Source organism: Trematomus bernacchii, unplaced genomic scaffold, assembly GCF_902827165.1.
Source record: "Trematomus bernacchii unplaced genomic scaffold, fTreBer1.1, whole genome shotgun sequence".
Lineage (NCBI taxonomy): Eukaryota > Metazoa > Chordata > Actinopteri > Perciformes > Nototheniidae > Trematomus > Trematomus bernacchii.
Window position 1 is genome coordinate 12,758,519 of NW_022987705.1, and position 72,089 is coordinate 12,830,607.

The following is a 72,089-nucleotide window of genomic DNA, read 5'->3' on the forward strand; positions in this document are numbered from 1 at the left end:
TATAAATGGGAAAATAAATTGGAAGTCAAATTACGATTACTGGAGGCACAATGATAAAGCGGATTGGAGCAAAAATACATGTAAACATTCAGTGTCACATGTACATTGGTACATTTGGTACTGCCATGCACATGGGACACATTAGCAAATGTGAGTCATTGTGATTACAGAAACCACTTCAGAGGAGAAGCTGTCGGCTCTTTGTTTACCTCTCCTTCTCTTTTGCCTTTGTTTCTCGAAGGCTAGTCTATTTTTTTCACCACAATTTCTCTCATTGCTTGCTTGAAATCTGCAGGCATTCAGTGTGGTTGTTGAATGAGTTGATACTGAAGGTGCAAAGTCATTTAATGGGGTATGAGGTGGCCTCTCGCCTCTGGGTTTTGGATTACAAGAGGTCCCTTGAATCTGTGCCATGTCCCGCAACTGCATGAATCACAGATTTGACATGCTGGTCCACATACAGCAACATGAGAAGCCACATACGTGATGAAATCCAACACATTAGTACAATTACTACAAAGTATGAAAATACTTGAACACCACTGGCTCATTTCCCAGACAGGCATTAAGCCTACTTCTTCGTTAAAGTGCCCTTTTAAACCATATAAGCTTAAATTGGCTTTTTCTGATATGGCATGTAATAAAATCACATTTAACCGATTCCTTTATAAATGAGTTAATGTTCGGAAGAAAGACTAGAATAAATACAGGAATAAATGAGGGCTTAATTTAACCTTTAACGATGTAGGTTTAACTTCAGATTAAGACCGTAGGATTTAGGTTGCAAGACACACATATTGCAGCCTGGAGGTCTTAATATGAAATGTTATGGAAAAGTGCCAATACAAGAACTGAATACCTTGTGTTTTTCCCAGTACAGCTCTCAATACGTTTCTGGTTTCTGTTTTAAGTTAATCCCAAGAAAGAATGCGAAAAATAATATCATGGTAATGCACTCATTTTATTTTGATTCTAGAAAAAAAAAGCATATAGGAACAAACAAATGTGTTGGTAAAACAATAAGTTAAACAGAAAAAGTAGATTTGTGTCAAGGAAATCATTTAAAAGACACTGGGTATGCAAAGGCACGCGAGTGACATGTTACAAACAGTATGTTAAAGCATCATGATAAAAGAAATATGTACAAAACCAACGAAACAATGTGGTAGCAATATAATTTTCACATAATTTACAAGATAACTAGTATAGATGGCATACCAGCAGCTACACATCACTGTTGACATCTAAAAAACAATGAACATCAGCACTGCAAAGTTAATGGTCTCATTTCAAATAAAAAAGTAGTTTTGTTAGAAATATTTCTAAAATTAGGAATACGATCACTCTCCTCCACCCATTTTACTTCACTATTCACAATTAGCCAAGACAAATGGCCCCACATTGGAGTCAAAAAGGCACGCTTCTTTCCATAAAAACATCCTCTCATCTCTCTTTCTCACCTCCCTCCCTTTCTGTTCCCCCTCTCTCAGAGGAAATGTAAAAGAAATATATGTTTTTCATCGAGAAATTTGAGTTCAGAGTAGGAAGGGAATACAAGTATGCATACTTCCAATTTCTGTCCAATCAGAAAAAAAAGAATAGTAATGCATCTATGTTCCAGGTCCAAAAAAATAAAAAAGTGAATTACTCCCACATGTTGTAGGCTGTGGGCAGTTTAAAATATATGTCTCCCGTCTCAAGTACACATGATCATTTTCAAATTGTCATGAGAGATGGAGAGCATATTGTTGAAAAAATGAAGTGTTTTGTATATACGCACACCATAAACTCTATGCTCTTGTTTTTATGTAAAGGAATTCTGGAGTGTGAACATACATGAAAGTTGACATTCCTCTCTCAGTTAGGTGCCTGAGAGCACTTAACTTACAATCGTCTTTAAATGTGTGTCACATGCTTTCAAAAAGTCATCAATGCATGCACGCACTGCAGTAGGCTACTTAATCATTAAAGTCTAATTTCTTGCAATTTAGTTGTTTTTAAACTGAAGTGGTTGTGATCACATCTGGGATCTGATTTTCAACAAGTTCTTTAGTTCCTAAAAGAAATCAGAGGATGTCTCCAGCAGGGTTTATTTACATTTCAGAGGGGGGGCTGCTTGGATAGCTGCTTCAAAGCACACTCCAGACACTCATAACTTGGTAGAAATCTGCGTATAATGAATTATTATTTATTGTTTCAAATAACTGAAAATTAAGCAGAAAGTGAGCATAATGAAGAGATGTTCCTCTTTTCTTGTAACATAGAAAGTCTGATATATAAACTGCATAGATGTAAATGACTAAATGCAAACGTCCATGTATCATAACAGGAGTATAAGGTGTAATTGTAACATGGTTAAAAAGACACTGAAACCTTTAAACCCCTTAACCAAATCTGCAAAAAAATGATTATACCTTAAATTACTTGGCAAAACACAAACTGACATTCTGCAGGGTAAATGGTGTTATATGTATTATACCTAAATGCAAAATTAGCTGGATAGCTGAAAAACTACTAATTCCTCTGCATAGCTCATCACAGCAAACATACTCCAAACTGCCATGTGATAACCCGCATCTCACACCCACACACTTGAGTGAGTGGTGTCATGCGACATTGAATATTATGCTGGTAAAATAACAAATGTTCTGGCTGTTAGATAAGCAGATATATTGGTGTCGTGCTTTCAAATTGCATAAACATTTCAGTTTAATACCTGCAGACTATTGCCATCTGTGCAGTTTCTTGGTTTTTAAATTGAATATGCCGTGCTTGTAATGTGGATATGAACATCTTTTCTGAATAAGGCCCTAACTCGTTCAATATGTTTCTTGGACGTAGAACTGAACGTAAACAAACTTATTGAGAGATGAGGGCTGTCAGCTTGGGACATACAATGTCAGCTTGAGATTTGGGATACTCATAAGATCCAAGCCTTATTCTGTCAACAAATTACAATATTCTCAATATACATAGCATTTATCAAGACTGTCAGTGTAGAAATGCTTATCTTGGATCACACGCAGTTCATTGGAATCTCCCAAAGGCAACACTTATGCAAGATCGGCATTCCTGCTTGACAGAGCCTGATACATTTAGGATAAAATACTCAGTAGCCCCCATTCTCCCAGATTGTACCTCCCCACTTATATTACAGTATAGCCAGCTCCATCTCTGACTCAGACTAGCTCCACCTTGGAGTTGGGGTACACAGCAACCACGTCGTAGCCCTCTGGGGGCTGGACGCGCGCCATGGCGTGGGTCTCACAGTACAGACTCTCCTCGATGAAGAAGTAGCCTCTCTGCTTGAGGTTGACGCCGCAGTCATCGCACGTGAAGCACTCAGGGTGGTACAGCTTGTCCCTGGCCTTCACAATGGTGCCACTGGAAGAATAGATAAAAGGAGATACAGATAAGAATTTAAAACCTTCGGAAATGATGGAGATGCACATTAAAAACTACTCATAAAGACAAAGAGAGATACATGAAACAGACTTGGTGCTATTGTAGGTAATTCCCTATTTTTTCCAACTTTATCCTCTGATCTTAGACAGTGCTTACTAAGCCTTACATGTTTTGCTTGGTCATGGTTAATCATGATTTAAAGACCTGGCATTTAACCATTTTGTAAGAACAAAGTATGAGCTGTATGACACTTTTTAATTCTAATTTCCCATAGATTGTTTCTCAGATGCTATTGACAAAAGAGTAAATAAAGCTGGACTTGTTTAAGAGATGATTTGTTTGGACAATTGTTTAAAACCCTAGCTTGAAATATACTTTTAAAATATAGGGGTTTAGATTATTTTTTCAATACCTTTGGCACAATTTCATATCTGATCCTTTTGGAAAACGATGCGATGACATGCAAATTGCCTTAAAAGGTCCAATATGTTTTTCGAGGGCAGTGAACATTGCAGAGGCAACACATTCAGCGGAACACTTTAAAAGGAAGTAAGTGATGATAAATTGCTTATGAATGACTCACAGTTGTTCTTTTCAGTTTCCATTATCTATGCTTATCAGCAGTTATCATACCGTTTAGCAACTATGCCCACGCAAGTATTTGAATATTATTGATGTCATATTTCAGGGAAATAACACCAACGCACACCTGGGAACTGAATAGAGAGTTGTTTATTCTCTGCTGATCAACACTGGTTCATTTGGTAGTTCAATGCTTCAGTCAGTCACACAGTGATGGCAGTCATTAAGGGCGTTGTTCATTCACAGTTTCCAATAAGATTTTTCCTTTCTGGACGAGGGACGAGGGCCAGCAACCATTCATTCACAAGCCAACTTCTTTTTTTTAACCGCTTTCCCCATTCAACCGCAAGACTTGAAGGATAAACTCTTGACACAGTGCTCTACACCCTTTTAAAAAGCTGTAAAATGCTCCTAGGTCATAACAGCCTTTTTGTGCCCTGCAAGCTCCTACAATGCCCTCTTGTTAACACGTAAAGTAAGCCGATGACATCAGTGCTTACCTGCAACTGCTTAATAGAAGGGGGATTACCGGTGCATGTGGTTACTTTGGCAGAAAAGTGTGTGTGCTTGTGTTCAATGTTTAGTGTAAGCTTGTGTATACGTGTTTGTGTGTGGGAAAGGGTGTGGAGGATGGCTTGGTTTAATCATTAACATCACAAATGGGAATAGGTTTTCTTGTGAAAGGCCTGTTGCTGCAAGTCGACGGGTCACGGAGGAACCTTCACTCACCTCGAGTTGTTCAACTTTTAAACTTTATGATGAAAGGAAGAGTGATACAACCACACACAGACATATAATTACCAGATAGTGATTAAAAGAGCGAATCTGATAATAGATCATCCATATTTGAATGTATTTATTAAAGGCATCTTCACTAGTCTGTAATTGTAAACCACTGTACGCAACATTTTTAAACCATAAAATGTTATGCTGTGATACAAACCACCTTACAATTAAACATTTAAAACTAATACTATATGTCTGTAAACGTCACTATAAGTGTTGAAATGAAAGGCAAAAGTGGAACATTTATAAAATAAACATTTTGTATGCCTTGAGTGGTCTTCCAAACGTTTTTTAAAGTGGTTATATCACCAATAAATCACAACCACATGCTAATTGTATGGACTGTTCTATGCTATATACTTACACAATGCCGTTACAGCAGCGTGTGCACTGGGGCAGCTTCTGAAGACCGGACATGGGGCTCGGGATGGGGCTTCCCAGTTTGGGGATTGGAGACATGATAGGTGACTTTAGGTTTCTCATTCTGTCTGTTGGGGAAACACCTAGAAAAAACAAGCAGAGAATAAACACAGGAACTTTGGACACGGTTGCTACAAATGTAAATTCATGAGGGTGTCAGGTGCTGACATCACATTTCCTATGAGGGCCTTTGGTAACCCTGTGTAATTCAAGGGGAAAAGCCTTATAGAATCATGAAAGCATATCTTTGTGTTTGTAACCTGGAGGAATTTCCCTAACAGTTTCAGGTAGTAAGACAAAAGCATGGTTGTTGTCAGGTCTGCAGTAGGCTAATTATGATATGAAGATCACCTTAGTGACCATCTGGCAACAACAAGCAAGGGATGGTGTACGGCAAGTCAGTTATTATAGGGTTGCTTAATAAATAAATACATTATTTGAGACGTAACATTGATTAAAACGGTTGGAACTGTATTCATAATGTGTTACTCTGTAGCAATTAATCAGGCCTATGTGACTTTAAGAAGTGTCCACATATCCCAGACCTTTTTAAACAGATGAATAACCCGACCGCAGCGATTGAGGTTGTTTGCGCTGTAACTGTTACAATCTCTTTACATATTATTTTAAATTAACTAGTTTTTATACAGTACAAAGGCCCATTCAAAGTTCCATTAAGTGTTGAACTCATGTCTGTCTTCTTCAATTTTCATCCAGCTTTTAACCTCTCTTGCTCTTAGCTGTTTACTTATTCTTTTTCTAGCCGTTAGCCTTAGTGTTTCTGTCAGTAGGGATCACATATCTCATTAACTTTGTTGCTTGCTTTCCCAAACAGGATGTCGCCACTTGTCCTCTTCCTTAGCCTCTCCATCGTGTGAGTCTACATGTTTCATGCTTTCACTTTCAGATTCCATCAAATACAACCTTTGGCACTCAATGTAATATCCAATAAAGATTGCAATATATAAGGCAATTCATCTTCATGGTGGTGTCAAAATGTATATGATTCAATGATGTGAAAATGCTATACTTATCAAATATAAGTCTGTGAGTTTGTTTCAATCAGACTGAGGTCATCCATTGGTTTGTGGATAACCATTTTGAAGCCTTGCATTTGGCGTTTTGACTGGCAAGAAATTCTTCAACGGAAAAACATACAGCAGAAAGGTTAAAACTACAATATATAAACACTGGACAGCATGGTAGCGAGCTGTCAATAACAACTGAAGTATATCCTGCTTTATCATCTATTTTACTCTAAATAAGACCATAACTTACTGAATGAACATTGTGTTGTATTTGAGAAGACTTAAAACTAGCGAATGAGACCATACATCTGTTAGGAAAAGGTTTACTGAGATAACAAATTAATCAATTGGACTTTTTTTGAAGTGGACCCGCCTGCATTGACAGCACCTTTCAGTCCCGGAGGTTGCAGCTTGGTGTTAACTCATAAGAAGGTGTTCCCTTTTTTTCAGCTGTTACAGTTACTGAATATAATTGTTGTCTTTCTCGCGTCCGCCTTCCCCGCTCTTTGACCTCGGTGTATTCTCGCTCTTTCCTGTGTGCTAAATTCAAGACTCTGGAGTAGCATTTCCTAGTAGGAATTCATCAGTCAACCTAACTAGACAACCAGCAGGAAAAAACATCCCATGTTACAGAGTCAATCTTAAACCATCACACCGATATGCTACAATCACAGGAGAACCGTGAACGACACAAGGTGATTCGAGCTGACCTAAGAACAGTTAGTGAACAGAACACCTCGTAAAAGATAACACCTTGAGAAGACTTTCTTCCTAATTTAAAAAAGATATCTCTATATTTAGATAGGAATTAGTGATGAGATGCTTTCTACAAAAACACCAACTCAACCAGCTACACCAAGGCTTATGTTATGTTACAAAACCTTTCAAAAAAGGTTATTTTTTAAAACTATTCTAAGCAATTACAGCTGATATTCTGGTAGTAGACAGGGGTTTCTGCATTTACAGTACATGTATGGCAATTAGATATTTAGACTGAGCCATCAAATTAAATCATCATTCGTTGAGTTATGCCTGACTGGAATGCATGAAAGGGACATACTTAATACTGCATACCTGGAGCTACTCCAATATGTACTAATACACTATAAGATTTCTCCTTTCCCGATGTGCCAGCGGAGGCTTCAACAGGCTGAAGTCACCTTACACTGCACAACAGTCTAATTACTTTGCATCTGGCACCTGATTTAAAGCACTTTCCATCTCTCAGTAACAGTTAGCCTCTGACTGCGCCATGGTGCGTTTAAGAGCTGACATTAGCTGGGTATGTTATTCCTGGGATTAATGTCTCTATTACCTAATTATGCACTCCAATGGAAAACCTTTTATGTGCAGCACACTCATGATATTCTCACAGAGGGAAAGGTTGACTAATACAAATCTTCACACCAAAGTCAAGCATAGATACAGAAAGCAGAATGAATGAGCGCTTGTTTAATCTTGCTCCTACATTATTAAATAGCCAGTCTACGTAGGGCCTGTGTATACGTTCCAAACGCAGACAGATCTTTTTATTTGACAGACAGTGACACGTTGGGCGATTACAACACATTTCTCACCCCAAGCAACATTCACGGCACAATGTGTCTGCTACGCTGTGACTAATATCACCCAGACATACTGTAAAACAGCCCTCATCCTCTCTCAAACCTGTCAGAGGGGGAAGCCTCAGGGAATGTGATGCAAAGAGAGTCATAGTGTCAAAAGACAGCTGTAATAATATCCTTTCAGACAGCTATGGTGGGATATTGTATTTACTTTTTGAGAAAGTCAAATAATAAACAACCTGGATTTGTTCTTGATTATGCTGCACATATACTCGGGTTGTGTGTCACCGTGGGATTTAAAAAGGGCTTTTATCAAGACTACATGTCAGATCAAATGTGTCAGAGAGACACACTTATACACCCTGGGGTCAAACAAGCAGTAAGTGAGAAAACAAGTATAATCAGAAGAGAAAGTGTTGAAATAAAAATGAATTAATGATACGTTTGATATTCAATTTGAAGCGTATAATGAACAAACCTAAGAATGACCCTTTCCTATTGCTTGTTTCACACCAGTACTTCAACGTTTTCAGCTTTAGTTCAAACACATAAAAACAGTGGCTTCACTTTGGGCACTAGAAGCGCATTCTGAGCATTTATAATATATATATATATATATATATATATATATATATATATATATGAATATATATATATATATATATATATATATATATATATGAGTAAAGACACTGGACACTGGCTCTAGTGCTTTCTAAAGAACCAATCTGCTCTACCAGACAGTGAAGAGTTAAGCCCCTCACCACTGGCATCACATGTTTACTCCCAGTGGACCAGAAGTCTTGCTTGGGCTTTAAATCTTGTATCTTTTCAGCTCTGTCTTGATCCCTGTGGAATAACAATCTGCCTGGAATGCTCCCCCTACTTTTCCTTGGAACTTCACATCCAGAATTTAATTACTAGCAGAGTGTTTGAAGGGGGACGTGACAGATGTGATGTTATCTTTGGTCACAAATACAGACAATTCTGATCAAATATACATATGAAGTAAAGTAAGATAAAAGTGGCAAACATTACTGGATGTGAAGATTCTCAGTATACATGTTATAATCCAATCATTGGACGAGTGTACTGGAAGTATATCATTTCCTGCTCTGCATTGAAGTGATGCTGAAGGATATCCTAGTAAGTAGAGGTCTTATTCTAAAAAAAGGACACAGCCTGCTTCCCTCCTGAGTACTTTGCGTTTACTAAAACTGGGTATTTAGACCATCTTTCATAGTGTTGTGACAAGCCATCTGCTGGAAAAATAACCACGGCAAACTGTAAAGCCACTCATCTGGTAATACAAAATGAAAGAAGAGTAGAAACTGTGATATTATTCAGGAGTTCCTTTAAACAAATAGGCTTGCAGTTCAAGGAACAAGTGACGTTTATGAGAAGTCACAGGAATTTTGTTTATTTCTCTTTCCAGTTGTTAGAGGAACATTCCCCCATCACGTCTCCTGTCTGTCCACCCCTTAAGATCAACTCGCATGGAAATTATAAAATCCTGTCAGCAGCAGAGCAATCCCAAATATTCACATTCAATTGGAAACCACTTAAATTCGATCATATCTGTAAAGGCTTATTTGTACTGCAAGCCTATAGCCAAGTAATACCATGACATTATGGAAAAAACAGACCCTAATAATGGCACAATAAGTACAACTTTCTTTTGCTCCAACCATCCAACTTAAATCTAGTATTTAACTTTCACTGCACCTTTTCCATCCACATTGCAATCCAATCATGGCAGAGCCTGAGGAATTCTGGGTAAACTGACACTCTTGTTTGCTTTAACTTTAAAAGCCCCCTGAAAGTCAACATGGCCTCTACAGGGGCTTTCACCTTCAAAAGAGGACCCACTACTGTGATTTAAAAGCCTGACGGCAAGGTATGCATTCAACAACAGGATGATTTGACTTTTGCTGGACATGTTCAACTGTAAATTTGACTTTTTTCTTCATAATAACCAAGAGAGACTTTATTTAACACTCTCACACAGATTAAATGACTCAGCCATACATCAAGAGACAGACAGGTAGCTTTTAAAAAGATCCCAAATGTAAACCTGAGGTGTCTCACTGTTTCATCAAGGGCTTAACCTGTCAATCATCCTGTCAGTCTCCCAAAGCTGAAAGACCACCGACAGCAGACGAAAAAGAGTTCCCTTTAAATTAATCCATCAGCGGTGTCTCTCCCCCTCCAACCCCCTCTGTCTGTCATTGGAGTCGGTCTCTTTCTTTACCTCTCCTTCTCTCTCATTACTTTGAGTGTAATGGTAAGTGCTAAATTAAGGAAACAGTATGCTCTGGCTCTGCTCCAGGCCTCACTTCAGGAGCAGGCAGCGTTGTTTCTTGTGCTGTAGATAATCCGGTCGGCTCTCACATCAAACGCAGACCAAGCGAAGTGATAACTGAGTGGGAAGTTTTTATTCTGGCCCTGAGAGAATATTAGTCTAAGGGGAAACACAGCCCCTGCTTCAGTCAACCAATAGACGTATCAATCGGTTATACATTATCAGTTGAACAATTTGGTCAATTTTCAGAAAGTGTTATATCAAGGGTGAGATACACAGTTTTTAAAGAGAGAAAAGGCCACTGTGTATTCGGCTTAAATTCTATTTCATATGGTTTTCATATGGCAAAGTATGTTTTCAGGAGGACAAATTTACTGCGTGTTGTTGTTGTTTTGTTTCATGAAAACACAAAGGAATTAGCCATCATTAGGTCCTCTAACAAAACACATCTGTACCAGTATTGGCATCCAAAACCCACATCAGTTAAACCAGAGAATGTAAAGAAGGGGGTTCTCCAATTTAACTAAGAGTTAAGAGTTAACATAGAGGAGTATATGAAAAAAATGTATATTAAGGCATTATTTACCTCTGGAAAACATGCTGACACTGCAGATATTCACAGCTGGTAACACTCGACTAATAGTATTTAGGATTAAGCTACTTCTCATAAGGACATGTTTCTGAGGTTTAAAAAAGTAACATTAATCATAGACAATCCGTGCGAACAGGTCAAGAGCCCACTTCTTTGAGGTCCAGGCTATTTCTGCTTTAACATACCAACACTCGGATTATACATACGACTTACACAACGTTTGCCATGCTTTGGGGGTAAACGCAGAACCTGAAAAAACTGTTTTACTTTGGAGGATTAGCCCTCCTCTGCTGCTGTCAGCATCACATGACTCCTGCTCAAAAGCTGGAATGCTGAGCGGTCAAAAGGCAGACAGGAAAACTATATTTCTCATTTTATTGTCCTTTCTGAAGTTGTTTTTGCAGTAAATTGCCAAACCAAAACTTCCCCCCCTGCTCACTCGTAAGTGAGCTATTTACAGCGATTCATCTTTCTCCTGCTCCCTCCACCTCTCCTTTTCTGCCTCTCTCACTTATCCCTCTTTCCCCTCTAGTGTCTTTCTATAAAAGGAAAACTATGCCAGTAAGACAGGGCAGATCAAAACAGAGAGAGAGGAACTGCCTGAGCGAGGCAAGATGTTCCTTTTGGCTGGAATCATGACTCTTGTTTGCATAGGAGAAAATATTTACACTCAAACTTTCACCTTGATAAGTTTATAAATAACAAAGTATTTTGTGTGGATTTCTAGATGCATCCGGGTAAACCAGATGCTCACAATGTTAAAGCCATCTTAATAAATACTAGCTCAACAGTCTTAGTCAGTTTAACAGTATAGTCGTTTGACTGTGGAGCAGCAACGTCTATCAAAGTTAAAATAGCTGATATGCTCATTGCAAATTAGCGGAAATACAATATTTGAGAACTACTGATTTGGTTGGTGAACTGTTTTTCACAAATTACGCTTTCTCACTTTTTGGCAGTGTGTGAGAAGTATGTTGTACTCTGCTGCAGTGCATATGCTTCTTTTTTTTCCTCCACCACCACACACACACACACACACACACACACACACACACACACACACACACACACACCACACACACACACACCACACACACACACACACACACACACACACACACACACACACACACACACACACACACACACACACACACACACACACACACACACACACACACACACACAAACACACACACACACACCACACACACACACACACACACACACACACACACACACACACACACACACCACACACACACACACCACACACACCACACACACACACACACACACACACACACACACACACACACACACACACACACACACACCTTTCATCAGATATCCCTACCTCCATCCTCAGCCTCCAGGATTCCCTGGAGGTATTTGAAGGAGCCGGACTGTTTGGGTGCAGAGACGGGCTCTTCATAGTCCTGCAGCATCTTGTAGACGTCTGACTGCGGGTCGAAACCATTGCGGCTCACAGGGGATTGTGAGGGAGGCTCCGGGCTGAAAGACACAAGAGAGGAGAGATATTATTGTTCTGCTATCTAATGAATGGTGATTAAAAGACAAAACACATCAATTTAGAAAGAAAACAAAGGTCGCTGTTCTGACAACAAGTGAATGTGCTGATGTTAGGGTAATATGTATTTCCGTTTATTTATTGTATTACATATGGCCACTGTTTTGTGTCTTTTATCATGTGATGTCCTGATGTGATGTTTGAGCAAGGAAATAATGAAAGGAGCCAACGTGGCCTTAACAGAAAAAACAATAGATGACAATTGCCAGACCGCCGGAGGCAGAAAAAGAAACTCGACCCGCTGAGACAGCAGAGGTGGACGCTCAGAGGGGAAAACCAAAGAGTACATGTTACAGTCTGCGTGTGATTCCACAGGCATGAAGTCTTAATCAGAAAAGCCCTGTGCTATGGATCTGCATGTTCAATCACCCATCAAGTTTTCCTAGAGCTAACAGGATGGATCCCATTCATTTGATACATTCAAGCCTCTGGGAGAGGAGCAGGGATGCTGACAGATGTGTTCCAATTCTGTCACACTCTACTGCACGATTGTCTCCACTCCAGGAGTCTGAGGGAAGGGATCACTGCAGTCTGAGCGTGTGTGTGTGTGTGTGAGAGAGAAAGCCCAAACTGGTGAAAATGTGACTGAGTGAGTGAGAGACAGAAAGGAGAAAGAAAGTCAGGAGAGTACCGAGACATTGTTTACCAAAAATAATTAGAAAACGTGATTGACAGGGGGCATTGAGCAGAGTTAAAATGGTTTTAAGCTGTGTTTGTTTGTACTGCACATGTGTCAGGGACTAGGAAGTTAAACAATCCAGTCCTGGGGAGCGCTGAGTTCTGGAGAAGATGTTCACTGTGAGACTTAACACACAGATGCCTGCTCAAGTGGTGCACCACGACAAAGTGTTTCTCCAGTCCACAGGACCATCTGTGCACGTGAGTCTAAGATAGAAAGTGTGTTTATGTGTTTATATCTGTTATGGTAGAGAGCAGATGAACACATGTGTCTGTGGAGTATCACAATATAATTGATGCTTTAACAATGTAAAGGTTAATGGGTTTAAGAAGCAGGCACCTAACCCCCAGTAAAAATGTTCTTATTTTTTTTACACAAACTGAGTGTCTATTAAAAGATGTTCACTGTTTCCAATTACTACATGGATACTATTCACTCTTTCCAATTATAAAATATATGAATTTGTTGAAGATGTGATTTCTCTAGATTACAGCTAAGACATTAAATTAAGTCTTCTTATGATGACAGGTCCATTATTGGCAATAACAAAAAGTGTGTGGTACTATATTTGAATTATTCTATGTTTTCAATACTTAAATCCATTTAAGAATTTTCTTTTCCAAACCCTACAGTTAGTATATACTAGTCCTGGATACGCAACAACCCATTTCTTTATATTTTGTTCTCTTTCTCCCCCTTGCAGCACAATTCAATCCCCTCACCTTTGTGAGGCGCTGAGGTTAAGGCCTCCCATCTTGCTTGGCAGAATTCTTTCTCCATTGCTGCCGTTTTGATAAAGTCCTGCTGGGTTGTTGAACTGAGCGCGTTCGTTTCCCTTCCCGTATCCGTAGCTGTAGCCGTTGTTGGATTTGGAGTGCCCGTTGTTCAGGTGGGGGGGCTGGGGAGCCGGTGCAGGGGGAGGAGCCACTGGGGACTGTGGGGCTTGAGTGTACTGGGGAGCAGGAGGGTACTGGGGAGCAGGCGGGTACTGGGGAGCAGGAGAGTACTGGGGGGCAGGAGGGTACTGGGGAGCAGGAGAGTACTGGGGGGCAGGAGGGTACTGGGGAGCAGGAGAGTACTGGGGGGCAGGAGGGTACTGGGGAGCAGGCGGGTACTGGGGTTCAGGGGTGTATGAAGACTTGAGACTGGAAACACCATATCCGCTGGTGATGGGACGGAAATTCTACAAAGGAAGAAAAAGAACAACACTTATTCAAAAGACTCGATAAAGCTGTTAGTGGTATTGAAATCCTTTAAAACCAAGCACACATGGATACAATGGTAAAAGTGAAAGAGCATCATAGATGTAATTACTAATGTTAGAAAAAAAGAATAAAGGGTAATGGGCCCATAACAGAATGCCCCATTATGTTTAGGTTGAGGAAATGAAAGTCAACAGAGAAAACAAGCCCAGTGGTGCTGAAAAACCACAAATCTTCAAAGGCGAATATAGTGGTTGTTCCTAAATGAGGCTTCGCAGTGGTGAGGGTTGAGAGAAAAGGCTTTTTCCACTTCATTTCTGTTTTTCCTTTTCTCATGGTAAGGCTTATTAACAAGAAGCTTGTAATAGATTTCATGCAGATGATTTTGTCAAAACAAATTAAATTCTGTGGTGTAAATAGAAAAATGTAGTTTAGCTGCTTCTTCTTGAACAGTTTACAGAAGCAGACAGAGCTCAGAAAGATTAAAATATCATCTTTTTGACATGCTACTTTCTATATTCTTGCCACATAGATGCTCTGCTGGAGCTGTTTGGAAGAATCTGCACTAATTCAGGACAGATGCAGACACCTACACTTACACCACTGTATACTCAGTGTGTTTATGCTGAGGTCAACGCCCTTTTCATGCATTTGCACAAACTGCACAGTGACATCACTGAGCCTCACAGTGTTTACCACAGTTATCAGCACACTATAGTGATAACACTCACTGCCAGCCTGGCTTTACCGTTTCAGAGACTGAACTTCACAGATAAGACTTTTATTGCATGGCTCGCAGTGATGTCACCACCTCTGATAGTGCTTTGAATTTCAGAGATAGCCTGCAGTTTTGAAAGAATAAACAGGGCTGCACATTATTATAACTTCAGACTATAAACATTTTAGATGAGAGAGTGACTTGTTTATAAGTTAGGCAATGCAGTAGGATTGGAGACAGTCAGACTGGTTTAACTGTGAGCCACTGGTGTGTGTGTGTGTGTGTGTGTGTGTGTGTGTGTGTGTGTGTGTGTGTGTGTGTGTGTGTGTGTGTGTGTGTGTGTGTGTGTGTGTGTGTGTGTGTGTGTGTGTGTGTGTGTGTGTGTGTGTGTGTGTGTGTGTGTGTGTGCGTGTGAGACTGTGTGTGCGTGTGAGACTGTGTGTGTTTTGAGCTCAAGTATCCTAACCACAGGAGGTGGAGGTTCACAGCTTCTCCAGAAAGGACCCCTGTCATTTCAACAGATGGGTCTGCTGGATGTCATCCTGTCCTCGGCCGGACCACACGCACACACATGTACTGACACACACAAACACCCAGGTCTTCTGTAATCACTACCTTTCAGTCCTCCTACACCAATAAGCCCACAGCTTGGACAACAAATGTCATTGCCCTGCTTCCTGTAGTTAAGACAGATAACTTGAGATACATTTAAAACCACTTCTTCCTACTCGGCCCAAAACCTCGGACAGTGAAGATAGATGAGTCCAGAAACCCTCTGAACAAAATGCTAGCAGATAGCTATTGATGGTTAGACTTCGTAGAAGCAGTGGGGAGTCAGCGCTCAATGCAGCTTTTCGGCCAGAGCCAAACCCTGTTTGGGCTGGATGTCAGAAACACCCAGCTCTCTGTGGCTCTCTCTCCAAGTAAACCAGACACTATGAAGCCTGGTGCTCACCGCACGGCCCAACCAGATCCTACTCGTTATCTTTAGCTCTATTTGCACAGATGGTGGACCTCATGTGACTTTAATCAAAGGTTCCCTCAACCTCTTTCTTTTTCTGAATATAGAAAGAATTAGGCCATTTGATCAAATCAAAGATGCCCCTGTTATATTACTGAGCATTACCTGATTAAGCAGGAATTTTACATTGACAGTGCTTTAAAAATGTTGATTCCACTGTTGCAAAATGCAGCTCCAAGAAAAACTCTCAGGACATTAACATCTTCTGATTAATAATCCCAGCCATGCTATAGAAGAGTTCAAGGACGATTTAAGGTGGATTAGAAGCACAGTTTGTTTGGGCCTGCGATTTACACTTTAATGATTATGTCAAATCCTCTACATTTTTCCTATAAAAGAACATTTCTGCCAATGGATATTAATGTTTCCTCCTGCTTTCTTTAAAATGCCCTTTTGAACCTAACTATCTTTTATTTCATAGCTTGATTCATCTTACGTCTTTCATTTTCCTGAGAACATACCCGATATGGAAGGGTGAAGTTCTTCAGTGTTTTTAGTTTTAATGAGAACCCATTATTCATTTCTCAGACAAGGGCTAAATCTGCAGATAACAATCAGAACAATAACCGTAAGACTGTAAGGCGAGCTTATTCATGCCTGTCCTAAGAATAAAGGAGCAAGCGGAGGAAAAATCCCCGTGAGTGTATTATATTACACCGCATGCAGTGGCTTGACAGTAAAGACATTTCATTTATGACTCCTAATCTGTACAAACATGACATGCGAAGGAGGACAGGTAATTGCACGCTAACATATATGGTGATAAAAGGGTAAGAAAAACATTCCTGTCTTGCTTTATTGACAAGATGGGACATTTTCCTGATGGAGCAATGAAGCTAATTGTATTTACATTGCCCCAAATCACAATTTTGTCACTTATGTGCTCAAAAATCTGAACAAACAGACTCCCATATCCTTGATTTAGTTGAGGCAGAACAATATAGACATTGACTTCAGTGTTTTATAACCTGGACTCTATTTTCTCTTTATGGTAAGGACTTCAGAGAGGAATAAATACTAATAAAACACTTTTCTCTACCCCTGTACACACTGTTGAAATCAGTTTAATAATCAGTTATGATCTTTAAGACACTAAACTAAGCTTTCTGTAGCCTAACAAAAAAATATCCTCATAGAACTGTTTCCTCCAACTTTCGTTCTTTCATTCAGGTCTTCACTGTTGTTTTCCTGTCACCTCTTGTGATTTCCATATTTTGTCAAACACAGGCTCGTCAGCGGCCAAAGCAAACACTTCTAATGAGCGTATATTAACGGTGAGCAATTGCCCCAATAATTGACCAATTTCAAAGATTGTTGTCCTCATTAGTCACTTAGACACAAAAACATGGGAAAATAGGGTCCAGGTTTGAAAACCAAATAAGAAAGAACACAGGCAGCACTCAGAGGAAAAGTTATATGTGAATACCTTGAAGGCCAATGGACCCCTTAAAAATGCTTCTCCGGGTAGATTTCCCTGTTGTCAGCAGTAAGTATATGTTTTACAATTCTCACCCTCACACTCCTGCTTGACATTGTGAATACTTCCGTTTCAGCTGAACCCCTCTCCCTAACCATTCCTTTTGTCTTTTTTTCTCAACACTTTCTCTGGCCTCACATGCCTGTTGCAAAGATATTTGCTCTGGGTGGATGGCAGATTTATAAGGCAGCACATCTGGTGCTTGCCTTGTAAAAATGCCAGTTTGGTAACATTCAGGACCTGTAAGTGCTTTCATGTTGGTCTAAAGGTATGGTGGCTTGGATTCCTTTTTCTAACAAAAATCAGCTGTAAGCCAACTGTCTCATTAAAAAGATGAATTCAACCTTTTCACTGCTGGACTACATATAGGTTTAATTGAGATTTTGTTTTAAGGTGACAGTCACGTTCATTTAGTGAATGCCTTATTACCCTAATCCCCCTGGAAACCTTATCGTGTTTTACCAATGTAGTCAAAACAGTTTAGAGTTAATATGAGCAGCTGCCAGCTGCAGTTTTATGTCCAACAGAAACTCAACAATGGTTGAAAAAGACCATCTGTGAGATCATCTATTTTCTAATTTCTCTCTCTTGAGCATGGTTACTCTTTCATTTTCTCCCAAATCTTGACTGCATTCCTCCTGGCTTGGATGAAGAGAAACTTTGAAAGGTAGAAAAAAAAAAAGTAAAGGAGAGGAATGAGATCCAAACACAGAAACTGCTTATGGGAACCGGCGTTGTCTATAAGCACATTCTGGCTGTCATCCGATTTCACTGACCTGTTTTACAACGGTAACCAAGCATGGCTAATGGTTCAGGATGACCGATGTCCAAGAACGAAAGAAAGACAGAAAAGAGAAAGAAAGTTTGCTTCTGCATGCATGTTCATTCATCTCTGTGTAAGCCCTTACAAACTGCATTATCTTTATTAGGGTGCATTCAGCCAAGAGGCACCACGTTCCTCCATTTATCAACCTGACTGAATGTTACCCTGATTAATAAGAGCTTGAATAGGAGAAGACTACAGTTTAAGTTTAACCACAGATTGGTCAGGGAGGCTTACACCAACACACCAGAGGAGGAGGGGCTGGGGAGGGGAAAAAAGGTGGAGGACCCTAATTGAAATCATATGCCTGTCTTTAAGCGAGAACACACAAACACAAATTCATGATAACACTCACACACACATGCACAGCACCTCCTTCTTTTCTGCCTCCTGCATGGTTTAATCCCCCTGGACCTTCGAAATTAAGCTTTTCACATGGCGCTCTGCACCACTAACCAAACACAAACCAGCCCTTTATGGCTCCCTGGGCCTGGCCCTGGGTGCCTCTCTGGAGGGACAGACACACAGGCTAGAGAGGAGGTAGCAGAGAGCTGACATGGGGGGGTTGGGGGAGAAAGACCGGAAAATGGTAGAGTTGTTGGCCTTCGGGCCATGAGCATGTCTGAGAGAAAACAAATGCTTAAGGCGCAAAGGATTTAGCATTTGAATCTATTTAAATGTCATGCATTTGATCAATTTCCGGCAGCTGTTTAGAAACTTTTACTTCCATGTTGACCGTACAAAGTCACTTCTGGGTTGAATTACATTTGGTAAGATGTCTCCAATTACAGATATATGATAAAAAGACATCCTACTTTTGATCAAAATTCAATGTTTGAGTTTATTAACTGTCAGCAATAAGTGTATTGGTCATAAGACCAATAAGTTCATGCAGTTTATTTAAGACATGTGTGTTACTTTGAACACTTTATAGTCTGGCAGAATAAGGTTGAATAAAAGTGGATGGTGCAACAGCAAATACACTCAAATAACTTTCTTTGTTTTGGAATTTCCCAGTCTCAGTCCCTAAAAAACTCAGTATTTTCTTTTTTTAACCATCAAACTCTGACTGAGTCTGGATGGCTGCAGTATTTTGGTCTTTTGTACCCAAGCAGAGTTGCTCTCAATGACCCCGTCCCCTCCTCAGCATGCTGACAGCCAAGCAGAGCAGAGAGGGCTCCATTAGGAAAACCAAAAGACTGATTTGGACATTTCTGGGGATTACTGGCTGATTAGTGAACACAAACAACCAAATAAGTGGGGTCAGAGGTCTGTGATCTAAAGGCCTGCTGTGTGAATGACGAGTATGAGATTCCCTGGCAGGGGATTGAGAAGCAGTGGACCGAAACATATTTTTGCAACCAATGAGAATACTCTTCAATGGCCCCATATTGTTTTTGTATTAATGGTCTTTATGGTGTTTATCCAGTTTTGTACAAACTCTATCGTTCTAACTGGCCTTATTCACTATTGATCATTCCTATCCATAAATATGCATCTTAGAAAATTACGAAGGTTTACAACTTTGTACTATTTTGTGTTTTTAAAAAGGCAAATTATTCTCAATGACAGATATTGGAAAGTAACTGCCTTGTTCCATTCATAAAACTATTTTGTATCATGCACACATTTTGTATCTGAAGTAAAATGTAATTCCAAGCAGTGAATGAATTACAGTCTATAAGTCATGCAAGGACTCCATCTGTCAGCTCGTATTAAAGCTAGCTTCCAGAATTTGCCTTGAGCTGCCAGCTCCGGGGCTACATCTGGTGTGATCCAGACCTCTTAGCTTCCGCATTGTGAGGCCTCATTCTTTCCACAGGGCCATAGTGCTCCACCACAATAGCTATCACTTTAATAATAGGGTAGCGGAAATGAATGGCATTCTGATAAACAAACAAAAAATGCAGTTTGGCCTTAAATTGGACCAAAAGGCCATTCCTACCTACTTGAAACTGCCATTTAATTAAATGGAAGGAATTTCTTAGAAAACCTGAAATGACAGTAAGTGGTGGTATCGTTTTACTTCTGAATAAAACTGCTCAAGGAGTAGGACAGAAAGATGTACAATGAGATAACCATTCACAAGGCATAGAGGCATTTTCTTTCCAAATCGGTCTTTCTCATCGGAAAAAAGTTCCGATTTAAGACGATGAGGTGATGAGATTATGAAGGTTTCGGCAGATTGTGTTTCAACAGTATATGTGCTAAAGCCACGAGACATTATTTCATCACGGTCATCTCGCAAAAACTGATGTAACTTCCATCTTGAAGTGATAATTCCGCTAACTTTAATGCCGCTGAGGAAAATATCAGATGAACAATCAGAATCAGATGAGGTCAGGGGCTACTTAACAAGGCCTTGACACAACTCTCACAGCCAAAGAAGTGATGCAGAACCAACACATACCCTTACTTTTTACTTACTGTGCGACACATCATCATTATCTCAACCTCCCACCCTCCGTTATCAAATTATTTCTATTTCAGGAAAGTTGTGTGTCACATCCAGTAGTCTGTGCTCAAAGACATGAGGAAAGTTCTTTGGAAACACATCATACAGTTGCACTGAATACCCCAAAATGTTGAACACCCAAAAGCAAAAACACTTGCATCAAGTCAAGTCATAGAGTCATACACTTGTAATGTATGCAGTTCCCTCAGTCTTTTATTAGAGTCTACCCTGTTCCCGAGGTGAAAGGAAACACCTCATAGCTTCCATGTGACACTTCCTGCTCAGAAGCTTATTCCCACAAGTGAGACTGGAATTTCCAGTCAATGAATTAAAAATGTAAAGGGAAATGATAAAAAAAGAGAATGTCCTGAAGACTGGCGTCATTGGGTTCGTTACTACTCAGGAGCTGCTTATTGGGCTCTAGTGGTAGCATTCTGATGTAGAAAAATATTGCAATGTTCTTAGTTAATGGGGTCAATCTAGAGACGAAAAACACCAATAAATGCCTGTGTGTAGGCCAAAAACAATGTGTGGTCATTTTCAAGTAGAATTGTTTTCTTTATAGCTACAAACCCTGGTGTGACTCAGTTCTCACCCTGCTAGCCGAAGCATATTGAATCAGAGAGTGGATGATGGATGAACAAACCTTCAGGCCAGCATAACAAACAAAAAATGTCACTCATACAGTGATTTGATTCAGTAAATGTTTGCCTAGGCTGCCCAAAACTGGCTCATCATGAAGTCACTGTGGGCCAACCGTTTCACATAGTTCAGTTTGGATTATGGTTCATCCGGCGTGAGAGAGGCCCCGGTGCATATATTGTTTCCATTGAGGAACAATTGGCATTGTTATGTGTCAGAGTAGAGAAAGAAAAAGAGAGCCTTGGTCTTTTATGCGACCCCGGGGAGCGGATGTTTCCTCTCTTCATGCACAGAAGAATCCACCTGAGCGTGGCGATAAAGTGGCTCTGACTCTGCGGTTTCCAGTTGTCCAGGTTTGTTTCATTAAAAGAGACTTTAGGGAACATTTTGAAGGCTTCAATGAGGGAGAGGGAAGGACTGGATAAGATGTTACCGAGATACAGTAGGCCAGACCTAGAGAAAAGTGCCTGAGAGACAGAATTACTCCTCTAGCACACCCAAACAAAAAGTCCTCCTGTCGTGTACTTCAGTATTTGTATAAATAGTTGTGCTGATGGTTAATCTCTCTCCCAGGTTTGTTATTTCCTTGTGTTAATCAAAGCAAGACCAGAGCTGGTGCTGAGATTATGAGATGAAGACTGGAGCAGAGTTACTGTTAAATGTATCAACATATGAATTTATAGCTCAAATGACACACATCTTCTTCTCTTTTTCGTTTCTGGGTAGCCGAGAAAATATTTTATTCAATTCTAATTGTTGGTAACATGTTAGTTTGTTCTTCTTTTAATCACAATAGGAAACGTGCAATTTCTGTGGCTTATAGTACAAAATATACAATAGTGTGTGAGTGAGATATCATTTGATAGGAATTCTACTCTCACAGCCACAACAACAAAGATGCATTACATATGCTAAAGCTTCTTTGACTTTCATCTCTGCCACTGAAAACAATACTTTCCTGTAAGCAAGGCATCAAAACTCCCATTGATGAGTGGACAGATGGATTTCACTTAGCTCTTTGTGTGTCTGTTCCACCCTTTTTCAGACAAGGAGACCCTGCCACAGAGAGGGCTGAGAGACACGTCAGTCCAGACTTCACAACTTCCACAATACAATACATGACAAATGGACACCCGCATGTCGGAGCCACAATATGCTCATTGTTTGTCTGTTTCAGTCACAAAGTCTTCTCACACACACATACACACACACCTCCTATTCTCTCTGTGCTCAAAAAACCTGTTGGCTTGCCAGCACTGGAAAACTTGGGAAAGATCATCTGCTAGAGTTCATTATGCCTTTGACGTCCATTTGGCAGCTCGTACGATTGAAGAACAATCAAGATACTATTTCAAAACCATTCCAGTGAACAGTGGGACGCATTATCTCATTTATATCATGTGAATAATAGCGTACATGCAAAGTTAAGGATCCAGTGTTGTGGCTGTTTCCATGGATTCTGTTTGTGGTATAAACAGATTGAGAGGACTTGAGTCTCACACCCAGACACAGACCTGTACTTTAAAGTTATGACCCATGATCTGATTTATCCTCTCGTGGCTGATTCAGTACGTAGCAAAGGACCCTTACACAAAGCAGTAGATTTTGAAGGCTTAAAACCATGTTCAAAATAAATCAAACCAGTGAAATGTGTGCGACACAAGAAGCTACCTAGCGTTTGAAACTGGTTGGTTAGTAGACATGCTTTTGAGCAGCATAAAACATGCATAGGTAAGTAAAACACGTAGAATATAATCAAATAATTTGCTGTAGCTGATATTTCATGAATAGTTACAGTGTAAGATCCTGTTCATAGGACCTAACCCTAACCAACCCTAACATTAAATATAATATATCACAACTGACCTTCTACATTACATTACATGTCATTACATGTCACTTGTTAGACGCTTTTATCCAAAGCGACTTACATACTCAATACTGTGAGCAATCCACACAGGAACAATTTGGGGTGAAGTGTCTTGCCCAGGGACACAACGACATGCTGACTGCAGTGGGGTTTGAACCTGTGACCCCCTGATCCGAACACCAACGCTCAACCCACTGCACCACACGCCTCCCACAACAATCTACAATCACAACAAGAACCAGCAGCCCATCTCTGTATGTTTCAAATATATATTTTACCTGATGTGTCTCCCCACAAGGCAAGAGACAAACAAACCTATACAAAAAGTGACAAATCCAACTAAAGACGTCACCACCTTAACTAATGTGCAGGTTCTTTCTGTCTCTTTCTATGGTCTGGTGAGTAATTTAACATGTTTTCATCCGAGCACTGAAACTCAGCACAAAAAATTCAAGCAGATGGGTTTTGATAGCATCCAAGTGGGTGTGAATAGAAATGTAAAGCAACCATTGTTACTTATAAATCCAAAGTAAACAGTGTTTACCTGTGAGTCGGGCTCCATGTAAGGGCTTGTCTTGCCATCTTCACTAACTGTTGGCGACCACACTCTCTCTCCCGATCCAGACCTGAAAGACAATACCCATGAGAGAAAGAGAGAGTCAGATAAGTGTTCCGCCATCCAACACCCAAGTGTTGAGGCATTCAGTCGTTTATGCTGAAAAGTATGAATTTTCCTTTCCACAGAATATCCAGTGTATAAAGAGTCATTATTTCTGAGTGGGAATGTTTGAAAGGAAGCTGGAAAAAAAGGGAATGCCAAGACACATTTAACTTAAATACTTAAAGAATGACATTAAGCTGGGAAATATAATGACTTTGGCTTCACAGTCGTTTGATGATCGAATTGTATTGAGATTCAAAATATTAATTTCACGTTACATTATATCCTGCTAACTGCTGTACCCTTTATGTGCAGAAAACACTAATCTCTGCAGTTAAAAAAATCATATACTGCACTCGTATTTCCATTTTAAAGTGTATGGATGTGTGTGTGTGTGTGTGTGTGTGTGTGTGTGTGTGTGTGTGTGTGTGTGTGTGTGTGTGTGTGTGTGTGTGTGTGTGTGTGTGTGTGTGTGTGTGTGAATTTGGATTTGGATTTGGATTTAGATTTGTACATTTGGCAGGTATTCACATTAGGAATGGGATACAGCTCATTCTGGCCTCCTCCCACTGGTACAAAGATAAAATCCTCATCACATCATAACTCAAGGGTACGAACTATCAAATGTTTGGAAAAACACATTGCATTTTGGGCCATGATTTTTCAAAAGGAGTGATAACTGAATTACTAGTATCTAACGCTTCCCCCACTTCTGTTCAGATTACAAGTGATTGACTCCAGTTGCATTTCCCTACAAGAAACTACATGACGTACTGACTGGCAGAAATGATAAAACATTATTTACAGCACTGCTGAATGGGCCAAGTGTGCATTCATAAGCAGGGACCAACATCTTTTATTTCCAGATAATTCTATGGTTTGATGAAATGAATAGAGTGGAACACATTTCCCATGCTGATAAAACATTGCAATAAATCTTCAGTGGCATCACTCATCGCTTCACTTGCAATACGTTTTCACTTTCAAGTTATGTGTGCAGTCTGCATGCCATATCAACAAAAAAGATCTGAGGGGAATTCTTTGGTTCGACGGGTTGGGTGGCTTTTGTATCCATGGTGTTCGCTCATCAGTGGGAAAGCATCCAACTTCCAAAAGAGTAACACCAGGACATCATGCAACTAAAGGACACTGCATCTACCCTCTATTCTTTCACACTTCCACCCACAGGACATGAATATTAACTGTGAGTGTGATGCATGGATCCATGGACCCCACAGTGAGGGAGGATTGACGTCTGAAGAGGTGAGGTTATCAGGCTGCAGCTGGCACAGCATTGGCTGAGCTGAGGCAATGCTTCAGATATGAACCACGGAGGTGTTGCTATCAAGGACACTCTTATGAGGCGACGAGTGTCTGGCAGACTGCGTGGGCTGACATGCGCCTCCAACGCCAGAAAGCCGACATGTTCTCAGATTGTTTGGTTTCGATGGTTACCGCACAAACAGCCCATTGAAACGAGTAAATGCTCAGTATTAAATGGCCTATTTGAATTGACATTTCAGAAGTGCGAAACAGAAAACATGGAATTTTTGCATTCATCCCTCTAAATGGAGATTTAAATGGCTACGCATAGGTGGAAACTGTGAGAGGCAGACCAGCTTGGGATTTACGGTGTTACACTGTTGCATTCATTAGGTCATTCTGAAGAGGGATGTCAGTAATGTTGTTATGATTAATTCCACTTGCTACGTGACTGCTAAGCCTCTTGGCTGCGATTTCAGTTATAAGGCTTCATGTTTACAACTGGATGTCAAATATTGAGCAATGGACATAATCAAGTATTTTAAATGTAATGTAGCATTAGTACAGCAAAGAAACATTTTCTTGCACACCATTTTGGATAAGGACAATGAACTGTATTGTTTTTTTGTTTACCGCTTTAGCGTGTTGTTACGTATTGAGTCAGTATGTGAGGAATCAGGATCCAGCTGTTGCTTTACATTCATCAACCCGTGGATTATCACTCATTTTTTTTCTTCTCTTCTTTGCTTTTTTATTTCCTCCGTCTGTTTTTTTTTTTATAAGATCCAAGGTGAAAATCGAGCCTGAACCATAAAACACCCTCCTAGCTTTTTTTGAATTGAATGATCAATTTCCCATATTTACTTCTACCTCCTCTGTTTAGGTGCACTTTCTTAATACATTTTCAAAATGATAAATAGGATAGGAATGAGTAGTTCCAGGCTCATTCCTAAAGTGTTGCCTTTGATTTTCATCCAGCATCTGCTTTGAACTGTATAGTTCAGATTTGAACATTGTTGAATACAGATAAATGGAAAGAAAATTGGAAGACAAAGACAACTCAGAGACCACACGCTTCTGAAATATAGATCCACATGTTCTCATTTTGTTAAGTTACTTGGTTTTTGTTTTCAAATGGTCACAGTTATCATCATAAGGAACTTCAAAGAGCAAGGACATGATTTAAAAGATCACGTAATATTGGCCATAAAAGTACTGTTAGGATTATAAAAAGAAAGGAAAAAAACTACCAATGTAAGAAGTCTGAATAAGAATAGGAAAATAGACAAAATCAAACACATGCAGAGACGGAAGAGAAAATAGAAAGTCTCAGGTCATCACAACCACTTTCCTATTCTTTCCTATGGTCATATTTTCCCTTGCCTGACCTCCCCCCGTCAGGTTTAATTTCCTGATCGGGGATATCTGGTTTTTAAAGTGGACGAGTTTACTTTGGCAGCAGAGGATCACCATGTTCGAGGAGGAGCATGAGAGAAGGCTATAAAACAAAATGCCCTCAAATTAAGATGCGGCTGATCACTGAACATTTCAGGGTTCACCGAAGAGTCTTGCCCCGATGCCTCGCTCTGTAAAACCCATCAGAAAAAATATGGTTTTCTATGATACGTTACCAACACTGGAGGAGTTCTTTTGTTATTTTGTTATGTGAGAAGAGTCTAAATGTTTTCTCCCCTGAGAGTGAAGGTAGACAACCTCCTTTTAAAGAGGATGGGGGTCTGATCTGAAGACTTTTGGGGTGTCACTTGAAAAGATCGCCATCTGGGAAATGACAAGATCGATGCAAGTGAGCATGAGGGAGGTTTGTGGTCTCCCCCATCCTCACAGGCTCTCAAACTCTATTGATGGTTCACCACAAACAAAAGAGACCTTGGGAGAGCGTGAGAGGAATGATGCGATGAAGGGATGATGAAGGGGAATCCAGCGAAGCTTGTAGTGGAGCGCTGTGAGTGTGTGTATTTCTTTTTGTCTTCATCGCAGCTGGAGTCCTGTGTTCCTTTGGTCCCATGCAGCCTCGTGCATAATTCCTCAACTGTGAGTCACAGGTCTGAGAGGCAAAGAAAGGCAGCAGGGGCAAGTCTTCAGAGGTCTTTTCTCGGCTTGTTTTCTCTGATTTCACATTATGCTCTGCCTTTGTTTTGCTATGATTCGTAATGCTTCATCTAAATCCAAATTACCTAATGCAAATGTTGCTTTAAACACAAAAACGGCTAGTTTCCTATTAAAATGTTCTTGTTCTTCTGTGGCCCCAATAAAATGGATGTTCATGTATATTTTTTCGCGTGCATTTTTTTTCAGTAGAAAGCATACATTTCGATGCAAAAAGGTCCTATCCCGACTAACCAGGAATTAGTTTCTGAAAGCTGCTTTTTTCTAAATGTCATTGTCATTGTTTTGAGTGGCACAAATGACTCCAATAACTGGATTAGCAGCAAAACTATATGTATGTTTTAACATGTTTCTGTGTTATTTGGGGTGAACTGGTCCTTTTAACTATAACCATCTGCATCTCCATCTGACCTGAAGCTAATCCTAAATGTTCCTTTCAACAGTGAGTTAAACTGAAACAAACACAGCAGGGTGTCCTTCCTTCACATGAACAAGACACACAGCCAGAGTAACACACACAGCTCAGGCAACATCACTCATTTCTCAGCACATTTAACTTGCCACCCCAGCATGATGCTTTCCGAACTGCCTGACCAGCGGTGGAAACACATCCAAACCGCCATCATCTGTCTCTCAGGCCTCTAAACCACATGGCCTTCTCCAATAGACTCTGGCAAACGTAGGGAAACAGCAGGGAGGTGAAGGCAGGTTGGAAGAGAACGAGATGAAGGGAGATATAAAAAAAGACATTATGCATTAGTGAAGGAATTAGGTTTGGAGAAATCATGGAAGAATGGTTGATGGAGAAATCAAAGGATGAGCATGAAAAGAACAACAAGGAGGAAATAGGGGAGAAAAGGTTTCTACCACAGCTGGTTCACATGCTCAAAGACTAAGTTTAGGTCCGAGTAAATAAAGGCCAAGCAAAGCAGACATGACACAGTCCATTGTGTGTCTGTCCGGGTCCTCTGACATTACAGTGAACTTGGATAGTGTACGTGTCTGTGGTGGGGGTGGCGGACATTTTTCCTTCTCAGCGAGATGACACAGCTCTATTTAATAACTGAAGCCAAGAACTTACAGACACTAGCAAGGGTGTTTCACCTCACAGTGGAGCGTTGACAGGCCTGGATCAGTAGAAAGGCCTGATGGAAATGGAAAGCTGTGGTAAAGCGGCGGTGAACTCAGAGCAATTATTTTCTGTTTGCCTCTCCTTGTCTTTCTTTCTCTGTTTTTTCCCCAATTAACGCGTTTCCTTTATCTTCTAATCTTTCTCGTAACTTGGTTGCTGTATTTAAAGACCAAGAATACAAGTCATTGTTTAATGTACCATACTTTCCATTTTCTGCATCAATTGTCTTCTTTGGCGGTACATGGATAGATGAAAGTCTGACTATGATACAATCATTTGCTATGGCCTTCTTTGCCAGCAAAATGTCAACAAAACTGAACTCTGGTGGCAGATAGAGACCTCTCTATAATCATGGAAGGAACACCAACGCAAAATAAGTTAATTTATTTTGGAAGAATTGTCTTTGAGAACTAAATGTCCTTTGTTTTGCATGTAATAACCACAAAAGTCAACATCATAGTGGCGCAAGAAGGAAAGGACAGGCAACATCAAAGTCAGTAGATATAATTGCCTGTAAATTACACAAAAGAAGAAAATCCGGGAGAACTGACATTTATGACAGTATATGAGAATTTGTAAGGTGAAATGTTCCTCAAATGACCGCATTCATGGGGAAAAAACTACAGCTGCAGGGCTGAATTTTAATGAAGCTTCTTTTTTTCAAATGTAGCTTTCAAGAGCTTCCTTGGGCACCAACTTCAGATGTGGAGCACTTTTCAAAATGCCCGGTAATAGGAGTTATGAAAAATGGGGGTTGTGAAGTAATAAATGCAAAGACATTACAAAGGAACATTCTTGTGTTATACAAGACCTCAAGCTCAAATGCATCCAGTATACTGTAATTTTGGTTCTCAGCAGACGTGTAGACTCATATATTTGTCTATCGGCAGCAACACAAAATTATAGGTCTCCCGTTTCTCCCTCTACGACTCTGCGTCTGTTTCGAGTACTTTATGGCCTACGCTTTTAATGGAGGGCTGAGAAGTGGTGACCTCTAAAATATTATTTTCTAGTGAGTCAACATGAGTTCTTTGAGTCACTCCCAACTTTTTTTCTCTTTTAGTTTACTACAGAATCAATGGTTGCAATATAACAATCCTCAATTATATAACTGAAGGGGGTTTCCAATAAAACCAATCTCCTTCAATAAATAACCTAAGTACTCATATTTTTCAAACGAATAGGAGATCCCCATTCTATGGATTTTAATGTTTAAATGGAGAACATACTGCCTTAATGAGGGAACATTTTCAAGGTTTTGAAAATGTGAAAACCTACCTTAGAGTTGCTTTGTATTGAGCCGTTTTTATTTCAATATTTGAATCGTGTTTTAGTGGTTAATATGTCGAGGCCAAAACCATGACCTATTTTATCCTGTTGGTGAAGGTTGAGGTTATTAGGGTGGCTTTTGTTTGTCTGCCTTGTCATAGTGACCGTTGCCGTTTATTATCTCAACTTCCTGTGCAGCTTTTTTCCTGGCAAAAGCTACCTCACACTGGATGTTAAAGACACCCAATGTAACACTTTAATCCCCAGGCTATGGATTGAACAGAATTGGAATGAGATTGAACCTATACACAGCCTGAAATGTATATTTGACTTGAAGTGTGTGTGAGAAAGTCTTGTTTCTTTATCTTGTGTTTTCATAGTGTCCAGTAGGAATATTCTATTAATATTCACTTTATTTCAAAACGTGTGGTGACGCAAGTCCCCTATCTCAGGGAAAGAAATTCAACTATTGCTTCACTGTGTTGTCTGGGTAATTGAATTGACAGCAATGTACCCAGCAGAAAATGTTGGCAGTAAACCAGCAGTCGAGGCAGAGAAGAGGCCATGTGGATTTCTCACTTAGTCACTCTGGTTCACCGTTCCTCTATTTGGCTTCGACCTCTCTTTGTCTTGCTCTCTTTCCACCATTGTTGTTTTTGTCTTTTCTCATAATCCACACCTTCAAGCCATGCCTTTATTCAACTCCTATCTGTCTGCTAGCCTAAAACGTCATATCCATTTTTTAAAGTCTTGTTTTTCTTCTCCTTGAACCCCTGTTGCCCTGCCCTTCACCAGCAGTTCATTTCAGCTCAGCGCTCTGGAGCCAAAGGTGCATGCCTATCTCTCAGACACGCCTTACCCTGCTCCTGTCCAGCGGCAGGGCAGTTCAGACTGTAATTATTCAAGCAATAAACTGTGGAAAGGTCACATACCAGCAGATAACCTTGTTTTGCGTCTGCTGTGTTGCTATCTCATCAGTTTCGATGGAAAATTAAGGGGGGTTGATGAACAACATGACTGCCTGGTGGTTTACTTGTGGTTATTTTATTTAATCACACTAAATTACATGCTGTAATGTCTCCAACAATTTTGACTTCTTAAAGGAAGATTGAAGCCGAAGTTAAGGTGCAAGGGGTTAAGTGAGGGAGTTCCTTTTTTCGTGGTCATGCAGCTGCAGAAGAGCTTCCCCAGTCTTTGCGCTGAATACTACTTTATGTATCCTTAAATAAATTAACCATCCCTATGTGGATAAACCACTTAACGCTCAGCTTGATATATGGATGGATGGCTTCTACTACAGTCTGTGGGGAACGGGACGTCTGTTGCATGCTAGAGTGCATGCATACTATAAAGCACAAACACAGTGGAAAGAAAGGAGAGAGAGAAAAGTGCTTCTCTGTCTGAATGTAGGTTCCTGCAGCATGTGTGAATCTTTGCTTATCCGACAGGTCAGATTACTCCGGGATTCATTCTTATTTCCACCGCATCTGCAAGTCAACATGGTGCTCCTAACCGTTACAGGAAAGAGACTGTGTTGTCTGCTGCCCTAAAAGGAGAGAGCTGAGGCACCATTTGGCTAAACCACACAGTGTTCTTCATCTGAGAGGACGGGATTCAGAGGTTGCCAGATTTGCTCTGCACTTTCCAGTAGGCTGGCTACACTAATCATCTAATAGAAATGTGGGAAGCAACTGACATTTCAGTTTTTCCTTGGTTATCCCCCCTCCCCTCTCTCTGTCATTAACTGTTTAGATGGATGATTTCCTCTGTGCTATGTTGACAGAAACATGTTGCTTCTGTCCTTCGCTTTAGGCCGAATCATCCATCCTTACATAGCCTATATATTGAGGAGTTAATTTTCCAGCCTCATGTCCTGGCAAAATGAGCAACATCGACCTGTGAAGTCCATTTCAAAAGGTCACTGTGTGACTCACTGTATGCGCAAGCCTCATTTACTTTGACAGCGCTCTATAGGAGCAGAGAGTCAATCCTTTAAACCGTCGTAAACCTGTCATCTGTCCGTATGACTCCACTGTACCAAGCTGAGCAATCGACCCGAAATAGAAACAATGTGCTCCTGGACCACAGGCAGTAAATCACCTTGGTCACAAAAACGTTTTTCCCAAAAATTGCAGTTAATGAGCTTAAAAACTAAAACCAAAAGCAGCCACTCCTGCCAAAAAAGGGACGACCATTGACTCAGTGACTAATGTTGGAATCATTTACTGATTTCCAATTATTCTGAACGTCAAAATTCCCATCAGTCTTCATCTGTGGAAAACTGGCTTCATGTACAGTTTGTCACATATTCTAAAGAAGCAAACACCTCTAAATTACACGTCTGCAAGCAATTACATTAGACATACAGTAGACTATATGCTTGTCACATAGTAAACTAAATACATCATCATTATTGGTATGTGTGTGGCCTTCCGTATGATTATTACAACAATTGACTGTGGGAGCATTGTCAGTTCAGATTTTTACTCCACACATTATTTGTTCATGTTAAATATTATTTACCCACAATGCAATGCAGGCAGTTCAGACAATTTAATTGTGTAATGGAAACAGCGGCTATTGTAGCCCTGAGCTCAGAGGTGTTTCAAACGGCAAAAAAAGGATTTATAAGTGCTTTAAAATAATTTTAAAAAGACCCAAATGTGTAAAAATCTGTTGAACTCCCCTACAGTATAAGGTCAACAAAAAAAAAGATGTTGATCATTATGATTCAAACTGAGGTTTAAAGTAGAAGCTTTTTGCGCCTATATGGATCCATGTCTACTGCCAGCATAAGGGGGTTTGTGGTACAACAGCAACATCATGATGAAATCTACACATTATGTAGGTTGGTATAAGGGTTTCATCAGATGACTAATGCTCTCTAAGGACAGTCTTGTGTTACCTGATATCGAGTGTGAGCTGCTGAGTGCAGGTTTTGATCCTGTTCTGAGCCTCCATGTGTGACATGAGCTCCGTGCTGTCGCCATTGATGGCCAAGATGGTGTCGCCTGGACACAGGTCGCCCTGGGCCGCCTTGCTGCCTGGTGTTACCTACAGGAATCATTCACACACACACGCACAGCAATCCAAGCACACCCAAGAAAAAGAAAAAGAAAGAGCCGTTATAAGTGGTGTCAAACTGTCAGGAAGAAAGAAAAACAAGAAAAGAGTATTAGCGTGGGAGTGTCAACACAGAGGCCAAATACAACATAAAGCAGCTCTCTTTTGATTTATGTGATATTGCCTTGGGCAGCACTCTAGGTTTACATTTTCAAAAGCCAGCAGCGAGCGACACTCAGAAGTGTGAAGCCACTCAGAGTTTGAAGGCGGTGAAATGTCTGGAAAGAACTGGAACTTTTTTTACACGCCTGGTCTTTGAAATTCAGTAAAAAACGATTTGCGTTCACTCAGCAATTGCATCAGCCTGAATCTCTGGTGGATATTTAAGTAAGCTAACAGAGTTTGCACGAAGGAACTTTGAACCTGTCTCTGTGTAATGTTAGATTAATTTACAAACATTTGCTCAATAAGTTCTTTAAGCTTTCTCTGATTTCTCACTTGGCCTGTATTGATGCATAAGTCCACATCGCTTTAATTTGGAAGATTATGTTTGAGCCCCTGGACAGTAAGCAGGTTTCTTTCTGTGATTTCTTATTCCAGAAACCCACTCAAAAGTCTGTGGACATTTAAAGCCATCAAATAAGGCAAAGGCGGGAGTAGGAACTGGTAATACGGGAACACACACATACCCGCACACTAAGCAACATCTGATAACAATTTTCCATTATTACACACACAAATGTCGTGGCTATTTCCAGGCCTGCCTCTGATAGTTGGTTTTGGCTGACACAAATAACGTGAAAAGACCCATCAAATCTTCCATTGTCACACCAAGATATCCACAGTGAAACAGTCCCGATCATACCGTATGGCAGCAAGCTGCAAAGAAGGATACTCTGACAGCAAAAAAACTCAAATGTAATAAAATGCCAACATTTGTCATCAAGTCATCGTTCTTCTCTGTACACTCAATGTGCTGTGAAGCTATGACGTGGATTCGTTTTCCATATTCCATTTCCGTATTATTTCTTCACAATTTAAAGTGAGGAGATTTTCGGCAGCTGGATGCAATTGCTGTAGTCACATTGTTTTTAGGAGGAATTTTAAGCAATAGTCTATGACATTTTACTACCGCCTAACTAAGAGTTTGATTGGCTTCTCTGTTGCAAATTGAAAAAGCACAATAGTTACTCAGTATTCATTTCCTGTTTACAATGCCTTGAGTAAGATTTATAAATCTAGCAGCGGCAACAGCTGTCGGCAGCTGGCAAGAGTACCTGGCTGAAATTGCAAAGACAAGAGAAGCACCTACAAGAACAGCAACAACTATTTTCCTTATCGAATGAATCAAATAAAGTTCTGATTATTTACTTGATTAATCATATTGTTTATATAATGGTAAAAAAAATTGATATTTTAAGATTTTAAGATTGCTTTTTTCCAACAATCAAGAAAAACTAATTTTTGATTGTAAAATACAGAAAAAACCCAGAAAATAATCCAAATGAAAAGCTGGCACATTTTCTGCTTTAAAATATTGATGACTTGATTATTGTAGTTGTAGATTAATATTTTGTTCGACACATGAATTGTTTAATTGAGAAACAGATACAACAAAAACAAAAAATCTCAAAGATCCTAACAACGTAGGATGGATTCCAGCACTTTGTAACATGCCAAAGAGAGAGCTGTGCATTGAGATGTATTGTTTTTGGAAAACGTACTTCTCTTACAGACATAAGTAATCTTAGATAAATTAGGATATGATTGCCTGGAATGATAAACAGCACCCAGAAAGAGAGAAAAAGATCAGTGTGTGCAAGACAAGCAGCTTTGCTAACTTGGGAAGAGTATTTTAAGAGCAAAGGCACACAAGTTCACGCTCCATCAAGCACTAATAGCTGAGTCGTGTGGTTCAGATGTGGAATTCCTAATTTACAGCCTCTGACCGCCCAAATGTCCCTGACTCAGTTCCGGTAAACTCAGAGGTCAGGGGCCTTGTGGGAAATGTGTAATGTGTACTTGAATTACGGAGAAAGTAAAGTAACTTTATTGATGCGATGCAATGTTGGAAATCGAACATAAACCACAATATTGAGCAGGAATTATTGTAAGGAAAATTACAGATGGAGTCTTTTAAAAAGACAAAAGTATAAATGTAACAGATTCAGTTCCATTGTTGACATTCACTAACTAGAGGTTATAGTTTACCCCAAACTAATCTGCACAACCTCCCTGGTGAGAACGCATTTATGATGTGGTATGTGTGTGTGTGTGTGTGTGTGTGTGTGTGTGTGTGTGTGTGTGTGTGTGTGTGTGTGTGTGTGTGTGTGTGTGTGTGTGTGTGTGTGTGTGTGTGTGTGTGTGTGTGTGTGTGTGTGTGTGTGTGTGTGTCTTGGGTTTGTGCCTGGGCTGTGTCATAGTGGACCGAAGTTCATGCACCCCCAAAACACATACAAGCAAGAGTGAGTTATGCCACCTCAGGGTCAGACCATGAGTAGTGCATGAATCACACACACACTAACACACACACCCACACACACTCATACACACATTCAATGGTATGCAAAGTGCTACAATGGCAAGACTGAGGTCGTCACTAGAGGACAAAGCATTCCTGCCTGCAAGGAAATGTAAGTAAGCAGAGTTACGTGCTCCACATAATTATAATCTGCTATATATACACTGCAGATGTAAAGTGATGTAATGGTTTAACTCAGAGATCTTCAGTATGTTTTACTCTATAGCATGGGCAAGTGGCTTTAAATACCACACAAACATTTTTATTTTAGTCTTCATACATGAAACAATTGGTAACAACACCTGAGTGATTCACTTCTACTCTCTTCATGTTGTTGGATATAATGACAGTACAAGTCAAAAATAACAGATGAAGTCTGTTAAGGACTTATCCAGTGTTATCTTGGCAGAGACAGAAGATGGAACTGAAACTTTGGTGAATAATTGTGAAGTGGTTTCTAAACCACTATGGGTGTGGAAGGGGAACACAAAGACAATAAATTCAACAAAATGATCAAACTTTGCTGGAAATAGCAACTTCATATGAGATCGTTTGGTATGAAATCAATTCCATTTTCACCTGCTAGACCACTTTTTTTGCAGCAGATATTTGTGGAATTTGATCAAAACAACAAAAAGGGATGTTCTTTGTTTCTCTGACACTATAAAAGTTGCAATGGTGAAAAATGGTGCTCATTTGTGATGAGGTCACATCAAATCAAGACCAAGAAGGATTTAATGGTGATGGTGTGGAAAGCAACTTTACTGGTTGTTGGGCAATCCAAACAGACACACAGTTTCCATAAGGGGGCTGCTCCACATGCAGTGACAAAGTTAATTGCTAACAGATAGCGCGGTTAGCAAATGACAGCCTCATGTCACAAAGATTCATCCTGTGGCACGCTGAGGCCTGAGTGTGTGCTACAGTGTGGTTTCACTGTGGGCGCTCATGTTTTTCTGTTTGAGCATGAACGAGAGACCGCAAAGAAAATAATGAAGGTGTGTGAAGGTTATAGTGTATAGCACTATACGTGATGCATTAACATTTATGCCGTAAAGTATTCTCTTGTATCATCATCCTGGCTGAAATCGATGACAAATCTAATTTTGGAGGTTCTTGACTTTAATAGTTACACAGTTTGACGCAGGATGGCAAAACTCCCAGCTTCTGGTCTGCATACACATATTAAAATGACCACAGTCACTTTAAAATTAGATAATTATAAACTCTTGTAATTCTAGAAAAATTCATAAAGCTGTGAAAAAAAACATCACTTCCAATCTTTTCCTCATGCATGTGAATCCCACAGAGAAGCTAATGCTGGGCGGGAGCACTGAGTCTCAGTAACACAGAGAATAATTGCTGGCAATGTGTCAAGAGCCTTTGTTTGCTTGTTGAACCTGCGATAACCATAACCATGGATATGACCTTGGTGACGCTGTGGAAAGCCATTACACAGCCCAGGGTGTGAGGTTCTGACTGGTGTATGATTACCACACTGAAACAAAGAAGCAGAACCTGCCAAGACCAATAAGCAACAAACGGCTGAAAATTAACTATGTGGGGTTAAATGAGAATGGGAGATTCACTGGAAATTAATTAGTCTGTAATCCATTTGTGAATGTCCAGAAAGAGCATGATATTACTCATCAAAAAGTGTGATGTCATCCCTTTAATTCTAACTGTTTCTTGCATGTGGGATCTGCTTTCCTGGAGGAGTTTCCTGTAAGTCTTTCTCACCATGTCATGCTTCAATATGTTTGGCATGATTATAAGAGCCTTCCAAGAACCATGTTTTAGATCCTTGGCAGTCTATGCTACGCTGGCATGAAAGCTCACAAGAAAAAGCACATTAATCAAAACTGACTTCCTCGGCGAGAGAAGAAATTGTCAAACTGCAGGGTGCTTAACTTAACGTAATAAATAGACAAAGAATAAGAACTTGCTGTTTTTCATAATGGTCTCTAAAAGCAAGTGTATCTGGAAAACTGTTATTACAATACTTATAAAACCACAGTTGACTAGTGCAATATCCAAACCGCAGGAAGAACAATATGTGTAAAAAGGCCAAAAATGTGTAAATATACCATTTTGAGGGAAGTATTGTGGAGCTACAGGGATATATATTCCTACAAATCGTGTTCAACAGGCTTAACAAAAAACAGTCATAACAAAACTATCGCAATTTGTAATTTCTTCCAAATCCTTCAGCCCATAGTCTTCACGGCACCGCTCACACACTTCCATGTTTACATCAATCACAGAGACTCAGTTACATACATCAGATAACAAGATGGGCAGGAAAAGCTCAGCAACAACCCAAGGTTTTTTGCATTGTTCTCGGGCCCATACTGCTTCAGGAACCCCAACGCTTCACTGACAACAGGACATTCTTGGAGAGTGCCATGTTATCTTTTGCTCATTTGGCTGTGGGGAAGCAGCTCGTAGAATCTGTAATTTTAGCCTTAGAGTAAAGAGCTGCCGGAGAAAATCCTAAAGCATACTATTATGTCCAGCAGCGTCACAGAAACAACCCATGTGGCTTTGGGTCACATGTCCTGTCTCTGGTATTCGGAGAAGTTAAACAGGGAGATTAAAGGGTACAAGGGGCACTGAGTTCATTGACTATACTACTGCTGATGCAACCTAAAATATGTGTTCCTATGATTCCAATGCCCTTAGCAAATATGGATTACAAGACTTTCTTCAAACTCTGACACATTCCAGAAGTTCTATATGCAGCAGAATAGTATGAGACATGACAAGGATTTCACAGATTCTACATTACTCTGACTCTCTATCTCTCCTTTGTATTTGATTTTTAAAAGATAGGTTCGCAAATTCACTAAGCTTGTGGTAAAGGGACACTTCTGTGAGGACATTTTACATTGAAATGACGTAAGACGGGGTATCTTTACAGCCAGTATGAACAGGAGGAATAACTACAGAAACGAATAACCCCTTGGATGTTTATATGGGCATATTGGAATTGTTTTAAGATAAATCCCTGTTCATCCTACACTGATAAGGTATCTGCCTGTCTGAGGTTAGACTTTGATCCGTTAAGATGGACAAAGAAAAAGCCATATATAGCAGTAAGATAAAGTAAGCTACAACAGGTGTAATAAAACAGATACTCTATGAAAAATAAGCCCTCTAAGATTAGATAATGGATTAATAATTAAACTACTTTTTCAATATAAAATGCCAAACGGTTTCTCATTGTGGGGATTTGCTTCTTTTCATGAATGATATTAAAGTAGTTGATTTGGGACAGCATCAATTTATAGATGTATGCTTTTCTCTGCTTTATATCATTATTTACTTGGGTTTTGGACAAGATATTGGACAAAACAAGCACTCTGAAGATGTCTTATTGGGGTTTGGGATGGACACATTTAACTTTTCTTTGACATTTAATGATTATTGAAAGTCACAAAAATGGCAGGAATGTTGCCTGCGGAAACAACCTTCTAAATGCACTAACAGTCTAAAAGTGACAGACCATTTCCCATCATGCATGGACATACCAGCCAGACCACACAGAGGGAAGAACAGCAAAAAGGTGTCAGAAGGGAAGCTGGACATTGATTCTGTGCACGGCGCGGGTCCTTATTTACATAACACTCAGTTGTGAATTTCCATGTCCATAAAATGACTGTTTGACAATCGTCAGGATGGACAAGTGTCCTGCGTCACCTTCTGCCTAGACGTCGGTTTGACACGTCCTTACAAATCCAGCGTATCTTCTCGAAATGCTTTAGCCGCTACATCATTGGTTTTATTATGTTTGTGTTTCTCTGCCACTTGTTCTGTCTCATGCACATAACACCTTTTACAACACACACACACAGTATCAGCGCAAATGTTTCCAGAGTCAAGTAGACACGTCATTAACTGGCTAAAGTCTTAACGGGCTGGCAGGGGACTAATGGGCTTATCCTGGAACATTATCACCTTAAGGGGAAAAGCAGCAGCTGCCATCACAACTTGTTTACTGGAATTTACGACTCTCACTGTCTCCAAGATGCAGGTGTTTCTTCGCTTTAATATAAGGACATGTAAGAATAGGGGAGGAGATCTGTGCAAAGTAGAGGAATGATGTAAGGATAGCGCATAAAATAAGAGAAGGTCTTGTGTTTCGTTGCAGTCTTAAACCTTACCTTCTCTAGTCATAAACAGGCAGCAGGCACTGTTACAACCTTCACAGAGTTTTGCAGGTTTACATGATATGTAAGTCTCCCTGAAGAGGCATTTTGGATACTTAAGTTTACCACATAAACTATCCTTCTCTGAAACACACACTCTCTCCCTCCATGTTTCTCTTTCTGTGTCACCATTCAACACATTGTAATTGCCGTCTTGGGCATGCACTGTACAGCAAGAATGTAGCAAGCATGTGATGAATAGCGAGTTTAGGAGATACTCCAGTACATCAGCAGCAATGAATCACACCAGGACTCAAACTTAGAATACAACCAGCTCCCATGGTGAGGCAAGAGGATTCTTTCCCACCATTTTTACTTTTTTTTAATAACTTCCCCATGAATATAATTGTGATTTATTGACTGCTGTAAACCAGCATATTAGACCCCAGGATAAAACAATTATTAAGTTCGGCCAATACATTTTTTTTTTTTTGTGTTGTCAGCTGTTTTTTCTGCAGCATGTGACATCATTTGGACACTGAACTGCTCTGGATGGCTGGTAGAGAGAACAGTCTTTGGGAGGTAATTCTGGGTCATACTGCCAAATCACTGTGTGAATTTATGCCGCTGATATTACATATTTTGATGAATGTTTGCATCTCACCAGCTGCTTCCTTCTCTAATTGTCACGCCAAGATTTAGGGATTAGTCAAAACTCCCCTATTTCGTTTTGCAAGCATCTATTCCATGTCAGCATTGGTTTTTATTGCCATTCTCGCTATGCAACTGTCTGTAAAGTGTAACCTGTAATTATTCTCGCTGATGCCATTATCGCAAAGTTATACTATGTTCACAATGCAAGGACTTCCCTTTGCATGTCATGGTTTCAACATTGGCAGTCATACAAGTATGCAAAGAAATAGCAACATTCAGAAATTGTTCAATCACTCAAATTGAAACCACAACTTGCATGCTGACCAAATGATTAAAGCAGTTAGGATGGTATGCGTCACAAAACCGGAGATGCCTTGAAGCTGGCAACATTTTGACTTCAAATTCAGCATGAAACACAAGAGAGCTGCAATAGCCTGCAGTGTAGATTTTTCATTTTTTCCAAATTACTCTGGGCTTCAGCATGGTCTCAGTTGGAAACTCTACTCCGTGCACAAGGTCACAAACTCAAACATGAAGATCAAGCATGAAGTGAGTGATCTGTCCATAGACATTTCAAAAGTTGCAAAAATGCAACTTTCTGGGAATTTGAAGAAGCAAAGGTGCCAACTAAGCAAGCAAGTGACACACTGCGAGACACTGAGTCAAAGTATGCCTCACCATTGCCTCACAAACTCCTTTAAAGGGATAGGTTCTGGAGAAAAGAGCACTTTAGGTGACCTTCAAGGTTTGTCTGCTTCTCTCAAAGTCGTTAATCGGCAGCCGTAAATCGAGAAATGACATGTCTAGTTTGAAGTGCTAGGGCCCTGTAGTTAAAGGGTCTGTTTAGGGCTGGTGGTACAGCTGAGCACAACACCTGGAATCCCTCAGCAGCACCAATGAGCTCTGATGAAAAACAAATGTCAGCAGCCCCCCCTTTTCTCCTTCTGCAAGCCCTGCAGCAGGTCCGGGCTGTGTTTACCCTGGCCGGGGTGAACTATTGGCTACTGCCAGCATATTCGCTTCTGACCCATATTCTGAGGGTCATGAAAGTTCAAGAAAACCACTACCCCGACCTTTACTACTAGGCAGGGGCGGACTGGCCATTGGGAATACCGGGAGTTTTCCCAGTGGGCCGGTACCGAAGTGCCCCCCCCCGTTGACAATTGACTAGCGGTACCCGAGTTGGGCCGGTCGGCCGGTCGAGTTTCCCGGGCTGATTTTTAGTCCCAGTCCGCCCCTGCTACTAGGTGACACTTTACCAGCTAATATCAACAAAATAACACAATAATCATGATCCGAAAGGCCAACACTCTTGAATCCTTAAAAAAATCTCTCAAGGACGACTGTTTATATTTTTTGTTTTCTTTTTTACTGTTTCTGTTTGTATGTAGCGTCTTTGAGCACTAGGAAAAACGCTATCAAAATCCAATGTAGCCTATTATTATTATTATTATTATTACTATTAGTATTATTATTATAATGCCATTTCCTGCATCTGTTCAAACATTTCAATAATCCTTTTTTGAAAGAGGGGACATTTTGGAAAAAATAACTTTAAATACCAATATAAAAAAGGTATTTTATTTATTTCATATTGACAAATTATGAGGCAATACTACCATATTGCTTTTTTTCCTCCCTCGCTTTGGATAGTGAAAGATGTTACTCTATGGTCGGCAAATTGCAATGACTCACTAAATTGTACTGGCAACTTCAGCTGCCAGGAGTTAGACGGCACCGTCTGTCAGCTCCTGTTCATACTGCCCCATGCACACTGCTATAATAGACCTTGGCGAACACTTATTGAAGAATAATTTATTGGCAAAGTATCCCAGCTTCACAGAGTCACTTAAACGTTCCCTTCATTTCTTTTTTTACTATTTATTGTCGGTTTAATGATTATAATCAGGATGGTCATCATGGTTTTGTCTAGCCAATCTTCACTTTGCACACGGCTCAATGAATGGATACACAGCGAAGCAACAGACTACCTACCCTGGAGATGGTTAACGGTGTGCTGAAATCCCGTCCACCCACCAGGCGAAAACCCCAGGGAGAGGGTCCCTTTAGTGTCACGGTCTGGCTCATGTTTGGCTATAAAGATGTGGATGACAAGCAGATAGAAAGAGGGGAAATATCCGCGGTGCCTCGGTTTTAGCCTACGGGAAACAAAAAGGTGAAGTAGAGAGTCCTCTGCCCAGCTGCTAGGCAACGCTGTCCCGTCTGAGAAAACTTTCCTCCACTCCTCTCGATTCAAGTTTAAATAACGAAGCCGCCTGTGACGTGTGATTACGGCTCCACATGCCCGCCTTCAGCCGGTCTGCAGAGTGGGAGGGGACGGAGCATGGAGCCCGGAGAGGTGGGTGGGGGGACCGAGCCTGCAGTGTGCTGCGATATACTGTCTATCGCTGCGACATTTCAACTGTGAGTCACAAAAAGCAGCTTGTTGTTCAACGGTGCAAGTATAAATAATAATAATAATACATTTAATTTATATAGCGCTTCTCATCTGCCAAGACAAATCTCGAAGCGCTTGTTAAATGGGGGTAACTATAGATATTCCACAAGTTGCTCAGTTGGGTGGTGTATGCATTTCTCTGTTTCCATGATTTTCCTTCCATGTCACTTTCTTTCAGTTCCTGCTCTTCTGGCTCTTCTTGACACAAAGCCAGGCCCCGTTCCAGAACAAAATGACTCAGGGTGCTTCTGAGATTAGAGAGGGTGCAGTGGTAAAGTGCTATTTTTATGGGGGGGGGTGGACCTAACACCTCAGGGGGGTCCTCACTTCCTCTAGGGGGGTCCGGGGGCATGCTCCCCCGGGAAGATTTTTTTTTAAATATTGAAGTTAAAAGCATCAATCTGGTGCACTTTGAGAGCAAAATGAAGAGATCTATGGATACATCTCAACACCCATATGAAACAGAACTGTAAACAGATTTACTTTTTCTTTATGGATATTTTACAAATCACTCCCCTATTAAGACCGAAATGTCCACATGCATAGCAGAAGATGGCATCTTTTTTACATGAATATTCCAGCCAATCTCTGTTTAGAAACCATGAGCTGCAAAATGAGTGCCTTACCCCACTGTACAGGCGAGTTGGGTACTTTTTTTAATATACCTGGGCAGGCTCTGTTTTGCCGAGGTCCTCTGGCACTTGCGGGCCGCCGAGGGGTGGCGGTGTTTGGGGCAACGAAGACGGCTGCGGCTGCTCCGCCTCCGTGGGCGAGGCGGGCAAAGCCGGCGAGTCGGGCGGGAGGACGTTAGTGTCCACGACAGTGGCCGCGGGTAACGTAATGTCCCCATGAACTGTTATTACCTGCAGTAGATGCAGTGTTACTGCTGGCGATAAGGGCTGGTTGTTTTAACCATTTTCTGATGTCCATCATTGACTGCTGTGTAAGCACCTTGCAGATGACGAACATGCAGCGGCACAGGTCACGCACACCTGACATAATAACGTTACTTACCGTTTAAATGTACCAAATAAATGCAGCAGACAATGTTATTTGTATCCCTCTTAGGCCTAGTTGTAGCTTCTTTTTTTTATGTGGCCTTTTTTCAACACCAAAACTCTGATTTGGTTCATTAAAACATTTGCTTTTTCCAGCAAATGTGACCAAATAACATTTCTAACAGTACTAGTTATACTTCTTCCAAACACTGCTTATTTGGACTGAGAATGAAGGTTTTAAAACCCTGTTTAATAAACCTGTGTAACCCCTGTGGCAACATCTGATGATGAGCTGAGGCAAATTTTATTATTTTTGCAGGTAATTGTTTAAATGCAAAATGTTTGCACACAATAACATTCAGACCTCATAATACTGCCACAAGAAAAGTTGGGATCACCAAAGTTGTTACAATTGAACTATGTAGAACACGAACATCTGTACCGAATTTCATGGCAGTCCAACAGTCGAGACAATTTCCCTAGTAAACCAACTGACTGACAGACTGACTTTGACATCCATAGAGCCACTAGCTAGCGTGACTAAAAAGAAATGATAACACAAATATACTGGCTTTTGTGGCTTGTAAAAAAATATGTTCACACACTTATAACTGAGAACAGTCAATAACTAACAGATCAGGGTCTAAAGCGTATCAGCCTCAACAATGAAGAAGTAATTTGGACGACCCACTGACAGAAATGACCTCTCCCATTTATCAGGGGATATCCTTGTATCCCCTCTGCCCCACTTCTTGATTCTTTCATTTCCCAAGCCAATTGCAGGGTGAGTCACTGAGTTTGAGTACGATTTTTCTACTGCAGAGGGAATGAGCTCATAGACATTCCTGGGAATATGCCTTTCCGACAACTGCAGGCATGTGGAGCTCTGTCTGAAGGTCTGACTCAATATTACTCAGACACCGTCCCATGTGTAAAACAGTGGCACTGATGTCAAACAAACTGGATCTCATCAATGGGTATCATCATCATCAGCATCATGAGTAAAAGTGTTTTTCAAGTCTTGTAAAAACTTGGGAAATTAGCAGCTTGACGACACAGAAAGTAGTGATTGAAATGATGTAATGATGCAAGTTTTGACAAATGAAAACTATGAGTCAGGTGATGTTTCTCCAAAGTCACCAAGGTGTGTCAGATCAATTTCAAAACCTTCTCGTGGGATTTAAAATGCAGGCAAACACAAAGTAACTGACAGAAAATGAAATACTGGCTGCTCATTTTTAATTGCTAGACAAACTATAGGAAAAAAAACGTGGGTGTATCTCTATTAGCTCATCATGTTTTCTTTCCGTGCTTCAAACTGTATTTACAAATTGCATTTCTACAACTAACGTTTCAGAGTTGAACAAAACAAAACAACGTCATACAGTCTTTTTTATGGACAATAACAAAGCCAATAATCATGTTTTAAAAGGTGTACCCAGACAGTATTTACGTATTACTCCTTTACTTGTGACCAAGGGTACATCAAAGGATGACTAACCAAAGAACAAGAGAGGATGAGAGGGCTGTAGTCTGCTCTGGAGATTTATTGAGCAGATGAGCAGGCTGACATTTCGGATATGCGTCTTCTTCAAAGCCTGTATCCAATAAATCTGAGTCTAACTACAGAGAGCTCCCGACCCTCTGTTCTTCTCCTCCGGATGGTCATCATTTGACATCGTCTTGGCAGACGGCGGCTAAGAAGTCCTTTTTAAATCCCTACAAATCTATCGACTCCCTGATTTTACCACTGAGTTATAGCCAAAAAGAACCTGAGTGAAAGCAGGTAAAACGAGCGGTGTTGTAATCATGGGCTGTCTGCCTCTGTCTGGATTATTTCTACTGTCTGGGGAGTGATGTCATCTAAACTGTTCAACAATTGTTGATCCCTAAGCTTTAGTGAATAAAGTATTATAATGAATGTCTAGAGCTTCAGGGATTAGTCAACTAATTGATTTGTTGATCGATGGAAATATAATAGCCAAGTGCTTTCGTGCTTTTACCTGTTTTATATCATTTTAAAAGGAATATATTTTAGGTTTTGTATTGGCAAAACAATAGAAGACATCACAATGGACTTTGAGAAAGCTGGGATGGCAAATAATCAGCTGATTTATCAACAATTAATGTCTAGAAACCAAACTCAAAACATGTCACGCATATGACAGATGTAAATAAATACCTAACCCCATTTCCACAACAAGCTAATAATAATGTCAATGTCTTAGTGTCAGAATCCCATTATGATATTGAGTTCAAGATACTGCTACAAGAAAATATAGCAGCAGATATAACTCCCGATTTAGAACCTATTTGCCCAGAAAAACACAACTCTTTTGCCGTTTCTTGGCTCAAACATCATTTGGTAGCTCTACAGTATGTCCCTTGCATTGAAAATGGTTAGTTGTTATAATGGCACAGGCTGGAAACAATGGTGCCACTTACAGCAATATGCCTTGAGCGCCCCATGGGGAAGCAAATAGTTGGAAGCCATGAACCTTCATTTATATGGTTGCAATATTGCCGAGTCAGAAATGAAAAACAGATGATTTCATAGCATAAGACCACCACATGCCTTAAGCTATCTCATAAGAATGCTGCAGAGTAATGCACTAACCATTTGCAAGTTGATTGTGATTATAAATAATTGATGGAGAACAATTTCTTCCGGAGGAAATACTTTATCTTTATCTGAGCGTATTTGTCCAGTCCTTTTACATGTATCTCTAAATCAGATGTTCCAGTCGAGCCCCTATGACAAGAATAGTTTAATGTGTTTAGTCCTGAGGAGCGTTTGTGTAGGAAACAGAAACTGTCTTCAAAAGCTAGCATGGGTTCGATACATGTCAGGATTGGAAGCATGATTAAGTGCAAACACATTTATTAATTTCACATGTCAAGCATTTTCAGACCAACAATTGGCTTCATAATTGCCAAATTTCTAGTTTGCCAATCCTAAAATTGATCTTTTATACAGTTATCCATCATCAAACTTGTTTTTGAATGGCTACGTTTCCTGGCCACACACAGAGACACATGCACAGTGACCAGATGCTAGCAGTGAATATTGAATGTGGTTCTGAAGCATTACTGTTGCTGGAATAGCAAACAGATGTGAATGGATCTTCCATTTAAAAAATTGGAGATCAAATCTAACAGGAATTATATATTCACTCACTTTAAAAAGGCAGTATACTTTCCTGAAAGTCAAAGAGACAAAATGTCGACAAACCCTTACGTTTAATTATGAAAAACTTTATTTTAACGTACTTTACAGAATAGTATTACTGTATCATTTGATGCCTATGAAGGATCGATGCTAGTATTGAATTTGCAATAGTAAAAGCCTTTTTTACTAAGCATCTGACAACAGATTAAAACAACTGCAGCTGGATTATAAACTGGAAAAATGTACCACAGTTTAGAGTCACATATGAAACAGCAAGATTTATGTCTCTCAGTGTTTGGCCAGAAGCACAGGAACCAGGTCTGCTCATTAATTTTGTTTGACCAACTTTTCCTATAAAACTGCAATGGAATAACATTATCCAGGTATACGCTTGTCATAAAGAACCATGAATAGGTGAACTACTGTAGATCGCATTTAGAGACACATTTGAAATGTTCTCAGCAGAAATGAATGATTCCAAACCTGCTATTATGTACTTTTTGCCATTCGTCACATCTTAACAAGAAGACTTGAATGAGAAGTTAATAAACAGTATTGGTTTCATAATCATATAGTGTTCAAAACAATATAATGTCACTTAACCAGTCTTATCAGTCTGAAGCTATAGTCTATGGTCTGAAGCCATACAAATACTAAACGAAAAAAACTCCTTAATTATTATTAAATCAGGCCTTTTCAATTATAGCACAATCACTATTAAATGTGCATGAAGGAGGTTTCTATAAAAAATAAACCAACAAACTAAATAAAATCAGCAATGGTTATCATTAGGCAAGCATAAACTATTGCACGAATGGTACTGCAATCCGCACTGATGCAGGTAATAGTGGAAAGTTGGTTTTAAAACATTCCCTCCAGCTGTGTTTCAGAATGCTCACAATCCCCCTCAATCAAAACAGAACAAACCTTAATACCAGAGTTTCTGGCTGACATTATCTGGTGAAATGAGGATACATAAAATCAGGGAGGATCATAATGCACCGATTGTGCAATTTTCTACCTCTTTTCTAAAAAAGGGGGTCTACACACCCTGAACACCACCTCTCAATTCTAGTTAGGAACCAAAAGGTGATCTGAATAACCTAGAATCAACTAAGGGGAATTATGAGATTCAGCTAAAGTGTATTGGTGGGGGGGGAAGCAGTTAAGGAGGAGGGACTGCAACATTTGTGCAATAAAAAAGGGATTGAGGTTAAATTGCCGACTTCAGCTTTAAGGGTTTTTACACGCATATTGGGTTAACATTGCTGGACTTGTACCCTTTTTTTACAAGACCGATATCCAATAAAAAAACGAAAGCACTACTTCAGCAAATAGCCCAAAGCATCATGTTTTTGCATTGGGATGACAAAGCTTTGTTCACTGTGAGCAAAAGGAAGAAGGAGAGTGACGATGTTACAGAAGCTCAAACAAAAAGTCAGAGTCAAAAGAAAGATGCTTTCTTTTTGTTTCCTTCCAACAGTCAACATTGATTTCTCCAAACCATGTGGTTCCCCGGCCTAGTATAACAACAAGGTCCCCTAACCTTAACAAAGTTGTAATTTGAACCCAAACCACAATCTTTCCCTAAACATAACGAACTCATGTCTGTTTTCTAAACCTCAAATGAAATGTTTCAAAAGTAATTTGTTATGGTTTTCGATGGCACCAACAAATATGTTCTGCTAATAGTGCTGTCAGATCAGAAAAGACTCCCGTTTTGTTAGAGGACAGACCCAAACAACCTATTTTCATTTGTTTGAAGTACTCTGAAGTACTCTTTAACCCCAACCCAATGATGTTATTGTTTTGTAGTGAGACAGTTTGGGGTTCACAATATTCATCTAAATGCACCTTAAATGAATCTTGATCAGTACCTGTGTTTATATTTTACAACTACTTATATTGAGGCAAAGTGTGACTTCTTCCTTTATTTCTCACGCTTTTCATCTCTCTCTCCCTACACCAACTCTCTCTTTTTAGTTCCTTCTCTCACATAGCATATAATTAAGCTCACCAGGATGAATCACAAAACCAATCCCATCAAACCATTCATTTAAACATAAAGTAGCTATAGAGAATTCCTTTCAAGACTCACAAACAAAAAGCCTAATCGACACCAAACCCCCTCATTACTCTGAGGATGAAGCAATCTGTACCGAGTGCTTTAAACTAGGCAGTGTTGTTCTATACCTCTAAACAATCAAGGTAACAAGAGTAGTCATTGGACAAGCCCACAGCAAAAGGGGGCTAACATGAAAAATGCATTTTGGGCACAATTTCAATTAGATGGCTGGTTGAACAACAGGCCAGACTTACCTCGTGTTTTTTATTATATCAAGTCAATACAATTATAGTCACAATTCAAGTTACAATGGCTCCGAGTTTGCATGAGAAGATGGATGTTTTAGGTCTTACTCCAAATAAGAAGAATGTATTTTTGTACGAGTTAAAACATTCCAGAAAGAAAAGAAACAAGCAACTTTTTTCCTTAAAACGGCTTAATGAGATACATCAGCTCTCACCCAGTAAATACTTGAGTAAGAGAAAACCATAATTACATGAATCAGAAACATGTTAAAAAGTATGACTGACTCTACGTCAGCATTCTACTTTATCTACATTTTTCAGTCTGAAGTACAGTAGATATGAGCCAGAGTAAAAGTCTTTGTTTTTAAAAATCTGCCTCATAATAAAATGTATCTAAGTGGTACTGAAATGGCTTTGTAATGACAAACACAGATTTTAACATTCTGAATCTTCAAATGACTGATTAGAACTGTGCCTGCCTCATCAAAAAAATAACCGTAGGCACTGATCAACGTTTTCTTCCCTGAATAAAATAGGAAGCTAAGAAATTAAAACCAGGAACAGTACCACTTTCTGGTGAAGATAAAGATAATAGTTTGAAAGGAAATAATGCTCCAGGCCTCGAGTCTGGTTGGGAAATCATCTGATAATGATTTAGATCTAACTTAATCACTACTAAATGTGCCCCTTCACACAGATTTTCCACCGGATCAACACTGTAACAATGCAGGCTTTGTCCTGGTGTGCTGGATGTTTCTGACCTGGGAAAGACAAACAAATGTTTTCCACGTGTACACATGCCAGCTGTTGACAACTGAGTTCAGCACATTCACTCTTCGTTTGTGTTTACAGTCGAGTGGAAGGCCACTGCTATTCATGCCAGCTAGCAGGATTTTGACTGTGATTGACATTCTGTCCATATCCAAAGTTGATTAACCTTGTTGATAGTATACATAAAATACTGTGCAACTATAACACGCAATATAGTAATGTTATAAACGATACAGTAAAAAACATGAACGAAAATACATTTCAAATCAATCAGCCAACCATCTTTTGTTGCAAGCATTGTTATAGGAAGGGATGTTATGAAAGGCAAGAACATAAACTTGTATTCTTCACAAGCCACATGTTTAAACCTGACCAAAGAGGTCATAACTGGAAATTGGAAAAACTGGAAAATCAGTGGCTGTTTTGACAGAATATTTATCAAACAAATAATGCAGTGGCAAACCGGTAATAGATGGGTACTTGAGTTTCAAAGGGAAATATTTCCCTTTGCATGGTTGAAAAATGTTTCAATCCAATAGTATAAACTGAACCAAATACAACTGAATGAAGTGCTGCTAATACTTTCATATAACCACTTCTAATGTTCCCACGCAACACACATTTTTTCAGTTACCTTTTGTTGTACCCAGCCATGCAGGTATAAGGTTTTATTTGTCTAGTTTCCAGGATGTTAGTCTCTGAGATGTCTGCCTCCGCCCAAATACAATGGGTAATCTGGATAATCTATAGCTTTCATTGTGAACAAAAAGAATAGGCCAAATGTAAAAAAAGCTGTCAGCACCTTAAGAGCAAATCCATCCACCTGCACTGCATTGGTGGAGGCAGAAATCAAGACAAATCTAACAAGATGGACCAAAAAACAAAACCACATGGTGGGAAACTCCCTAGGCTATGTAAGAAAATATGTTGTTTATCAGTTTGAAATGAGCTGACTTGACTTGAACACAGGACTTTCTCTTGTTTTTGTTTTCTGTTTTACTTTTGCACTTCTTCCACAACTGCATACTGTACTGTTGACATTGCGTGAGTTATTTAACAATAGCTGTGTGCCCACAATCCTCTGCAGTAAATGGGTCATAGGGGATTTAACAAGCTCAATGCTCTGTGATCCCTCCGTCTGTTAATTGTGGCAAGTAATTGGAAACTTCTTTGTTGGTTAAGGGAATGTTGCAGAGCTCACTTTGTAGCTCTGTTCTGTAAACTACTGGGGATTCTCGGGTGCCTGTAAAACTGCTGAATTCTAAATAAGTACACAGTGTTGTGCAATGTTTATCTCAAAATAAAGAAAGGGAGTAGGGTTTGCTTCTACTGCAACACAATCTGTAGTCTTAGTCAAAACCACATCAGGGTTTCACTTTGCCTCGCTTCAAAGGGCAGACACAAACCATCAAACATCACCATGTCTCACTCTGAGGCCTCACACGAGGAAAAGGTGTTGTGAAGTAAAAATACTGCTCACTTCAAAAACCATAAAGGGAAGTCCCTCATAGGTGATTGCATCCGAGATAATTTCCACCATACAAGGCGATCATGTTTATACAGCATGCCAATACGATATATATTTGTTTGTATATTTAAATGATCTGTGCCTACTCTTGTATTGTATGCCATTGAATAATCATTGGTGGCTTTCCTTCTCCTTTTGTGTTTGACTGTGTTACACGGTCTGAAAATGGCCTTAACCTTGTTTGGGTCTGTATCAGAAACCAGGCTGAATTACAAGCATTTCCCAAAGGACTCGTACATTTCTCAGATTTTAACAGTCCCCGGTACGTTAATCTCACGCAGTGTCCGCATTTTAAGATCACAGTGTTCCTCTGTGGAGCTCTGTAACATGGGATGAATTACAGCTACTGGTCAGCAGCTGCTGTTAAATACCACTTTTACCACACACACACACATGCAAGGAGACATAACACCCTGACAAGCAGACCAATTAAAACACGGTGGGAGTCTTTGTTTGGATAGAGTGCAATGTCACAGTTAAGAAGTGTCTTTAAACCATCTCAACCAAAACATGTGATAAGCAAAAAAAAACATGTGAGGTTTTGGAAGACAAGTTGAAAAAATAAAAAGGTTTATACAAATATGATTGCAACAATTATTTTGTGTTCCTCTTTCTGTTCCTCATCCCTCCTGTTGCCCCCCTTTATGTATGCCTTCATCCTTTCTAAATACTTCAGTCTAGCCCTGTACAGGAATGTCAAACAGTACTTGTGAGAAAGGAACATAAAAGAGACTATAAAACAGTAAACACAACCCCCCCCCACCTGCCCACCTACTCACACAAAGCTCTACAGCCACCCACTAACACACTCCCAGGAAATTAACCGGTGTCTGGCTTTTGTTTCATTTCATTTCTTGAAAGCTTGTCTATCCGCTTTCCTCTCTTCGCACCAAAAGCATCATCTGCACAAAACCAGGTTGGGGAAATGCGCAGTTAACCCCCCCCCCCCCCCAAATGGATTTACTAACATTGTTAAAAATGTCCTATACATCTAGCAGGGGAATCATCATCTTAATACATTTAGTATTTCCTGTTGTAGGAATGACGTTTTTTTTTCTGTTAGGAATAGTTAGGGAAAAAGTTTTTTTTCTTTGACATCAAAGGAGTAATGTGGCATCATAGAAATGTAAAAAGAGTATTCAAAAAATACATTAAAAAATTCATCTTAAATCTAACTTTTGTATCTCCGCTCTACAATGTGTCCGGATAATGTCCCTTTTAGAAAATAATAGAATGCAGAAAAATGTGTTGAGCTTCAATTAGTGCATGACGAGTCAAATTAAAGCAATCAAATACAATGGAAAACAGATTGGCTTCATATCCTTATCTTTCACTATTTCCAGCTGCGAGTGCTCTAATTAAGGATGTGTGTTTGTGAGTGTGTTGTTATGAAAGAGGGGGAGCTAAACATTTGGGAGAATTTCCCTGAAGAATGCTTTTAGAACCCGCTTACAGCCTTCAGGATTTCAGTGGCTTTAGGTGGACTAAAAGACCAAGAGTTTAACTTTCTTTGCATGATGACTTCCAGACTATTGCGTGTTGCTTCTCTTTTATGCTGCATACGCCTGTCATTGAGTTTATCCCCATGTGAAAGTAAGTTTTTATGGCAAGGTTTAGGGATTTGACTGATTTATATCTCAGACAAAAAGATTACTGAACTGATATGAGACAGTCATGCAACTTTTTGTTGAGATTTGCTTCCACCATGGATAAAAGAAAATGTTATGTAAGCAAAAATGAGCATAAGCAGGTTCAAACCTAAATGAAAAAACGTATTGAATTCAAATACAACTGATTGTTAGAACATTTAGATGTTTTTAGACCAATGTTTTTGAACACTTGGAAAAAAAAACTGCATTCCCACTGCCTTACTTAAAGGCTGTTTTCTGATCAGAAAGGTCATGTCAATAAGTAATATGTTGCTGACCCAGATTGGTGAAATTCAGGCACACAATTTCCAAGTTGACCTATAGAGAAATCATCAGACTTCTGTGCTATCAAGTTATGAATGGATTGTTTTCAGATTCAGACGTTCCTATGCTATGAATTCAGGGGTGTTTCAATGTCGAAATCATGTATAGTGTTGAAGAATTAGTTTTTACTGAAAAGCTCTGCATTTTGTCAGGAGCAAGAGTGGGTTTGGCTTTAGTGAGCGACACCCACCTGCCAAGAGTAACAACATGTTTTCCTCACTATTCCCAGTACAAGCAATATTACACCAATTTGTCCAGTCAAGTCAAATTAAAGGATATTTTACAAAATAGGTTCATGTGAGAAGTGCTTTATACAAATACAGATATAGACGTATTAGACAAAAACGCCCACACAGACGGAAAATATTCAGGAAACCTCTCAATAGCTGAACTTCAACAATCGGAGCGCCGTTGGCCCATCACAGTCACCAGTCTGCTGCTGAGACTAATCGTGTAATTGAATCTCCACTCCCTCTACCTTGAAGACCTAATTCGATTACAGGTGCACTAAATGTTTGCCATTTGGGGGATTATTTATTTTAGCTACTTTAGATGGCTCTGCTAACGTTAGTGACATCATGTGGTCTGGATATGTTTTAATGTATTGCCTGCAGGAAAACTTACAAGAACCACAGATGGACATTATATTTGCTTTTCTTTTTTTGATTTGAAGCACTGCAGATGTGAAGAATTAGATGAAAAGAAAGTACCTAGACTATGAATAACTGCACGGACATCATATCTGATTGGCCCGGTTTCAGAGTTTTTACTTTTCCTTTCACTTTTTCTCCTTCTCTGCATGTGTCGTTCTCCCAGGAATCGGCCTCACTTCCTTTAACAGACTGTGGTTTTGAGATGCTTGTGGTTTTGAGCCTGAAGTGATCGAGTGGGATTTCTGTATAAGAAAGGGTAGGAGACAAGCACACGCTCTTTCTCTGCCTAAGGGCGCTGTACAATAGCTGCCCACTGCTCCTAGTACTAGACTCCTAGTACTATGGGTTAAATGCAGAGAACACATTTCACTGTGTGTGCTGTGTGCTCTGCATGTGTGACCATTAAAGAGGGTTTCATCCCTCCCAATTCTTCTAATTCTATAATGAATTAGTTCCCATTTGAAAGGTTACCATCCTCCCTCGGCTCTTTGATTGCTTCTGCACATGTCTGAGGGAGTGCTTTTTTTGTATGCCTCCCTTTGCTGTTACCAGTCAACCACATTTTCCAAATGAGAACTAAGTGCTCAGGATGTCAGCATAATTTCACAGCAGAAGCAGTTTGTTTGTTTGTAGCCTTTATTTAACCAGGTTAAAAAATCCCATTGAGATCAACGATCTCTTTTTCAAGGGAGACCTGCGGTACATTGGTTACACAGTTTACCAAGGTCACACAAAACTATGTTTTTGTGGATTTGTATGGGCTCAAAATGTAAAACAGGGAAGATGATTCGACCTCCTTCCTGACTGGGAACCTTCTGACTGCCAAGCTGTGAGTCAGGTCTAGTTGTGAAACCCCAACTCACAATAGTGGTGTAGGACCTCTCATATTATGTACAAAAATAAGATTATGAGAATAAATGTAAGAATAAGAATATGAATAAGGCATGAGTAAACAGCAAGCAGTTAGCGGTAATGGAGCACCATCCATCCTTCACCAGGAGAAAGCAAAGGGGTCAACCTGCCAGCGTCTCCTAAACAATTCTCATTTGCATCCATTATTACTGTGAACGACTGAAACAGCAGACAGGAGGGAGGTTTCCAGTCCTTGTGTGGTATGAAGTCAATAACCACTACAGCCCTCTCTGGACTAAGAGCTCTCTCTGGAGACGCATCCTCCAGGGTCCTGTTTGTAAAAGTAAAATGTTTCTTGGTCTTCCCCTTGAGACACAACTCTGTTTGTGTTACACCAACTTGGGGCGAGTTCTTGTAGAGCAGGGTGTGTTGGTTTCAGTGACTGTCAGATCATAATAGATTATCTATATGTGGAGGTGACCTTGTCATTGATCCTTAACAGAGAACTCTGACTTTAGTACTTCGGGTGAAAATGAACTTGGAATGTGGCACGTCATCCATTCGAGTATGACACATAATTTAAGACTGCAACAAGCGATTATTTGCCATATTTGATTAAATATATGATTTTTTTTTTTGTTCATCCAGCCTCTCAAATGTCACAGAATAATAATGATATAAACATTTCTTGAAGGCTTTACAGTACATGTAAGGTGACTGAAAGACATTTCAAAACTAAAGATTTCAAATTAGCTATCACATACTGTAAGGAAAAAAAGGTGAGAAGCAAGGGAGGATTTTGTTCTTGGAAAAATATTGAAAAAAAATACAAAGAATATTTAAAAGAAATATCAAAATACTTTGTGTTAGAAGTTCATAATTTATTCTATTATTTAAAAGAAATGTAAAGATCCAACAGGTACGCAAAGCTTTCACCGGGCCAGGTGGGTTTGTGGAATACTCATATATTTTTTGCTTGCTTTTGTACACTGATTTATTTTTAATGTAATTTGTGTCGCGATCCTACAGTATGTTGTCCCCGACATACCCCCGATTGTAAAAAAGGAACATTTTGAATATATAATTCAATACCATTCTTGCTGTTATGGATGTCTAAACCCTAAAGTGTTTGAACGGTAGTAGTCGGCAACAAATTAACAAAAACAACTCTTCTGTATACTCCTTTTGAACAAGCAGAAGTTTTGAGTTGTAAGCACTGTTTTTGAAACACTCAATTTCATTTTCATGTGTAATTTCCCCTCTGTATCAGCTAACATGCATCATCAAGTAAGGATAAGTTACAAAGTTTCTTGAATAAAAATGGGCGGGTCAGCCTCTCTCCTGAATCCTTCCTCCTGTATTATACAGCCTTAATAGGCTGTGACCTGTTTGGGCATCTATTAGAGCTGCCTCCTCTTTCAGTAGAAAGAGCTGTGTCAATATTGGTGAAGCTGTAACTCACTGATATGTTGAGTGGTTAGATAATGCTTCAGTGATAGCAGCCTTTAGTCAAATGAGGTGTGTTCAAACAGAAACACTTCCGCGCAATCTCTCACAAACACACATGTTCTTACGTGCTTGTACACAGAACAAAGAAGGGGAACGGCTGAGAGCAAAGGAAACCGAAGGATATATGTAGAGTAATTCGATATTAAGCTATTCATTAAATTATTACATCACATTATCGCTGACTTGTCATGGCTATTCTTAAATGTCAGGGTTATTCCAGACTTCACATTAATAGCTTATATCTGACTTTTATTTCGCGTTTTTCATCAATCCAAGCTTTAAGGGTTTACTTCCAGACTTTAATCTGATTTTACACATTTGGCAGACTGATTTGCTTTTGCTTTATAATTTCTTTTTCAATCATTGGAAAAGTTTGAAGCTCATTTTCTGTCTTCAGATTCAGAGTGGAGACCAAGTTACTCGGTGGTACACAGTCCACAAACATAAAACTCCACACAGAAAGGTAGAGGTTAGTACTCTTACTTGTCTGTAGCTTGTTTGTCTTCACGTGTCAGCCCTGTGATAAACTGAGCTGCCAGGGTGTAACTCTCACCCTCCTGCGACCCTCAACGCGAAAAGTGTATATAGAAAATGGATGGATTCACTAGCTGTCACTAAAGTTGTCACTTACACACAAATCAAGCCAACTTCACAAAACATTCCTTTGAATTCTAAAAGGTATCTAGTGTCAATCTCCCGCCCATTTGGTGGACCAAACTCCCTAAAACAAATGTGAGGGATATCTTCTTAATAGTATTTGACATCTGTGCGGCGTGAACACCACTTTGTCTGTTTCTGTCCCGAGGGGGCTCATTCTGTCTGTGCTGACAGACAGCTCATGTAACCCAACCCTCAGGTACTGCAGCCGGCCCTCACTCATTACTACTATGCTGGAGTTACATACAAACCACAAGAAAACATACGATATGTACTATACAAATATGGTATCACTTTATTTGAATCCACTAATAGCTTTAGGGACATAGCTGTGTCCTTTCAAACAGCAGACCTTATAATACTTTTGTGTTTTTAAAGGTCACCTATTATGCAAAATCCAATGTTCATGTCTTTTATGCATAAACATGTGTGTAAAGAGATTCTGAATGTTTCAGAAAAAAAGATTCCCTCACTTTTTGTCCTGATCTATTTATATAAAAACCTGTCTGAAAATGAGCTGATCAGATTGGCCACTTTATGATGTCATAACGATTGTTTGGCTCGTGTAACCATTAGCCAATCACCAACCAAGGTAACCCCCCCCCACCTTATTACCTGAATCTCCTCCTAGAGCAATATTGTGTTATTTTTAACCAAATATCTTGCAGAGGGGCGTGGGGAGTGGCACCTTATTTTAATCTAAAGTAACAGACAGAATCAGCACATTTGAAACAGGGCTGAAACAGAGGGGTTTATGGGATGCTACAATGGGTGATCTGTTTGGTATTTCGAACCAAACACTTCAGAGACATGTTTTGTATATATCTGAGACTTATAATATATTGATGAAAAAGAGTATAATAGGAGACCTTTAATATATTTTTTCTGGCTCATTACCTGGTTGGAGGCACTGGACCTGTCACACCAACACACTCTCACTCCCTAAGCGTCCAGGAGCGACGCTTGGTCAGGGTCCCGTGGCGTCCAGTTGTGACGCGCCGAGGCTCCTTCAGCTTCATAAACGGACGCAAAGAGCTTTCAACTGATTGCAATGTATTCCCATCGGCGTCGGTATTTGGCGCTTAGGGAAGCACGGCATTCGTTTGTGTCGGAGGCTGTTAAAGGCAATGTGAGCGTCCATTCCCATTGGATAACGGAGAATTGTACACCCGGAAGTAAGTATTCCCCTTACTGTCGATTGATTTGACAGTGATATCTCCACTACTCATCAACTCAAAAACACCAGATTATCTTTGTTAATTAAACGACATTGATAGGTTTTAGTGTGTGTACAATGCTTTTGTCACGTTTCCCCCTTCAATTCTGAGAAACAAGTCGTTTTCTATGAGTTTTGGATGGCCGAAGACATGACATTACCCACAATCCTATATAAGATAAGTTTCAAGTGACGTGATTCAAGATGGCGCCTGTGTCGGCTCGCCGCTCGCTAAGCTCTCTAACTTTAGCTGTCCTGTTTTTGTTTTATGTTTGTCAGAATGTCTCTGCTCTGCTCGTTTATGATCGCCAAGCTCTCCTCCACCTCAGACCCTCACTGGAGTTGATATTGCTGCCCAAACCTACATCTGGCAACCATAAATCGTCCCCCCCCCCCTCTACTGTCGGATATCCCCACTTACCTACGCCGGTCACACTGCATCCTGCCTCGCCGAAAGCGCTTTCGACGACGGGGAAAGCGTGGTGGTACACTGGTCCATCTGAAGGCATACCTGACGGCTTCTTCTGTGAATTATCCACGCCTCGGATGTCTCGGCCCTCCCGCTGCACGCCAAGTGAGGGATCGGTGGATTCGCCCCGTTTTTCCGGAGCTCCGGACTCTGAGGGGCCCGCTGGCAGCTCCTCCTGCCCGACTGACTGCTCCCGGCCCGCGCGGCGTTCAACACGCACATCTTCGTCAGCTGAGACGCACTACACCTTCGGCAAGCCCGGAGCGAAAACTTTGCATGGCTTTGCTAAATGCTAGGTCGATAGCAAACAAAACGTTCCTACTAAACGACTTCTTCACCTCTCGTGAACTGGATTTTATGTTCCTGACGGAGACCTGGGCTCACGCTGGCGAGTATACACCGTTCTCTGAACTTCTTCCTCCTGACTGTACATTCTTCAGCTCCCCCCGTGCCACTGGCCATGGTGGGGGCATAGCATCAGTGTTTAGAGCTAACCTCCAATGCCGATTGCTTCACCCTGTATCTAGCTATGCCAGCTTTGAGTTGCAGCTTTTTGAACTGAACCCGGCCTCGCCTATACTCTGCGCAGTCGTGTATCGTCCGCCAAAGTGTAATAAGGATTTCATAAATGACTTTTCTGACTTTCTGTCCGGGATCATGGTGAAATATGATCGTGTTTTGATCTCCGGAGACTTCAATGTCCATGTGTGTTGCGAGTCCAAACCTCTGGTTAGGGACTTTTTAAATCTCCTTGATTCCTTTGGTCTCGTTCAGTCCGTGGCTGGCCCAACACACGAAAAAGGACACACTTTGGACTTAGTATTATCGTTTGGACTGTCTGTGTCTGTGGATGAAATATGTGCAGCAACGCGTATCTCAGACCATTTACCGGTTCTGTTTACAACCTCCATCCCTTCCGCAGGAGTCGAATCACGTGCCCCTGCGCGTCGTCTGCGTTCGATTAACCCCTTGACTGCCTCACAGTTCTCTGATGCTTTTAATGCTTCTCCGATCTGTAAATTAGATGTGAACTGTGCTTTTAATGCTGATGAGCTTATCTCTATGTTTGATTCGACATGTACACTAATACTGGATTCTGTTGCTCCTTTTACGCTTAGACGCACCAAAGTTCTATCAGAGCCGTGGCTCAATGACTGTACTCGTGATCTCAGACGCGCTTGCAGGCGTGCAGAGAGAAAATGGAAAAAGGATAAACTCCATGTCTCCCTAGAAATCCTTCGTGCTTGCCTTTCTGACTACCAGACGGCAGTCAAAGCAGCCAAAACAGAGCACATTTCTCTGTTAATCTCCAAAAACAGCCATAAACCTCAAGTTCTTTTTAATGTCCTCAACTCGATCATTAATCCCTGTGATGTTTCTTCTATTGTCCCATCGACTACTCTCTGTGATAAGTTTCTTACATTTTTTATTGAAAAGGTATCTGCTCTTAGGCTAGCCCACACTAGTGCTATCCCAGATCCTGCTCCTTTTCTGTGCCCTGCTGTCCTCGACCACTTTGAGCCTGTATCCCTCTCTTCTCTCTCGGATGTAGTCAAGCACCTGCGGCCGACAAACTGCACCTCAGACAGCATTCCCTCTCGCCTTCTCAGGGATGTTTTTGATTCAGTTGGAGCAAGTATTTTATTACTTTTAAACACCTCTCTTACCTCAGGATGTGTCCCAGCTGCCTTCAAACATGCCGTGGTTAAGCCACTACTTAAAAAGAAAAATCTCGACCCCTCCATTCTCGCAAATTTTAGGCCCATCTCCCAGCTACCTTTTTTATCAAAAGCCCTGGAGCGAGTAGTCTACGCCCAGCTGCAGTCTTTTTTAACCACGCATGGAATCCATGAAAAGTTCCAGTCTGGCTTCAAACCCATGCACAGCACTGAAACAGCCCTTTTAAGAGTTTTTAATGATCTGCTCCTAGCCGCCGACTCAGGTAGCCCAGCTGTCTTGGTGCTGTTAGACCTGACAGCTGCCTTTGACACTGTGGACCATAGCATCCTGCTGTCACGGCTTGAACAGTCCGCTGGCATCACAGGCTCTGCCCTTGCATGGTTCAGGTCCTACCTGACAGACCGTAGCTTCTCGGTACAGCTAGGTGCCTTCTCCTCTGCCAAAGCCCCTCTTACCTGTGGGGTTCCCCAAGGCTCGATTCTGGGCCCCATCCTTTTTCTACTGTACATACTGCCCCTAGGTTCAATACTCACAAAACATAACATTCCCTTCCACTGCTACGCCGACGATGTACAGATCTATCTGACTCTCAAAGCAAATGTCACACACTCACTACAGCAGCTGATGGACTGCTTAGCAGAGATAAAATCCTGGCTGAGCAAAAACTTCCTCAACCTCAACGAGAGCAAGACCGAGGTCATCTTTTTTGAACCGCAACCTCCAGCCTCTCCGGTTGATATTCTGGGCTCTATAAAAAAAAACATCCTCCCCTCGGTCATGAACCTTGGAGTGACCTTCACCAGCACTTTTAAATTCGACAAGCAGGTCAGCACCGTAGTAAAATCCTGCTTTTTTAAAATAAGACTATTGGCCAAAACCAAGTCGTATTTATCTTTTAAAGACTTAGAAAGGGTTATTAACGCCTTTGTAACCTTGAGACTGGACTATTGTAACGCTCTGTATGTGGGTATGGACCAGGCCTCAATCAAACGCTTACAGCTAGTCCAAAACGCTGCTGCACGTTTGCTGACTGGTCACAAAAAGCGCGACCACATCACCCCTATTCTGGCCTCACTACACTGGCTTCCAGTTCGGTTCAGAATTGATTTTTAAATCCTTTTATTTGTTTTTAAAGCCCTAAATGGGCTGGCTCCGGCTTATATAACTGAACTGCTCCAGCGCTACACCCCAGCCAGAGCTTTAAGGTCTGCTGACCAGCTGCTGTTGGTAGTGCCCAAGACCAGGCTAAAAACCCGAGGGCACCGAGCCTTCTCAGCAGCTGGCCCTAGGCTCTGGAACACTCTGCCCCTCCATGTGAGGTCGGCCCAGACCCTAGGGGTTTTTAAATCAAAACTAAAAACACACTTCTTCTCTCTGGCTTTCTAGTTAGAGCGGAGCATGACTCCTGACTTTTCCGTGTGTTTTATTCTTATTTTGTTTTTTAAGATATATCTGTTGTAATTTATTGTCATTTATTGTGTTTTGTAGTAATGTGTTTTTATTACATGTACAGCACTTTGGCTCGACCAAAAATCGCTTTTAAATGTGCTTTATAAATAAAACCTGATTTGATTTGATTTGATTTGAATCCTCTGTAGCAACCATAGACTGTATAAAACAATTAAATAATACATTATTCCGAGTGTGCTTGCTTTTCTTTTTGAAAGTCCTCACATAACGGCATTGTAATACACGTTTCGGCTGCATTAAATATGACATATCTGCCGTAGTTAACTCTTTTTATAGAGCCCTAATGACAAGTCTTCTAGACAAACAGGAACTGCCGCCAAAACTGAAAACTTGACGTGGATCATAAATATATAAGCAATTAAACAACATCTTACATTTCTTTTCACACAATACGTCTCCTTGCAGTATCAACACTAATTCGGCTGACTTTTATATTTGATTCAATTGGTAGATAGGCTGTATTTACGCCATAACGGTGCACAGCTGATAGAAAGGGACACCTACTGGTTAAAGCACGTTATTGCATTTTATAATTTTATTACTAGATATTAATAGGAGGATGTGCAAAACAGACAAACAAATAAGGCTTTATTTAAACATTAAAGAATACTTTAAGTTAAGGTCTTCTTTTGAATAAGAAAAAAGCTTTGGGGGTAGAGAAGATGAATATGGAGGGATGAAACCCTCTTTGATGGTCACACATGCAGAGCACACAGCACACACAGTGACATTTGTATCTACAGATAAATATTAAGCCTGACAAAGTACTTAACGTCTAATATATTGCTTTCCTGCCATGTTAACTATGTGTAAGCACTTGTTTTAACTGATATTATACATATGTATTATACTCTTAAGATGTATGTAGATAGTATAAGAAATGTGCAGAATATGACAATGTAATGGTGGAGGTACACACATATTGATAGATGTCTTGTAATCAGAGTTGGGTGTAACGCGTTACAAAGTAAAGTACAGCGTTACTGTAATAATATTACTTTTGTCGGTAACGGAGTAGTGTAACGCGTTACTTCGTTACTTTTATAAAATCAGTCATAATCACACTGACAGACAAGAGGGGTTTCCACCGCAGGTTTATATGTACGTAATCTGCGCAACTTGCGCGTCCACATCTCCGCGTGCAGTGCTGCATAAACATGGCAGAGTCAGCGATAACTTTCGAGGGGTGGAGGTATGCCCAATATTTTGAGTTCGTCCGAAGAATAGACAGGAATGTGACGGTGAGGTGCAAACTGTGTCCAGGCCAGAAGCTGTTATACACTGCTGCAAACACCATGTCAAACCTCAACAAACACCTGCAAAGAACACATGCTAAGGTGAAGCTATCAAGCTAATAGCTAAGGACCCCCGAACCCAGAGTGAGGAGTGTTGTGAGTGCGCCGCCGCCGAAGCAGAGATGGACAGGCTTGTAGCATCCTTCATAGTAGAGGTAATGTTGCCCATTTGCACAGTGGAATCACCATCGCATCGTTCAGAGATATACTGCACAAAATACAGATAGCAGGAGACAGAGGACAGCCATAGTCAGAGCTATCTGGATCAGTCTTATGCGACAATGGAAACTGAACTAAAGAGAACATTTGAAACTTTAGCAGTCTGCGTGATCTGCCTGTAGGGAGGGGCGGGCCGGCCCTGCGAGTAAAGTAACGAGTAAAGTAACGAGTAAAGTAACAAGTTACTTTATGTAGAGAGTAACGAAGTAGTGTAATATATTACTTTTTTTAAAAGTAATATGTAATATGTAATATATTACTTTTTTTTTGTAACGACCCCATCTCTGCTTGTAATGCACTGTTGAGGAACCTGTGACCCAAGTTTTTCATTCATTGCATAACTACACCGTAGTTGTGTATAATATGATATGTCAATAAACCTTAGAAAATCTTGAAATCTTGAAAGGGATGTGCAAAATAGTCATTATATACAGTCTTTAATGTCAATAAACCTTAGAAAATCTTGAAATCTTGAATGGGATGTGCAAAATAGTCATTATATACAGTCTTTAATTAACTATTAGTAGAGAATAACGACGAGTAAAGAATATACTTTATAGGGATCCTATTAATATCTAATAATACAATTATAAAATGCAATAACGTGCTTTAACCAGTAGGTGTCCCTTTCTATCAGCTGTGCACCGTTATGGCGTAAATACAGCCTATCTACCAATTGGATCAAATATAAAAGTCAGCCGAATTAGTGTTGATACTGCAAGGAGAGGTATTGTGTGAAAAGAAATGTAAGATGTTGTTTAATTGCTTATATATTTAAGATCCACGTCAAGTTTTCAGTTTTGGCGGCAGTTCCTGTTTGTCTAGAAGTCTTGTCATCAGGGCAGAGTTAACTGGCAGATATGTCATATTTAATGCAGCCGAAACGTGCATTACAATGCCGTTATGTGATGACTTTCAAAGAGAAAAGCAAGCACACTCGGAATAATGTATTATTTAATTGTTTTATACAGTCTATGGTTGCTACAGAGGATTGTGGGTAATCTAATGTCTTCAGCTATCCAAAACTCATAGAAAACGACTTGTTTCTCAGAATTGAAGGGGAAAACGTGACAAAAGCATTGAACACACACTAAAACCTATCAATGTCGTTTAATTAACAAAGATAATCTGGTGTTTTTGAGTTGATGAGTAGTGGAGATATCACTGTCAAATCAATCGACAGTAAGGGGAATACTTACTTCCGGGTGTACAATTCTCCGTTATCCAATGGGAATGGACGCTCACATTGCCTTTAACAGCCTCCGACACAAACGAATGCTGTGCTTCCCTAAGCGTCAAATACCGACGCCGATGGGAATACATTGCAATCAGTTGAAAGCTCTTTGCGTCCGTTTATGAAGCTGAAGGAGCCTCGGCGCGTCACAACTGGACGCCATGGGACCCTGACCAAGCGTCGCTCCTGGATGCTTAGGGAGTGAGAGTGTGTTGGTCACACACACACACACACACACACACACACACACACACACACACACACACACACACACACACACACACACACACACACACACACACACACACACACACACACACACACACTGCATTGCTTCTTCTGTATCTTACTGTGTTGTTTCAACTCCCACCAGGGTGGAATAAATGGCTGGAGTCAACCGTCAAGCCCCAGAGCTCAGCTGATGAGGTTTGATTAAAGCGTCTGAAACCCCAAACCTGCTCCGTGTGTGTTCGCTTTCAATCACTGGGGCTCACGCACAAGTTAAGAGTCAGATAGTATAACAGCTCATATACACATGTACTGCATCACCTCTCCTGTGTGTGTCCTCTAAATCATCTCTGCAAAAACAAGGGAGCATCTTTGACCTTGTGACCTTTCCAATTTACCAGCCTGAGCTAAGCGCAGGATGAGGCTCAGCGTACAGACGCACTTGAAACATCTGGAAAACCTTAACCTCTGCTAAATGAATGGGTGGAGGTACAGATTATTGGTTTTCTGAAGTCATTTTGTCATCATGCAACACTCCAAACATGATGCTGGTGTTTCCAGTTTGAACAAGAAAACATATTTTGTGCACTGACGACACATTCACATGACAATGTCTCCAACACTATAAATTAAAGTTGGATAACACATTCCTCAAGCTTGCTTTATCATTTGTTTTCTACAACTGGTTTCTGGTTGTCAGGATGTGTGACATGCCAGACATTCAGTTCTCTTAGTGTAATAACTAAATCATAGTTTTACAGCCTTTTTTTTTTTTTAACTGCACAGGTGTGAACATTTGATTGTTGGCGTGTTGTTCCTCAAGCTTTGCAGCAATGTAAGCTAAATAGCTCTGTGTTTCGCTCAACACAGACGCCCTGTTGTGTCAACAAGGCAGATTTATGATAAGAGTTATTATTCTGATGCTGGTGGTATTTGTGGGAAAGGTGGCTTGCTATAGCTTCACGTGCTACATGTTCACATAAGGTGTTTACACTGTATTTTATTGAATGACATGTATTACATGTAACAGATAATGTGACAGATCCTATTCGATGTACTCTAACTCAGCAGTGTAAAATGTGCGATGGGCAAAGAGTGACACCTGGTGAGCAAAGCATAAACAGCAGTGTGTGGCAAACACACATAACATGTTGTAAGCAAGGAGTTTTACATGTAGCGAGGCCTGGCTATTATGGGCATAGATATGTCTCATAATTATTTGTGTGAACATAAAAATAATTTGTGTGTAAATATGTGATTTGTAAATGTAAAACACCATCCACAAATGCATTTAAAAGATTTGCAAACTCACAAATACATTTGCAAATGTAAAACGGATCTGCAAATACGCAAAATATTGTTACAAATAAAAAAAGATCTTTGAATATCTCTTTAACATTTACAACTTTCGATCAGGCATTTGTGAATCCATTTTGTATTTGTCGACCAAAAATGCACTTGTGGATCTCAAATCTCTGCTTGTGGATCACAAATCTCTGCTTGTGGATCGTCTTTTTACACACACAGAGTTTTGAGACAACCTTTCCGCCGGTCTCGGCTAAAATCTACTCGTGTCACTCGGTTATTTTCGGAAACCACGTGATGGCCTGCTGATGACGACATTTACGCATGGTTTTCAAAGTAAGAGCATGGGAAGTAACAATAGCCTCCTAGCAAATGTAAGGTTAACCTGTTAAGCACCAAGCCTGTTTTTCATGTTTCAGGCTCGAAAATGACATGCCCAAAACAAATGACTACAACTTAACTTCTAAAAGGGTTATATGAATAATTTCTTTTATCAAAGCAAGGTTACACCTGCGAGTTGGATGTAGAAGTGTCAGAATCAATATAGATGTTTTTTATTTTAAAGAAAATTCAGATTTTACATAGTAAAAAACTGTAAATTATAGTGTCCGTCCAAAAATTATTTTTTACAGATAGTGAAAACTACCCTTGGATGATGGGTTAGTAGACTAAAAGCTTTAGGAATCCAAAGTACAACATATAATAAGTACCCTGAATCAAGATTGACATTTGACCTTTTTAGAGAGGTTTAGCCAAAACCACCCCACCTCTGAGGTGATTTGGGTGAAAATGTTTTTTTTTCCATATCTCTGGCCCCCCTTGGTCAATTTTGATGCTTTTTAACGCTCTTTCTGACCGTTAGAGCCAATAGAATCGAAGGGGGAGGCCCCCACACACACACGTTGTGAAGAGAAGAGGTGGGGGCTTTGCGCATGTAATTTAGCATCAGAGTGGACCTATCTCTAGCTCTGGCATTTGGAAACTAAAAAGCAGTTTTATTGCTTATGGATTATCAGAAATAATTTCAAAGAGGGCACAGATACATTGGATGAACCTATGGATTAACTGCAGGATCGTTTTTTTATCGTTTTAATGCCATTGAAGACCAGTTTTGACCAAGGTAAGCCATGTTAGCGTTTCTAGCTACCTAGCTCCACATGTTATGATGTACGCTTTCGTTTATAGCGTCGCAAATGTTTATCACTGAGTGTTGAGGTGGGCACCCCCAGATTCTGTGTCTCCAGGAGATGCTAATCGAGTGGTTGGCTGTGCATCTAGGATAAGTAATAAGGGAGTTATGAGTGAGTTTAGGTGCAGTTTGAGGTTACATTTTTTCGCTCGAGGATAATTCAGAGGCTGAGTGTTAGCATTGTGGGTTTTTTTGGAGAAAAAAAATTAAAAAGATCAGTTAGCTGAGTTTCTTCCCGTTACATGGATATAAAACATTCATAGTTTTATTAAATATTAAGATTCCTTAGACGTTGTTTCCTGCAAATGACGCGTTTATCCGCCCGGTACCGGGGGGGCGGTGCGTAACAGGTTAAGTTAAAGGTGGGGTAGGTAAGTTTGAGAAACCGGCTCGAGATACACTTTTTGTTATATTCCATGGAATGCTCTTAACATCCCGATAGCAATGAATATCTTAAGTGCTTTGACAAAAAATCCATAAAAAAATGTCATCTGTGGAAGCCGTAATACTGTAAAAAAGTACGACCAATCATTTTAGCCGGCCCGGCTAAAATAACTGGATGGCCTACCTGCCTGTCAGCCTTCCATCTGTGCACAAACTTATCTCGAGCCCTCATTGGTCATGTGCGCGTTCGTGTGTGTTGGAGGAGGGGCTCTGTAAGGAAGTGGCAGATTTTTTCCGGCTGTGTATTTTCAAATGCTAGCGCACTCGAGCTGGTTTCTCCAAAATTACCCCACCTTTAACATTAACGTAACGTTGTAAGAAAGCAAAACGAACCTTCGAGAAAGCTTTTACTCTCAGACTTGGTGAAATTGTGTAGTGTTGCTTACCTCCAGAAGGACTTTTAGTGCGTTTCCCAGTAGACAGAGCTGTCAGAGGGGGTGGATTCACAGAAACGCTCAACTGATCTTCACTCCCCGACCATTAGTGCCAGTCAAAACCATGTGTTATACTGCTTTGTTTCAACCACTGCCGTCTCGCCGTTCCCCCGTGTCCCACCCTCTCTGTCTGTCTGTGTCTGTTTCAGTTTTGCCAGTAAGACTGCTGGTAGACCAGCATACATACCAGCTTCACCAGCATAGACCAGTTTAACTACCAGCATGACATCCATGCTGGGCTATGCTGGTTTAGCTTGTCCAGTCTGGTAAACCAACTAAACCAGCCTAACACCAGCTAAAACCAGCTAAAACCAGCAACCATCTTAAGCTGGTCTATGCTGGTTTTTTCAGCAGGGCACACGCACATACAGTAGGCTACACCCGCGACTATAACAATGAAGGCTCGATAATCAGCTCATGGCATATAGGAAGGGTAAAAGCGCTATTTTTTATAAGTGGGGGGCGGACCAGCCTCCTAGGGGGGTCCGGGGTCATGCTCCCCCGGGAAGATTTTTTTTTTTAATTATTGAAGTTAAATGCATCAATCTGGTGCACTTTATAGAGCAAAATTAAGAGATACATCTCTCAACACCCATATGAAACAGAACTGTAAAGATGTACTTTTTATTTATGGATATTTTACTAATCACTCCCCTTTTAAACTGTATTCTTGTTTTACTGTCATATAGTATTTCATACCTGTTTTTCATTTATTCTCTTATTGTTTTATAGCCTAACTATGATCATGAAGGTGTGCCTCGGAAATACAAATGGTGATCAAACTGTTTTGAGACCCACTGAGATAACTTAGACTAAAGTTATCTAAACACTGAGAGAGTCCTTACCTCACTGAGCTGAGGTTATCTGACAGGAGAGGACTTTCCTTTCACTGAGTTGTAGAAACAGCTTCTAATATCCGTTAGCGCAGCAACAACAATCTCTCTCGCTCTCGCTCTCGCTCTCGCTCTCTCTCTCGCTCACTCGTGCCACACACACGGAGCCGAGCTTGAATGAAACACCCAGAAGTAGGCTATTTGTACTCACTTGTACTGTACTGTAATATAGGCTAACCTTAAAGGTAGGGTAGGTACGTTTGAGAAACCGGCTCGAGATCGCTAGAATTTGAAAATACACAACCGGAGAAAATCTGCCACTTCCTTATAGAGCCCCTCCTCCAACACACACGAACGCGCACATGACCAATGAGGGCACGAGATAAGTTTGTGCACAGATGGAAGGCTGACAGGCAGGTAGGCCATCCAGTTATTTTAGCCGGGCCGGCTAAAATGATTGGTCGTCCTTTTTACAGTACTACGGCTTCCACAGATGACATTTTTTTATGGATTTTTTGTCAAAGCACTTAAGATATTCATTGCTATCGGGATGTTAAGAGCATTCCATGGAATATAACAAAAAGTGTATCTCGAGCCGGTTTCTCAAACTTACCTACCCTACCTTTAATACAGTGTTATTATTAGCTGTACACTACTGCCACTTGTGGCAGTATATGGTATCGCCACTAAAACTTCAAGCCGGTAATGAGGTAAGCAGCGCTTGTGATTCTTTGTAATAAAGGAGTGCATATTACAAAGGAAATTTCACTATGTGACTTTAATTAGAAAATATTCAAAAGTCAAGGTTATACAGACGGTAAAACACATATAGGCTATACCGTTTTTTTTATAAGATTATAAAACTAGGTTTGTAAACATTAGGCCAGTGGCAAACCGTCTTTTGAAATGAAGATGATAATTATCAACAAAAAATTCAGAATTTTCACTTAAACATTGAAAGTGTAGTAATAAAATACTGCACTAAGCTGGCATGACTGGGTCACATGATTTATAATAAAATAGTCAAATAATTTCAAAAGAATTCATGAAATGGAATCAAATCAGAAATAAAAAATGATGTTCAATATAAGACATATTTCTTATCATTTCATTTCTTATAAAATACTTTTAGCATACTTTTCACAAATGGGCACGAGGTGTTTAAAACAACATTGTTTTTGTGTCATTAAAAGGATCATTTATGCATGGTCCTATAGGGATATTTAACATTTAACACAAGGTTTAATTAAAGTCTACACAAATTCTAAAACTCTTACCATAACCAAAAAGCACCACAAGTACTTAGGCTTTTTTTTTTACATTGTCCTGGAACGAATGGCAGCTGTTCTACATCTCAGCGATGACAGGTAGTATCGGGGCCTTAAACCTTTTGGGGCGTCTGCATGTGGGGCGACAGCCAGAGGCCCAGACCAAGACGCCCGTCTGACTGCAGAGACCCATCTCTCTTTCTGCTTGTGTGTGTTTCGCTTCATCTGCCTTTTGGTCAGAGCCAGTCACTCTGTCCTTAGCTGTCTTCCTGCTGTTTAAGATGTGAACCTGCATGTTCCCAAGCTCCTTCACAAGAATCTCGGCACGTTTTTGACCCTGATTTCCATCTGGTCTGGAGACAGAGGTTTGATCAGTCAAGTCAAAATGGGAAAATTGCCACCCTGTCTTGTTCCCTTCCTCTGTCCATCCTCTGCGGGCCAGCCGGGCTGCGGTGAGGATGGAGTGGCTGAGGAGCTTCTCCTGGGGGTCTGAGAGAAGAGGCCTAGACATGGCCGACACCCAACCCTGGCGAGTACAGACTCTGGCTTACTGCGGTCTCAGGGACACCAGGTTTGAGGCACTATATGACCTGTGAATCACAATAAAGCATTATATTAGATGACATTATATCATAAGAGATTAGGGCATTGGTTCACAACATGGGGGTCCGGACTCCTACTAAGTGTCGCAGAGAGATTGTGATATGTTTAAATGGATGAAAAAAATAAAAGAAATACAAATTGTAGTGGAGTTGTAAGTCGTTTCAGCAACATTAACATACACTTTTCTGCAAAATGAATGTAAGTCCAATATTCACTTTAGTTTTATTGTAACCATAGAAATATCTTTCTATTAAGCTGCTCTCTGTTTCAGCCAGTTACTTGTGTTTGTTGAAGTGCAGGTGCATTCAGTGGGTTTATTATTGAAAGACACTGAAACATGCTGCAGAGTTGCTGGATACTGCAAAATTGGTTATATTTATCTTGGTTTAAGTGCTGAGTAGCTGCAGCTCAGACATACCCTGTTCTTTCAGCCTGTCGCCACTAGGGGGAGGCAGAGATCCTGTGAAATATTGTTAAATTCACATGAAATGTCAAAGCACCACTTCCTAGTAATCTCTTTCCTTCTGCGTTTCAATGGCAAATTACATAACCAATTTCAACTAACCTTTGTGGATTAAACTGTTCTTGCAGATGTGTGGACAAAAGTAAAATCCTTCTCTGGATGTGGAGACCCTTGCATCCAATGCAGGATGTGGCAGTTGGCTCCTGGCTGCAAAGGAGCTGTAAGAAAACAAATAAGATTGACATTACTAGTTGCAATTCCAATTTGTGACCTAAATTTAGGAAAATGCATACAAAATGATACACAAGAAATCTAAATGTTTTAATTTAATAGAATGATGCAGCCATAAATGTATCTAATCTAACATGTTAGGACAGTGAAAACATTGTATTCATTTACCAAATGTTTCAATAATGCAACAGCTCCAGAGTATATATAGTACATACTTAATGTACATTGTACACACATATTTACAACAACATGTAACATAAGTAAGGATTTAGGTAATACCAGGTTTCAGAGTGGGATTCTCATCGGGCTCATCTCTTCTTCCTCTCTCTACCGACTGAATCACCACTGCACTCTGGATCGACCCCCTTTCTCTTTCTTTCTCTCTCTCTCACTCACTCTCTCTCTCTCTCTCACTCTCTCACTCTCACCCTTTCTTATCCCGATGTATGTGAGCCTCACCAGGTCATCTTTTTGGTAGAACTATGTAATGAAAGGAGCAGAGGTTTGTGTATGGGTCTACTATGTCAAGGTAAAAAAACGGATAAAAGCAATAGTTGAAAATACGCCATTATTATTCTTTCAAAACAGTTGTTGCAAATAACTAAAGTATTTAGGAGACGTGGCTGCTGTAGTT

At 40.3% G+C, this 72,089-nt stretch overlaps 1 protein-coding gene and 1 long non-coding RNA gene across 3 annotated transcripts; both read right to left on the bottom strand.

Moving 5' to 3' along the window:
• Positions 1-940: 940 nt before the first annotated feature.
• Positions 941-42,287, bottom strand: pdlim4 (PDZ and LIM domain 4). Its single transcript, XM_034140071.1, has 7 exons — positions 41,992-42,287; positions 32,516-32,664; positions 23,703-23,784; positions 13,673-14,133; positions 12,038-12,195; positions 5,138-5,276; positions 941-3,384 (listed from the first exon to the last, which is right to left on the bottom strand). Exons 1-7 carry the CDS (start codon positions 42,082-42,084, stop codon positions 3,180-3,182), a joined length of 1,287 nt encoding a protein of 428 aa, XP_033995962.1. The 5' UTR covers positions 42,085-42,287; the 3' UTR covers positions 941-3,179.
• Positions 42,288-69,649: 27,362 nt separating this feature from the next.
• On the bottom strand, positions 69,650-71,817 carry LOC117490477. 2 transcript variants are annotated; one of them, XR_004556679.1, is made up of 4 exons: positions 71,735-71,817; positions 71,327-71,442; positions 71,180-71,221; positions 69,650-70,748 (listed from the first exon to the last, which is right to left on the bottom strand). It is a non-coding gene; the product is annotated as an uncharacterized LOC117490477 (long non-coding RNA). The 2 variants fall into 2 exon arrangements; XR_004556680.1 differs by lacking the exon at positions 71,180-71,221.
• Between the last annotated feature and the right edge of the window lie 272 nt (positions 71,818-72,089).

Coding starts and splice junctions, on each gene's coding strand:
- pdlim4 (XM_034140071.1), bottom strand. CDS start 42,084: ATGAGCCAGACCGTGACACTAAAGGGACCCTCTCCCTGGGGTTTTCGC. Junction 23,785..32,515: donor CAGCTCACACTCGATATCAG/GTAACACAAGAC, acceptor ATTGTCTTTCAG/GTCTGGATCGGGAGAGAGAG. Junction 5,277..12,037: donor CCTGGAGGCTGAGGATGGAG/GTAGGGATATCT, acceptor TGTTTTTTCTAG/GTGTTTCCCCAACAGACAGA.